We start from the raw sequence: 58,583 nt of genomic DNA, 5'->3' as shown, positions 1-58,583 counted from the left end.
CATGGAAATCTGAGGGGGACACAGGGGTCAGATCCCCACTTCAATTTGTCCTTATCTTGACAATTCAGTGGGTTTCGCCCTGTAAAACCGTTTTTTAGCTGAAACAAAGAAAAACATGTATTTCTTCCTTTGGGCCCCACTATACACCTGCCAAGTTTCATGGAAATCGGAGGGGGACACATAAATCAAATGCCCACTTAAATTTGTCCTCATATTGACATTTGAGGGGGGGTTGCCCCCTAAAATCGTTTTTTAGCCGAAACAAAAAAAACACGTATTTCTTCATTTGGGCCCGTTTATACACACACCTACCAAGTATCATGGAAATCGGAGGGGGACACAGGGGTCCGATCCTTACTTCAATTTGTCCTCATCTTGACATTTGAGGGGATTTTGCCCCCTGAAACAGTTTTTAGCTCAAACAAAAAAACACGTAATTCTTCCTTCGGGCCCCTCTATACACCTGCCACGTTTCATGGAAATCGGAGGGGAACTCAGGGGTCAGATCCCCACTTCAATTTGTCCTCATCTTGACATTTGAGAGGAGGTTGCCCCCTAGAACAATTTTTTTGCCGAAACAAAAAAACACGCATTTCTTCATTTGGGCCCGTTTATACACACACCTGCCAAGTTTCATGGAAATATGAGGGGGACACAGGGGTCAGATCCCCACTTCAATTTGTCCTCATCTTGACATTTGAGGGGGTTTTGCCCCCTAAAACCGTTTTTTATCTGAAACAAAAAAACACGTATTTCTTCCATTGGGCTCCACTATACACCTGCCGAGTTTCATGGAAATCGGAAAGACACAGGGGTCAGATCCTCACTTCAATTTGTCCTCATCTTGACATTTGAGGGGGTTTTGCCCCCTAAAACCGTAGTTTTACCTGAAACAAAAAAACACCTAATTCTTCCTTTGGGCCCCACTATACTGCCAAGTTTCATGGAAATCGGAGGGGGACACTTAGATAACCTCCCTTGTTAGTCTTACACTTTGTAATTATATAACACTGCATATATTATAATGTTTTATTTTAATTTGTAAAACTGTAACTGTAGAACAATTGTATAATTTTTGTATAACATTTCTATCTTGTTATATGTGTTAAAGGTTTCATCCTGGAATAGAATGTCTCACATTTATGTGTGTTTTCATTTCCAATACATTCGAATGAATACATATTCGTTTCAATGGCATTTACAAAATCACTTCGGACATTTGTGCACGAGTGTGTTAGCCGATGCGTAGCAAAGTATTTTAGGAACAACACTTGAAAAAAATTCTTGTAGGACTAAGGTGTGGTAATATTATAATGGGATTGAGATACGAAACTCTCGGATCCGGATCCGGATTTTCGGATCCGGATCCAGATCCGAAACTTTCGGGCACGGATCCGAAATTTTTGGATCCGGATTCGAAACTTTCAGACCCGGATCCGGATCCGCGGATCCGGAACTCTCGGATCCGGATCCAGATCCGAAACTTTCAGACCCGGATCCGGATCCGCGGATCCGGAACTCTCGGATCCGGAATTTTCAGATCCGGATCCAGATCCGTAACTTTTGGATCCGGATCCGGATCCGAACGGATCCGGATTTTTCGGATCCGGATCCGTTTGGCCATCCCTACTGTGCAGCCGTCGAAGCACAACGTCACGAGTGCTGTTGCGGACAACATGGAACAAGATGAACGTGGTCAACGATGGACGAGTTGGTTTTTGTGGAAGGAAGGGGAAACAACGGCACATATCCATAGACGGTTAGTGGCTGTGTGTGGCGAGTATGCAGTGTCACGGAAAACGGTGTATAATTGGGTAACTGGCTGGAAAAACGGTCAAACGTCGACGGAGAAGGGAAAGAGTCCAGGGCGACATGTGAGTGTGAAAACAGAAGCAAACATCGCGCGTGTGGAAAATGTCATACTGGAGAACAGGCGTGTGACGTTTACGGAACTGGAGAGGATTACGGGATTAAGCAGACGAACCCTGCAACGCATTGTGCACAGTGACTTGAAAATGGGTAAAGTGTCAGCTTGGTGGGTCCCGAAATGTCTTAACGCATGCCACAAACAACAATGCGTAGACATTTCCAGGGAGCTTTTGGAACTTTACGACCAGAATCCAGCTGATTTCATGGGGAAGCTTGTGACAGGTGATGAAGTGTGGCTGCATTACCACGAACCGGAAACCAAATCCCAATCCATGCAGTGGAAACATAAGGGTAGCCCCCCACCCAAGAAATTCAAAACAGCGCCCACGGCTTGGAAACAAATGGCCACTGTGTTTTGGGATAGTGATGGCATCATCCTCATTGATTGGCTACCGAGGGGAACCACCGTTAACAGTGCAGTCTATGTGGCAACAATGACGCGGTTGCGTCGTGCAATTCAAAAGAAGAGGCAAGGCAAATGGGGCAAAGGTGTGCTTCTCCTACATGACAATGCCCGGCCGCACACCAGTCGTGAAACAACAGCTGCTATTGACCGACTGGGTTTCAAGGTGTTACGACATCCAGCATACTCTCCCGATTTGGCACCATCCGATTTTCACTTGTTTGGCGCCATGAAGAAGCCCCTGCGTGGTCACCATTTCAACAATTGTGAGGAACTCCATGAGGCTGTCCAGCGATGGGTGCACACAACTCCAAAGAACTGGTTTCAAAATGGTCTCGAACGACTTCCACACGGCTGGCGTAAGTGTCTACAGCTCCAGGGGGACTATGTTGAGAAGTGCATATAGCCGATTAAATGTATCTATGTCTGTATGTATCGAATACAATAAAGTGTAATTCTTTATCATACGCCCCTCGTATTTGGCTGCCCTCTTGATCTGAAATCTCCCGATGTCTCTGAAGCATTTCTGTGTCATCTCTTGAGTAAGAAAGAGCAGAGTCTAAATTGTGATGAGGGCTCTAAAAGCTTTGACAACTGTGCAGTGAAACTGAAAAACTTTTCTCAGATAAAGAGTACAATTAAGAAAGTCCCCTTTTCAACTGCGGCTAGAAAATCACTTGCTTGGGATGGTTCACTCGGACAGCTCCACTTACCTGACAAGGTTGAAGACATTTAACAAAAACATGAAGTATAGTTGATGCGGTAGCTACGTTAACGACTGGCTGGCTTTGAAGTCCACGGAGTGCGCCCACCAGCTCCAACAATCACATTCAACGCAAAGTGTTGCCACACATCTTCTCTCCACATTTACTCTATGCCACCTTGTCCCTCCGAACCGAAGCACCTTCCCACGCTCGCCACATTGAAATTGCAAAGTACGGCAACAGCGTAGTCATGTGACTGAGACTCCACTTGGAGTAGACGAGCAGAATGACGGCTGCGCCCATTGGCTGAAGGTTGAATGTGATTGGACGAAAACAATTCGCCCGCTATTTATCCCCAACCACATTTGTGACGGCGGGTTTCTTTAGTCTTCGATGTTAACGATGTAAACGCATGGACTTTAACATGAAGTGAATCATGTTTTTCTAGAAATTGAGTTTCACACACTAACAATAGTTCATTTTTACTGTTTGGTACATAATGCAATATATTTGTTAGTATTTCACCTCTTCATGTATTAATTCTAAAGAAACACAAACTTCAGTTACTGTCCCAAAACAGTTTCTCACTCAAGCCAGATTAAAAAATATTTTGGTCGGTAGGAATTGTAGCTTTCCTGGTGACGTGATTTGAACAAGTGTTCTTGGGTTACCAGGCGCATACATTGGTCTCATCATCAGGAAATATAGAAATGGAGACCAGTGTAGGGTTAAATATATGACTATTATGGGGCGGAGTTTAGACTCTTGTCTTCTTATTGGCTCGCTCTGGATCCTGGTGTTCTTATTGACTGGAGCTTTGTGTTTACGGAGGAGCGAATTCCAGACGTGACTGAGCTGGAGTCCTACGTCTCTGTTGAGATTGGTGTTTTCCCGTGATATGGGTATGGCTTTTTTTACTCGTCTGCCCCAGTAACTGGCACATTTGGCTATTATTTTGATGTCAGCAAATAAAACCCTGTGCCCCTCTGTGATGCTGTGTTCTGCAAGTCCTGACTTTTCTGATTGGAATAATCTGATGTAGCGCTGATGTTTATTGTGTTGCTTTTAATGATGCATCCTATTTGCCCTATATATGGTGTCCCACACTCACATGGTATACTCCTGGAATCCTGAGCTCCAGGTAATCCTTGACTGAGCAGAGAAGAGCCTTGGTCTTGAGTGGTGGTCTGTGGATGGTCTTTGCTCCGTGTCTTGCTAGAATTATACTTAATTTCCCAGAGGTGTGCTCAATAAAAGATAAAACTGTTGTAGTGGGACATTCTCCTGTGTTGCTGCTGGCATGGGGGCTGTGTGGTGAAGGGACAACATCCCAAGGTTTGGCTGGTCCGAGTGGTGAAGAATCGGCCCTTGTAAGGACCACACTGTTGTCCAGGTTTGGTTTCCACTAAGATGTCACGGCCTTATTGATTGCCCTGTTGATGTCCCTGATGATGTATCCATTCTGTTGTAGCATGGTTGTAAGGTGGTTGGGTTCTGAATGTAGGTTTTCTTCGTCCGAAATGGTTACTGTTCTGTGGGCTAGTGTGTTGAGAACCGCAAGATGTTGAGCCTTGTGATGAAAACTACGGGCATTAACGTAGAGGTTGGTGTGAGTAGGTTTTCTATATACACTATGTCCGAGTGTTCCATCTGGTGTGCGGCGGATTAGAATGTCCAGGAAAGAAAAACGGGAGCCACACCAACTTAACCTGCCTGGTAACCCAAGAGCACTTGTTCGAATTTTGGTGGGTGGTATTTTCGGAATCCACAAACCGTGCGCGCACACAGATAATTTTCTAACAGGACATCAAGTGTCTTATCGGAAAGTATGCAAATCTACCATAGTATTTTCAAAGAGAATTTGGGGGCAGACCCCCTGGACCCACCCCCTGGATATGCCCTTGACCTTGGGTATCTTAAATCATTGTTCTCCTTCACAGTAGTATGCCCAATAGGGAATTGGGGGTTATATCCCCACCTGGCTAAGATTTTTAAAAAGTGGGGGGAGATCGGGTAAAATTTATGACTGATATAAAAAGAGAACTGTCCCGCATGGTGGCCATGTGGTCTAAGGCACAAACTTTGAGCTCCGGTTATGGGAGACGTGCAGGTTCGAGCCCCCTGGGTGAAGCATAACAAGTTTTCTCCTGAAAATTCAGTCTGTGTATGAGACCAGTGGCCACCCATTATCGTGAGGAAATTAGGGAGCTACAAATGAGTATTGTAACCTGATCATGAAAACCTACAACAACGCCAGGGGATCGTCATGCTGACCACATGTCACCCTGTAACTGGTTGGACGATCTCCCACCTATGCCAAGGAATGGAAGTGAGGCTTGCAATCGGGAGGTAGGCCTTGGCCCTCACACGCTGTTGCACCATGGGTTGTTTTTCTTGTTGTTATTATTAAAAAGGGAACCATACCCTTCTGCAACAGCTTTTTCTCCTCAAGTTTAGACAACCTGCAAACAGGCAAATTGCAACATTTAATAACGACAATAAATTCTTATGACATTTATTTAACCTTATTATTTAGTTAATTAAAGTTTCAGATACAGTACTGAAAGACCATTTTATACTGAAACTGTAGCAACAAGAAGAAAATAAAAACAATAATAAAAATAAAAATAACAACAAAAAGAAACAAGACAATACAAGATGGCAGATGAAAAAAAAATTGTTACACGTACATTCTTAGCGATTGTCAGAAACTGTGTTCTGACAAGAAAATATCAACATTTACAGGCAGGTTATTATATAAGTGGGGGAGCCTATAGTAAAGAGACCGCTGTAGGAGAGAGAGCCTTGTAGCGGGAATGTGAAAGAGCTTTTCGTTGCGGGTTGGCTGTGTGGGTACTCGTAGATGAAATTTGTTGACAAGGAATTCGGTTTTAATTTTGCCATTAATGATTTAAATCAGTGAACAATATGTAAATCATATTTCCATTTTGACAGTTAATATACATTGTATTATTTTAATTGTTTACTATTTTTATGTTTGTCAAATCATTTATATTAAATCCGTTATTCTAATGCCATGAATACATGTACTGTCTCTTTAAATTGTGGAGTTAGGTGTAGAGCAGCCTAAGGCTGAATGGTGTTCTGTAGTAAGTAAAGAACTTATTTTCTGTTCTATCATTCTCAAGAGCTTTGAACACAATGAAATGTATTGCAAGTTACAAAATATAATCAGTAAAAATTGCAAACTGGCTGCTTACAAAAATGTAACTGTTTTGTAGTCAGTTATCATTGGTGTGTACAGTCACAGACACTTCTGTGTTGTAATAACTCCATTGACTTTCAGTGGGTTCATTACATCCCAGAAGTGTCTGTGACTGTACATAGATCTTGAGAAAGGCTCGTGTGAATTCTTGGAATGCTAAGGAAAAAAGTTCAGCTACGGTCTACTGTAAACCATAGTTTTGTTGATAACCCTGTGAAGTCCTTGCCTTTATTTTTCAGATCCAGCTATCGTTGTTTGGATGTGGCACAACTCTTCGAGAAACTGAGAATGGATCTGGATTGGTTAGAGGGTGGTGCCAGGTCATCAACGGATTATGATTCGTCACCGTTGCAATCATGGCTTTTAAGCAACAATCCTTCACTGAGTGAAGACCTTGCATCCTTCTTCACCCATCTTAATTGGTCGTTAAATGCCACTGATGCAGCTTCTATTGAGCTCAATGACGTTTCCGCAGTTCGTCTGGGGCTCGCCACTGGATTTGTTCTTACATTACTCAGCAGGATTAGGTTGGAAAAAATTTTATCCATCCGTGCAGTTTTTGCTATACTTCTCTTGATTTTTATCGGTATTGTGCCGTTTCTTATTGTAGTGATGCTGACCTGTGCACTGTATCGTGGTGGAGTTCATATTTACTTGAAGTTAACCCGTAGTAACTACTGTGTACTTATGCGTGGTATGGATGCAGTATGGGCATTAGAAAATTCCAAATCCCTCTCTGCAATCAATATTCTTGTTATAATGAAAGGGAAACCTGATATTGATAAATTGCGTGTTGTAGTTCAAGACAGACTATTGTTAAATCGAGCGTCGAAATTACTGCAGAGATATACATACCGACTTGGCTACTTCTGCTGGGAAAATGTTCGTAACTTTAAAATCGAGGATCACATTAGAGAGATGCATATTGACGTTGAAATGATCACAGAAGATGATCTAAAAATGCTTGTTGGCAGACTTAGCAATACTCCTTTTTCAAGAAAGACATCGCCATGGGAAATCCTTATTGGCCCGCCCCTTCATAAGACAGATGGTGCTGAAGAAAGGTACCCTGTCCTATTAAGAATTCATCACTCAATAGGTGACGGTGTGGCACTACTGAGACTGTTCTTAATGCCTCTCACTGATCATGCAAGTGACCTGCGTATCATTAACAAGCTTATTGAGAAGAATAACCAGGTTCCAATCATACAGCGAGTCTTAGTGGTAATGAAATCAATCATATTGACACCCGTTGTCCTGTACCATCAAGCATCAAGATATGACAGTAACTTACTCCATGGTCCACAATTGTCAGGATATAAAATTGTTTCATGGACACAACCAATCGAAAAGAAAACCGTGAAGAGAATCCAAGCTAAAACTGGTTCGAAACTCAGTGATATACTTCTTACAGCCCTGTCAGCAAGTCTCGAATGGTATTTCTTACAGCACGGTTCATCACACGTGCCTCATCATGTCACAGCTGTCATTCCTGCACTAATGCCATCTAGCTGTTTGCCACAAGAACTAAAGAACGATTTTACTCTTGCATTATTAACTCTGCCAGTGGCTGTTGGAGCAAATTTCAGGAAGCGACTGCAACACGTTCAGTCACAAACAACCCTTCTACGAACAGCTCCTGATTTTCAGATCAACTTTTGGCTCCTAAATACCTTAGCAACTTCTGTCCCCTTCCCTCTGCTGCGGCCTATGCTTCAGAAATCACACAGTACACTTGTAATAAGTAACCTTCCTGGACCAGAGGAATGCTTGACCGTTGGTGGAGACATGATTGAAAACATCACCTTTTTTGTTCCAAATAGAGGCCATACAGGTAACATTAATACAGGGTGACAATTAATGAGCTATATGAAATAAAACGGAAATTAGTGACAAACCACGTAGTACACAAACTGTATTGCACATGGAAACGGCACTACAGACATTCGGATTTATGTTATGACATATTTCGATATGTCTGCCATCTCTGGCGATGATGTGGGGCAGACGAACAGCAAAATTCTGCATGACCCGCTGAAGTGTCGAAACATCGATGACCTCCTGAATGGCAGTTTTCAGCTCGGCAATGGTTTTGGGGTTATTTCTGTACACCTTGTCCTTAACATAGCCCCACAAAAATGAGTCACATATGTTCAGATCCGGGGAATATGGCGGCTAAGCGAGTCCCCTTCCAGTGGCCTCTGGGTACCCCAAGCCAGAATGCGGTCTCCAAAATACTCCTCCAGGACATTTTCACTTGCAAATGGCCGACATCAACACGTTGCGTGCACATACGCATATGAATTCCCATCATGCCCTGTGGCCAGCCACGCAGTTTGGACGTTATCACGCGAACCGTTCAGAAATTATGACAGTTTTATTTCATATAGTTCATTAATTGTCACCCTGTACATAATATACTATAAGTAGGGGCATGCATATTTAGTTTTTGACGAAAAAACGAAATTTGAAAAAACACATTGTAGTGTTAATTGTTCATGTTTTTGAAAGGTCTGAGATGCATTTTGTGACCATGTTTTGTCACGAAATAATGCGAAATGAACTGCAAAAAGCGAAATTAACTCTTAAACACGAAATTCAGGGTTTATTCACCGACGCTACACCTTCTGAGGTCTGAATTATCGTGAGAGTTATGCAATTCCCGGAAAATTGATTAATTCTGCTGTTAATATTGGAGAAGCAAAAATGGACTCCTTTACACAGAAATAAACTTAATACTCTGATAACTACATAAATGTGCTATTAGAAGTGAAATGTTAATTCTGTGGAATAAGTGTAGTTTTTAAATCAAATTTAGGATTATATTCACAATTTTAAAACCAAAAAATGTATTTTTATATATCACTTTTCATCCAATTTTTCACCGTTATAACACCGATATTTTATTTTATTTACCGCTTTTGAACCCGAAATTGACTCCGTTTTTGTACCGAAAATTTGCTTCTTTATTTACCAAAAATATGTGCCTCTAACTATAAGCATTTCATTATAGTTTGATCCATTAAAATATCATAGTTGAAAGCAATAAATACCATTTTATTTCTCAATAAAAGTTTCTACAAATGCTGGCCAGTTTGAACAATGCTATTTAATTTGGTCATTATTTATTTATTTACTCATAGTTTTAGATACAGTCTTATTTAGCCATTTTACACTGAAACAACAAAAAGTAGAAACAAAGATAACAAAAGATAAAAACAATAACAAAGAAACAAAGATAACAAAAGATAAAAACAATAACAAGATGAGATAGATTTACATGTTCTTGGTCAGTAATGTACAAAAATTACTTTCTGGAAGGAAAATATCTACATCCAGGGGAACTTTGTTGTAGATTTCTGGCAGCCTGTAAAATGAGGAGCGTTGTAGAAGGGATAGCCTATAGTGGTTGGGTTGTTGAAGAGTTGCAGGTTGCACATTTGCTTTTGGGGTGCCCTAAGTGTAAATTCACTGATTAGGAGATCACTTCTGATTTTGCCATTTATTATCTTGTATAAAAATTTCATGTCCGATAGATCACGACGAAAGGATGAAGAGTGAATATTCAGAGCAGCCATGTCTGATTTGGATACATGTCGGAAAGATGGTATTCTATGGCAAACAATGGAAAGTGAATTTTTCATCCATGATAATAGCTAGGTCCTTTTGAGTGGAAACTTTTTGGATTGGATTGTTTTCAATAGCATAAGCAGACACCACTTTGTTCTTTTTAGGGAAAAAGTAAGGAAAGAGCATTTCTGAGGGTTTAATTGTAGATTCCACTGACGACACCACTTAACAAGTTCTGTGAGAGCATTTTGAAGAATCGTCATGTCATGATGCGATGAGATCTCCTTGAAGAGTTTACAATCATCCGCAAACAAAAGTATATTGATAGGGAGGGAGGACAGTTTTAAGAATAAGATTTGACTGTGCATTATTCTAGCGACCATTTCTGGGGAAATTATTGTATTTTTGCATGTGTTTAAATGTTCAGATAAAGAATTCCACAATGGGACTATCCTTCCACTGTTTCAGACTCAAAAACATAAGGTTGAATGCATGGAAAAAGAATAAAATATCTGAAAAATTGGAAAAAAGTTATATCTTTCCCTTTCAGACATGGGACAAATTATTATTACCTGCAGGTAGTTGTAATATTATAAACATAACTCGAAATGGACCGGAGCAAATCGGAACCTTCCCGTTCCGATTTGCCAGAAATGGCAATGGAGCGTTCCACTTAATTTTTTTAAAAAAAAACCTACACCTCGCACCCATTTATTAAAATTATGGGTTCAATCTTCCATGATGTTATAACATAAAAGTATTCACCACTAAACATTTACTTTGGTATGAAAAAATATCAAAAAGTGGAGGTGCCGGGGATCGAACCCGGGGCCTTTCACATGCAAAGCGAACGCTCTACCACTGAGCTACACCCCCGATGGAATTTACCATTCACTCAAACATGAACTTGTTCTGACACCATTATCTAGTAGCATAATTCATTTATTTTCAGTATGAGTAAAACATTCATATAATTCAAAGAAGAAATTGAGGTTTGTCTTATTTACACTAATGTGACCAATCTTTCTCTTGTGTTTTCTTGCAACATAACAAAATCCGAATATGTATTATCCGTATATGCTGCTAATATTCCTAGATAAATGTAACATGCGCACTATTTGCAATAAACAGAGTTTCAATTAGGTTTTATAAATTAACATCATCTCAAGTTGTATTGTTATACACAAAAAATAGTTACAACGATTACTGAAAATGTGAGTATATTTTTTGTGAACAATTTTCGCTTCACTGTATTTTTTGTTAAAATGTAATATTCAGGTCGTACCTTGGTCGATAGTATTTTTCACAATATTGTATAGATCTAAGATTTTTTTTAAAGAATTGCATAATATCAGGCTATCGTATGTGCACGAGTTCATGCTTTCGTGTAAATATTGGTAACTTGAAGCAGTTCAAGTAATCGCTACTAGATGGCCCTGAATGTCACTGCTTGCTCGTGAATTGGGATTTACGATATCGTTATCTAACTTTTTTTTTCTAATTTCAACTAGCCATTCTTGTAGTGGTGCTTGCGCACCCCTTAATTTTCTTCCGCACCCCCTACTAAAACCTAAACCCTATAGCGCTACAGGCTAATATTCGGCCCTGGCTTACCTACAGACTGCTGGCCTCCCTCCCACGCGGACCACCAGGGAGATCTGCAGCCAGACAGACTAGGGGAACGGGTGGTCAGCCCGACCAACCCCTAGCCGTTGTAGGACGTCGCGACCGGATTACCCTCACTCACTCCCCAATTTCCTCACCATGGTGACTTGCCACCGGCCCTATACACAGGCCGGAAATTCCCGGAGACTGAATCCGGGATCGAACCCATGCCGTACGTTCAATTGAAAACCCTAACCCTTAGATTGTCATATTATGTCATGTCGTCATACAGGGACGTCGGAACTTATATTGGAGTGGGGGGAGGCAGGTTTTCAAATCTATCAATAAGTATAAATATATATATATACGTATATACTTATTGAATATATGAATATCCACAGTGACGAAGCCTCAGAGACCTCTATTACGGAATATTTTATTACGTATAATTTCATTAAACGGGGCTTAATACTTGATAACTGGAATGTTAGGTCTTACGATAATTACCGAAAATTTCCACCCCTGTCTGGTACTCTATCTTCACATGCAGTGAAGCATGATGGTATTGAGGCATTCCTTTAATGATTAGTTAGTAACATAACTGAAAACGCACTACTAATGAAGGGGTGCGAAGTACGGTATTGAGAAAATCCATGTTTTTGAAGCTTTCTGATCGATGTGTTAAAAAGAAAGTTGCCCGTGGCCGTGTTCTCATTTACCATGTCATCCTTTTATAAATCTTAGTATAATTTTAACCAAAACGTCGCATACTAAAGAAGAATTACATGAATAAATGAGTTAAAAGGAAATAATAATCGCGAAGGCAGTCGATGAGATTGGGGCAATATGGTGTATTTTATTTGGTAAGCGATATATTTTTCATATTTCAACATATAAAACATATCTGATTCAAAAATGGCGTAACAAAACGATTCTTTCACCTTTAACTGATATTTTCAAATCCCAGACTGCTCTTCAGAGATTAAGATTAAGAAATGAAACTACTATAAGTAATTTTAGAGTATTTCTAGGCTAAAGTTTTGCAACGAAGGCTTTCAAATATAGTGCGTGGTTGGAGAGGGCCGAGGTGTCAAATATGGAGCAAGTCGCCACGCTACGCCAACAGCTTTAAAATTAGATATTTTCATCTGTAATTATCGTAGCTAGGTACTTGATATTGTGTTTGAATGAAATCAGTCTGAGCTTTCCATGTCTTTTCAGATCAATGGCCCCTCTTAAGTGTTTCAGATTTGAGGGAAGAACCTGAGACTGAAGGCGACCTCCCCCCCCCCCACTACCCCCAAACCCGAGGAGTCTAAAATATCGACCGTGCCACCTAAAACTAACCTCCCAACGTAAAAAAAAGAAACACCTGTGAACACGGTGTTAGCTCTCTCTGAGGTCTAAAACTTAGCAATCAGCCCTAAACATGACGTTTAAAATAAGACAGTAAACATTTAATAAATCAAAATGGCCAAGAAATAAATGTTCCTCCCTTCCCACTAGAGGAGGTGGTTCATATACTCCAAAGTTTGCAGCGTTAAAGCCCGAAAATCACACCCCCAAAATTTCCTTCCGCACCCCCTCAGCACCCCCAGATGATTAATTTTGGCGACGGCGCTGCTTGTCCTCAACGTAAAGTTAAATTTTGTATGAATGCATCGGGTCAGAATATTCTTTGTCATGAAACATTCATTATATGTTCCAAGCACGCAGGATTTTCGAAGAAAGGTTCGGGTTTTATGGGATGTGCGGAACAGAAACTTTTTGGTCGGGACGGGATCGGGAAGGGAATTATTTTACATCCCGACCCTCGGGACGGGAAAAATTCGAAAGTTCCCAACTAAATCTGGAAATTTTCGGTACGGAAAAGTTTTTGAAATTTGCCGACACTAGAAATCTCAAATTCTACGTCATTTTTCACCTTAAGTGATTGTATATGCATTTCTGGAATAAAAACAAACAAATCCCGAGAGATTCCAGACACATACAATGAAGAAAACATCGTTAATTAATTAACCACTTTTAAAAATGGCCATTTTGAATTTCCCTAAGTCGGGAGCGGGACCGGATGGCCGTGTCCGGGATTTTCGAAAGGGAGGGGTTATGTGTATATTTGTAAGTAGCCAGTCCTCATTTTGCCATATTTTCAAGACTTCAGCGTTCTTCTGTTTAGAAATACTGGACCAAAAGGGGGATTATAACCCCCACCAAAGCCCCTTGGGCACGCCATTGCAGAGACGAATGCCTCTCAGTCGTCCAGTCTCCCTCCAAGCAAACAAGAAAAATGTTTGTAAATGTTTTATTTTCGCAGGTGTTGGTTTTACAATCCTTGGTTACGCCAGCAAACTTCATGTAGGCATAATAGCAGACCGTGCACTTATAGCTTGCCAGAGAGATGCCGAAGTGATTCTAGAGAGATTTGTAAAGGAAGTTAAAGCAATGGCCAGCGACTAATGTTGTCAGAAAGTCGGAGTCGAAGTTTCAAGCATTCTACACGCCAGGTTAGTTGAGAATTCCTAACAGGTTAGGGATACCATATTACTACATGCAAGCAAAAACTAGAACAGGTTGTTCCTCAATGAACATCTACAAGGTATAAGTCGAAACGTATGACACAATCAGTGGTGGTGATTAAGGGGGTCGTGAGGGCAGTTGCCCTCAACTTTTTGCCACTTTTACCCCCCGCACTATGCTAAACCTTATCTACCAAGGAAAAGTAAACTGCCCTTACCCCCCAGTTTTGTAACCCAATCGCCGCCACTGAACACAATCAATCACAGTAAATAAGCTATACATAATACTTGGAAATAGTCAAATAGTAGCAAATAACGTGAAATTAACCAATTTCAGCTCAAAAATAGTGATTTTTGAATTGATCTCCTGAGCACAAAAGTCCCAAACTTAATCAATGACACTACTACGTGTTTCTTTTTCTGACTAGCTATTTTTTTTCCAGTTTTGGTCAAAATATAACTATAAATCTCTGATCAGTTGAAATCGTTGTAACTGTGCCGAACGAATACGAGGCCTTCTTCTTCGAATACGAGATAATTAAGTAATACCATATGTGCTCTACTTTAGGGGGGTGGGGTTGCAACCTCAAATTTTATAATAGAGGTAGTAAACTCCCATCAGGAGATAATTTCGCTGTGATTATCTGTCGCTAACTGGAAAACTTATTTTTAATTACATTTTTTTTAAAATTTTAAAATTGCTCCCAGACATGCTAAAATGTAGGACATGTCCACATGAAAGGAGGACGTCTGGTAACCCTATATCTTCTATGCAGTGGCGGCGATTGGGGGGGGCAATTGCCCCCCATTTTGGCACCTGACCCCCTCCCCCCCGGTTTTGGAACCCAATCGCCGCCGCTGCTTCTATGTATACACAGGTGTATTAGTAGTAATCGATGGTGGATAGCGACTATTTTGTGATAGTCACTGCTTACCTACAAGTTCCTAGATATATAGACGAAATTCCATGATCTTAGTAAAGTGTAACGATATTTTTATTGATAAAAATTCTGATAGATAATCATTTAAATGGTGATGTGTTGTGAATTAATTGTATAAATATTTGATTCGGCCATTGCTGTACTAATCGCTAAGGATAAATTATTATCATTATTTTTATGGCAATGTCTCGTGGAATGTCCAAGTTATTTATAACTTTTTGATTTATAACTGTTTATATAGTCTAATCATGGGCGTAATTTGGGACCTAACTTTGAGGGGGCAGAATCACATTGGACCTAATTTTGAGGAGGCAGAATTAAACTAGGCCTAATTTTTAGGGGGCAGAATTAAACTGGACTTAATTTTGAGGGTGCAGAATTAAACTGGGATTAATTTTTAGGGGGCAGAATTAAACTGGGCCTAATTTTGAGGGGCAGAATTAAACGGGGCCTAATTTTGAGGGTGCAGAATTAAACTGGGCTTAATTTTTAGGGGGCAGAATTAAAATTGGACCTAATTTTGAGGGGTCAGAATCAGACTTTGGGCCTAATTTTGAGGCGATAGAATCAAATCTGAAGCTTAACTTTGGGGGATGAGACTCGAAAAGTTTTCCATTCCATAAAAACAGCGTCCAGGATAATTTTCTAAATAACTGTGACGTTTCCGAAATCACAAATATTATTCTTTATTACTTTCCTCCTCAGGTCCTCAGGTCCCCTAACTTGTAAATTTTAATAAACCAGAAAATTTTGGGAAGGGCGAGCGTCCCCTTGGCCCCACCAAGTTACGCCTATGAATCTAATATTTTGCTTCTTGTTTGCTTTTAAAATTTGTAAAACCCTATAGCCTACAGCAGTGGTTCCAAAATGTTTTCGTTTCACGGCGCCCTATAAGTGTTCCAAGTCAGAATGTAGGCCAATCTAACACTTTCAATGTTCAGGTAGTGTGGTTAGGTTCCTTGCCTTAAGTTAAGAAATGAACACATATTTCAAATGCAGAAACATTTTACATGTAGAAAGCAGATACTAAAACTCTGTGTAGACTAACAACAAAGTGTAATTTTAGTGAAAATATTGAAACATTTCGCGGCGCACACTTTGCGTACCATTGGCCTACACGAAATACTTATGCTAGGTAATTATTCATTGCGTTGTTTTGTTACGCATGTCCATGTCAACTAGACCTTTGAATAATTATATACATACATATAAATACAATACATAAAGTTGTTCCGATACTTTTCTGAAACTACTCTTTATGAAATAATACTGGATGCAGGCCCGCAGCCAGAATTTTATTTCGGGGGCGGGGGCTCATCGCTTATCAGCAAGGACGTCGCTAGAGCGGTTAGGCCATAGATAAAACTTGATTAGTACAAGTAATAATGGCAATAATATTTATTGTTATTTTACAATAACTATTATAAGTTATTAAAATATACCAATTTCAATCCAAATTTTATTATTATTATTACATAAACGGAGAGACGTTGCTACTCGATCCACCGTATCAGCGAGAATATCTAACACAATTGTTGTCCATTATTTTTCTTATATGTTGTAGTTAGTGTGCTGAAAATCATAGTTATTGTATTTTGTTATTAACTTTTACACAATCGTTCAAAAAGAAGGCTATAACAGTTAGTGGTACATTTTACTCATAAAGTTCCTTCATATTCTGTGACCTCTTACAAAGAAAACTATAAGTTTTGGAAGCTGTGGATCCATTTATTCTTTTGATTAAATGGTAGAATATAAGAATATAACCTGGTTCCTCTATTAATACTAACCTTTTTTCGATGTACTGTTTTCTGTGATTATAACTTTTTCTATTATTAAGAATGAAAATAACATTTAAATTAGATATTTGTAGGATTTCGTGGGGGGAGCTTCTGCCCCTTAACCCTCCTTCTGGCTACATGCCTGACTGAATGATATTGTTTCCTCTTATATTCTAGGTATTCAGATTGCTGCTTCTACACTCGGATAACACGTTTTATGGTTACTGTAAATTTTCAAATATCGAGGCACTTCAAATCAGTTGTCATATTTTTACTCCAATTTGCATTTGCATGTCTATTAACGTATTAGTGTTAAGTGTATTGATCTGAAATATTATGCACGTTTATATAAACAATGTGTGCTATTTCTTTTGTTTTTGAAGTAAATGTCTTATATATGCTGTGTATCTTTGTATCTGATGAAATATTCACAATGATAGTGAATCATAAAGATTTATGTTCACACATTTGTTCATCTCCATTAACTTTTACTTTACGCAATATGCTGCAAGTTAACAATGGAAGAAGATCAAAATGTGCGAATGAATTTATTGGTCGATAAATCGTGTATGCATATCGGAGTGTGTAGACATATATCTTGGAAGATATTTGATTCCAATGAAAATATTGTTTTTACAAGATACTGTTTTACACTTTGTGCTGGGAAATACATTTTATTGCCTATTTATATTGGATTAAATAAAATCAATACAATACGATTTAACAAATATTTCTGGGTATGCTGATACGAACGAGAAGCTTGACTACATTCACTGCTTTAAATAATGTGCTGCTTACTATAGAGAGTAAATATATGGCTCTAATGTTGTCGAACGATTTTAAAACAGGAAATGCAATATTTTTCTAACAAGAAAGATTTGGGAAGATCATCTAAGTGGCATTTGCATGCATCAGAAAAATGCGATTCGTTGGGCAAGTTTGCTGTTAGTTTGTGCTACAAGTGCATGACACTCTTGAGCTGCCTGCTATCGTAACTTCTTATCTGAACTTGGATTAAGAGCTTTGCCACAGTGGAACCTGTTATGTATTGATTTCTATTCCTTCTTCCTTCCTTCCGTGTTTCGGTCGTGCTCGCTTGTTCGATGAAACTGCTTGATTTATTCATGCAGACAGCCGAAATCGCATGTTCTCGATAGGAAGATGTTCTTAAGAAGTGGCATGAAGTTGAAAATTGTAACCTCATTGCAGTGACCGTTCAAATATGAACGACAACTTGTGTAGAACATCTTAATTGGTATTGCAATAACTAGAGACCGGATGTTAAGCAAAATGCCTATTCTTTCCTATTAGAGATATGATGAAAACGAATGTTGCGAAGGCCAGGGGGGAGGGAATAGCTTCATTTAAAGGCAATTTAATTTTGCCTATTTCATACGATATTGCCTATATTATTTCATAAATGCCAGATATTGCCTATTTTAGGCATTTTCTTTAAAATTGAGGCATGACTGAACTCTGTGCATACAATTTCCTGTTCAAAGGATTACCTTCCGATGCTTCTAAGAAATTAAAAAATAACAGTTAGCGAGTTATTGCAGCTAATAAGGACTTGGACAAATTAAAGGCAATTCAACAAGTTCTGAAAGGTGAAAATATACAAACTGAGTTAGATCCACATGTTCTCGCGTGCTTTAAGTATGCTCCGGTAACATCTGTGGAGGTTGAAAGATCTTTTTCAATTCTAAAAAATGTGTTGTCCGATTGCAGACATAACGTGTCGGTTGATCACCTGAAGAAATACCTTGTTGTGATGTGCAACCGCAATTAGTGCTTCTTATTCAGAGACTGCCAAACCGTACAGAACAATCTTGAAATGCATTTAAACAGTTTCTTAGTTCGAACTGCTGTGTGGAATGATTGATTGATTGATTTCGTTTATTTTACTTCGCGTTTTGTGCCTCTTGGCTAATTTGCGAAGATGGGGATGAGTGATGAAATGATGAAATTGATGAATGGACATTCACAAACAACCAAGCCCGACCGGGATTCGAACCCGGGACCCTTGGCGTTGCAGTGCGATGTGCTAACCACTCGGCCACAGGGTCGGGCTGCTGTGTGGAATATATAGTGTAAATTTTTTAACTGAAATAAACCTCTGTGCAGTGATAAAGTGTATATTTAAATAATTTGCGTACTGGTTGGAAGTAGCCAACAATTTCTTTTGTCAGACTATTGTGTGTAGCCATTATACAGGCTACAATGGAAAATTTAGTGATGACTTGACTCCTGTTTGCAGTGATTTATTAAGTACAATATTGGACTGCTGTCTCTAATGATGAGCTCCTGATTTATTTTAAGCAACTATAAAGAATGTACGTACAGGTATGTTTCTATATTATTTTAACACCTAATTATTTTTGTATATCTATCTTCATTATTTTGAGTTAAGTTTCATCGCCTTTTTTATTGCCTATTTGTATTTTAATGCCTATTTTACTGCCTATTTTGAAAATTATAAGTGCTTATTTGCCTGCCTATTTTATATGTTTTTAGTGCCTAAACATCCGGTCTCTAGCAATAACATATGTTACCCCGACATTTCTTTAACCTCTTGGAAGCTTGTACTTGTGAATATGACTTTCTAACGAGGCTTCTGGTTGTCCATGAAGAGCTATAATCACTTCACTATTAGCATTATTATTTCTGGTCATCCAAAAGATCTTCTAATGGTCGAAACACATGATAATCCGAGGGATCCAAGTCGGGACTATATGGAGGATGATACAGAACGTTCCACTCGATGCTGCGTTATATGCCGTTGTCATGATGGATGGAATCAACAGATTATTATTATTATTTCCTTCACTTGAAGGTGATTGTTGCTTCACATTCCGGTGGCTGGTGCAGGAAGTGCTCACTTCGATCACTGTTTCAAACAAAATTTCATTTCAGTCGCAGCAATTTATGTTAATTGTTAGAAGGGCGTTGCAGGAATGTGATGGCTTCAGATTGAATGAGGTTATTATTCTTAGGAGAAAGCACTATTATGGAGAAAACATACCCCGTTTCCCTCCTGTGGAAAAAATATCATGCTTGTCCCTCCCTGAAAAAGAAAATCCTGGAGACGTCCTGCACAGTGGCGTGCCCAGGGGGGGTTGGTAGGGGTTAAAACCCCCCCATTGGTTTCGTCATTTAAAAAAATTCAAAACAGAAATACATTTTATTTCATAAATCGCCAATATTGTAAAATGTTTACATTTGGCAATGAGAAATGTATTTGCTTCTTCAATTACTTTTGATAATATTGGAGTTGAATTACAGCAATGCACAAGCATTCATTCATTCCTTAGTCACTGAAAAGGAAGGAGAATTTCCTTCTCAGTATGGTCAAGAAAAGAGCCGTAACCCTTGGAATGCGAACTGAAGGAATCCCTCCTCCCCTTTCTTTCACCCACGATGACCCTCTTAGGAGAATGACCCTCCCTTTCCTGTTACGACAGTGCTGCTAACTTCCCTTTTCTTTCTTTCCCCTTCTTATACCATTTATGCCAGCAGAGCAAAGTTCTGTGAGATTTGAATCACTACAATTAGTAGGCAAAGTAAGTCGAAATCTTATTTCGCACCTGGATGCATATTTATTTCAAAATATCAATAATTATAATAATAATAATAATAATAATAATAATTGTTGCAGGCAGTAGCGAAGCATGGTTTTACGAAGGAGGCAAGCGACGTTTTGTACAATAGCATGCCGGGAGGAAGGGAGTGGTGAAGGATGCGTTATATAGCCCAACTGGCCCAGTCAGTTCATAAACAAAATAAAAGCAATTAATATGCCAAAATATTATACGTTTTACTCTTGTGCTCTTTACAAATTAGATATTTTTTTCTCAACCAATTTCCAGCCTTCAGTTTATTGAATTTTCTTGTAACATGTGTGAAAGATCTCACTTGAATTTGTGCGTAAATAATTTAGCAGTTGCCAACACTACTGACACTGACACTACTGGTTGCTGTCAACACTGGTGACGTAATTTGAGCTGGACCAAGCTGGATGCATGGTTCAGACATTCGACCGCCCGGTATCTTTGTCCCAAGTCCTGGTGTTCACTGGGGTTGTAGCGAGTTGCAGTCTGCAAGGTAGCAAGTCGAAGTGGTCGTGTTGTGTGTTACGTTTCTGCGTGTGTAATAGATTTTTGACGTGGAACTAAAGATGGATAGAGAAAAGAGGAGAAATACGTTTTAGATTATTTCCAAAAGAAACAAAAAATGGAAGTTGAAGCTTCACCTTCCACAAATAGAACGTCAGAAATGGTCGATTTAAGTTCAGAGGAATTCCATCCGAATTGCGAGAGTGAAACGTGCGAACTTTCAGACTCTTGATATTCAACAAGAAGGCATAACAGAAGATATTGCAAACCTTGTTGCAAAATTATGTCAAGGAACTGTCGAGGTAAGTGACGTTCATTATTTGATAGCAGATATATTCTAAGGTTGGAAGCGGCCCCGGCGCCCACCCAGCGTCGAATAACATGGGTACCTGGGGGAAACCCTGGGGGGTAAAGGCGGTCAGGGGCGTGATGCTGATCACATCACCCCCACTCACGACCGGATCAAGAAAGTGTGGGGCGTTACCCCCACACCCCCTATACGCCTTCATGGCGTGGTGCTATGCACAGGGGAGCACTTTACCTTTTTTTTTTTTTATATCCATAGGCGGATTTAGAATTGTTTTTCTGGGAGGCCACAGCATGGGCTGTAAGCATACAATCGTGTGTGTACAGGGGAGGGGGGGGGGTGCCCGCGTGTGTATGTCTGGAAGACGTGTGTAGGATGTCACCCTATATCACCAATAAACTTTCGCAGGGCAAGAGAACATGAAGATGAACAAGTTCCCTCAATGATTTCAGGGGCCTCACCGATGGTGGTGTAATCAAAGAGGTCCTGGGTTTGATCCCCTTGAAGGTGCATTGCACAGTGGTACGTATCCCGATTTAAACTTTAAGTCCAGTTCCGATTAACATATCTGAATATAAAATGGACTTTACAATCATTTACTTTTTGTTTTGTTCACGAACCCTCGAAAAACGATATTACCTATCTTATAGATCCACCAAGGCATTTGAAACCCTGGCGTCGGAGCAGTGGCACGTATTTTCCGAGGTCCCAGAAAGCTTGGTGCTACTATACAGTGTATATGTATGCAACCACATTATAAAATCACGGTTGCCATGGACAGTTTTATTATTTTGTAGGAAAGGGATAAAATTTGTATTACGACACGGGATAGACTAGATAGGCATCCTATTAACTGTAAATATTCCTTACAAATCTTCTGAATATTTCTCTTGTACAAACGCAACAAATACAATAAGTAATATACGTGTGCAGTAATAAATTCATTTTCTGAAAGCATCTTTTCTGGCATCAGTGGTCGAAGTAGGGGATGCTGCCTCCAGTTAAGAAAGTTTCACAAATCATACCCCAATTAGAATAATTTTCATATTGAGCATCCTCCACCTACTGTATTGTCTCCATGTTGATCCATACAAGGATGTACCCCCTCGTATCTCCAAAATCGATCAAATATCCCCTCCCTTTTCGGCTACGAATTTCTATTTCGAGCACTGTGTGGCAAGATTTTGTCAGGCTCAGTGACAGATCCTGTGGTGCGGTACTGGGCTTCGGAGGGGAAGGGGGGAGTGGCCCCTTCAACAGTTGGTTTCGCAGTTCCATAACGTTAACATTATACAAAATTCCTCTCCATAGACCTAATATGAAAATGAATATGACACATTAATGACACTGTAGTAGAAAATGTTAATTACTGAAGGGGTTCGTATTTGTTTGTCGACTGTCAAACAAATGTTTTCACCAATAATATAATAATACAATGCCAAAAATGTACACAATATTTAGCAAAATCCTCTCCGCAACAAGTACAATGTTGATTGAATTGATGTTTTAAATCCACAGTAAGGCCAATCTGGACTGGGCCTAAAGTTTAAAGTGAGATCCGAACCACTATTAGCCTCCACCGGGTATTGAACCCGGAACACCTTGATTACAAGGCGACGACGCTCACACTGAAATGAAACTGTGGTATCGTCATCTTGCAGCAATGCGAAGACGTCCAGTAAATGCTCTTGAAGCAATTGATATATGCAGTGAAGTAATATTTCCCTGGGTAAACACACGTTTGCGCATATTATGTACAATCCCGGTAACAACAACATCAAATGATAAATCATTCTCAACTTTGAGGCGGTTGAAGACCTATCTTCGACATACCATTTGCGAAGAAAGATTAAATGGGTTAGCTGCTCTGAACATTCACCGGGATATAAAAGTTACTTGTGACGACATATTGTCAGAACTCGCACAGAAATCTCGGTGCCTAAATTTCAGAATTTAAATTGTTGAACTGTGGTACCTTATTTATTACTGTCTTTAAGACATCAAGTAGTCTTAATGTCTTTAATGTTGTTACAATGTTGAGTGTACATATTTTTTGTTTAAAAATTATATTTGAGCAATTAAATATAAAATATTAATAATTTGGAAATATTCAAGCAGGTGCTTTTATATGATGCAATAAAAACATGAAGCATCCATAGCAAATACATTGATTGCGTTCATTGGGGTAAAATCCAAGTATATTAATTATCTAATTTATTACAAGAAATTTGACCTGTGAACTGGAAAATGTATTGGATTCATAACCCCCCCCCCCTTACGAAAATCCTGGGCACGCGCCTGGTCCTGCATCATCTAAGGCAAACCTTGTCAACCGAAAGGGCCGTTTCGAAGGGCGAAAAATATCGCACTTCTTTTAGTACCTAATACCAGCAAAAAAATGGAAAGCTTCTGTTTGTGCTGTTGTCCTTTACTGTATTCTCGTCATGGACCAAGTGGTGGAAAAAATAATCGCAAATAAATAAATAACGGTAAAGATGGTGTATTTACGGCAAGGCGAAGGCGATACAGAGTTTAGTATCAATGAGTTATGGTTGCTTTGTTCAACATTTATATTGCATTTTTATTACCGCTATGCTTCCAAAGAAATCAGGAAATGGAGAAGTAAAGAAAAATTGAGTATCGTTCAAAAGTTGTAGAAATTTGAGTTAGGTTCTCTACGGGGCGATGATAGGGGTCCCGGGTTCGAATCCCGGCCTGAGCATGTATGTTCTTTGTGGGTGTATTTTCGCGATTAGCCGAAAGTGGCAGAAAAACGAAGCAAAATAATCCAAATCAATCCAATACGGGTGTCACGAAATTGTTAGTTACGCCACTGGCTCCCGGCCTGCCCCGTAAGGGAAGTGGGGACACTCCAAGAAACAGGGGCGCCGACTTGTCAAAATTATTGGGGAGGGGGGCTATGATCACTGAAATAAATTAATGAATGACTCACTCTATCCCTTTTTTTAAGTTTTGGCCTCAGCGTTCGGAATCTCATAAAACCCCATGAATTCCTCAAAAATATCAAAATTTTTATTCACAGTTCGAATGCAGAATATTAATTGTCCACGGATGGATATGTCACAAGTTTCGTCGTCAACCATAATAGCAAAATATTCCCGACTTTTAATATCTGCTACCACGGAGCGCAAAACAGATCTCCCTAATATATCAATGATCTCGTTCTGAATGTCATGTGAGTGCCATTTGTAGCCCAAACGTCCCATCCACTACCCTAGTTCATGCACATCGTGTTTTGAAACTCTTTTTAGTAAAAATTCTAACAATACTCATAATTACATAAGCTACTTAGTATATAGTAATAAGTCATGTGTTTTGCTGTCTCTGGTCATAGCCCACCCCCCCCCAAAGTTGATGGTTTAGCGGTCTCAGCTCCCCAAATTGATGGTCTCTAGAACATTTCAAATGTGTATTTAAAGTTAAGTTCATGTGGCACATTAAGCAAAATTATTAGGGGGCTCAGCCCCACATCGTTAACTTTGGGGGGCTCGAGCCCCCCCCCAAGCCCCATGGAGTCGGCGCCTATGCCAAGAAATATAAAATATTGTTCTTCAAAAATTTACATATAACTTCATGCTCTAAAAGTGGTTATATATTGTCTCTCCCCCCACACACAAATGGACGAGATTTGCTTTGCTTGGATTATTTCGACGAGCATGTGTACTGGTCGCAGCAATCCGTAACTGCATAGACATACTAACTGTAATGGTCATAGAAAGTATTTTCAAAAAATACCGGGGAGGCGCTACGATCGCATTCGGTATATTTGCCAGTTTACGTAAATGAAGAAACAGTCATCCCATGTGGTCTAGTGGCTAGGATACCTGGCTTTCACCCAGGAGGCCCGGGTTCGATTCCCGGCATGGGAATATTTTTTTCAAATTCATTATTTTCATTTATTCATATTTCTGTAACAAATAAAGAAATATCAATAAACATACGTAGGAAAATTACATAACCTCACTGGAAGGAAAGGTGCGTTCAAGAAGCTAGCTGTGATGTGTGGTAGAACAATGAAATGTGGGTTGAAAGGGAAAGCGTGTGCTGACGCTGTCTCTTTAGTGTCGATTAACGCGAGACTAGCTAACTGTTTGAATCATTCTGTTAAGGAGAAAAGAGGGAAAGAACGAAAAACAAACTGGGTACCAAAAGATCTGTGTCAAATAAGACGTAAGCGTTGGAAAAAAGAGCAATTAATAAGGTGTTTGCGTGTGTGTTGGAAAAATTGGAGATGTACAATTTTATTCATCTTGCAACATCTGTCTTCTCTTGCAATCTCCTTACCCAGGTTAAAAACTGATGCCGCGAGCAGTGGCGTGCCCAAGGGTGGGGTGGGGGGTTGGTGGGAGTTATTACCCCCCCCCCTTTGGCTCAGTATTCCTAAAAAAAGAACATCAAATGCAGGAAAAGATGGCAAAATGAGGGCTGACTACTAAACAATAAATACCTAACCCTTCCTTTCGAAATTCCTGGGCACACGACTGGCTGTGAGGACTGATGGGGTACTCGGTACATATAAGGACAGAACACAGGACAACTTACAACTATAGGGTTACCAGATCACTACAAGGAAAGAGTAGGACATGCTGCTCTAAAATGTAGCACTTTTAGTCAAAATGTAAGACACAAATCGTTCGCAATAAATAATACACTTTCTCGAACATGTTTGAAAATAATGTAAAATGATGTAACGAACCTGAGAGTTTAAGGTTTTATATTTGTAAGAAGTTAAGATTTTTAAAATGTTTGTTACTTCAAATAATGTGCAAGCTGTCACAGACAACTATAGTTAGATTGATACAGTTGTGGTTGGAACTTGTATATATGTTTATAAATACGTCATAATCTCTTCGTGTTGACGTCACTTTCTCATCTCAGCAGAGGAAGTGAGTGAACTCACCTGACGATAGACTGAGTTTGGAAAACAGGTGAAGGTGAAGGATCAATAGAACTTGGAAACGGAGAGAATTCAAGTATAGATTTTAGGTTTTTCGAGTTTTCTTCTTGCCGATAAGTTAAATTAAACAATTAATTATGTAATTTGACTTTCGCTATATGTGAGTGAATGCCTAACGTTAGTATTGAATGTTCTAGTGTTTTATTGGTAAGTGATTATGAAATATAAGAGATTACAAAACTCCGTTTAACTTTGAATACTGTGTTGTGTTTCTTTTCTACCCAGCAAGCCCTGATGATTTACAAAGACTCTCGTGTTCCCGACTAAAGGAGTAGCGGACTAACTTTGTGACGACGGGTGTACAACCGGGGGGGACGTTGCAATGGACACATTTTCAGTTCTTTTTTTTTTTAAATAATGATTTTTTCATGATTTCTTGCACATAAAATTCCCAAACTTGTAATCAATATTAAACAATACACTTCTTACTATACACTGTAAAAAATGTTGGTGTTAAAACGACACAGAGTGGGTTCCTGGAGGTCTACATCACGTTTTGGTCAACATTTAACCTCAGTGGTGTCAAAAAGGTGTTGATTGCAACCATTTGTTTGTGTTATTTCAACACCAGTGAGGTTGAACGTTTACCAAAATGTTTTGTAGAACTCCAGGGACCACACTCTCTGTCGTTTTAACACCAACATTTTTACAGTGTACGTAATTTCAGTCGTACTTCTCAACGGAGCTATTTTTTCTAAAAATTTTAGGATTAGTCAAAACATATGAAATTCTGAAGGGTCGAACTCTGAAATAATACGAAAGAAGTATACTTTATCAAAAATTTACTAGTCTAATCAGTTCATTGTACTGATACAGTAAACCCTCGTTAACACAAACTCGCTTAAGACGAACTCTTGGTTAACATGATGTATTATATCTTATAGAAAGTTTTATCGGTTAACGCGAATTTCGGTTACCACGATTTACGAACTGTTTTTTTAGTACGTTGGGTCATTAGATCTCATTTAACACGAACTTTCAAAGTTTTTCATAATTTTTTCTGTTGTTCTGCTAGGTATGTAAGAAATCGCTCAGCAATCTCTAATCATCGTGTCAACAATCAACTTATACAGTATTGTAACCAAAAGATTCAGATCAACAATGTGTTCAAATATGTTTTTCTATTCTTTAAAACATAGCCGGTACGAGTAACATCAAGATTAAAACTTGGGTGCAATTGCTCGACAATCGCGATCATCGCGTCAACAATGAGCTTATACGTATTTAACCAACAAATTCAGTTGTGTGTTCAGATGCAACATCCGAATTGACCGCTAGTTTTACGGAAGCTATGAGTACAGTTGGCCGTGAAGTTACCAGGCATTTGCGTACCCGTCTGCAACAGCGCAATATACCTAGGTATCAGTGGCGTAGCGTTATAGTACGCCCGTACGCCCGGCGTTCCCAGATTTAAAATTTCAAAAATGCTAAAATGCTGTGATTATAAAGTAAAACGTGACTAATTTCAAATATGTTTGACCTTCATGGCATTATAATAGCTATTTTTCGCGATCAGCTTGCAACGCTCCACTCTCAACACTCGTTCTAGCATCTCTTTTCAATGCCTTTCCCGGCCGGACGCCGAGCAGGTTCGGCGTACAGGACTCCAATATTCCTTGCTGCCTTTATGGAGGGAAAGCTTCCATTTCTACAGCACGCGCGTAAATGGGCTCTCTTACGCTGGCGTACGAGAGGTCTACCGTGATTGGTTCATGTGACCCTTCCTGCCTTCTGAAGCAGACGACAGCGGTAGCATTCCTACCCGGTTCTTCGCTCTCATGCAACTCGTGCTATGTGATGCTACAATACGCAATATTGACTGACGTAACTTCACCAATCTCAAATATACTGCTTCTTAATGGTCACTGCATTGTATGATTTATCGCACGAACAGCGATGTGCATTAGAAACTAAAAGATCAACACAGTTTTTGTGAAGTAAGTTGGTGAAGTCCTCGTGGTAGAAATTCAGCGTGTTGCTGCTCTACCACTTAACCCGCAAAACTATTAATTTTTTTTATTGTATATGTTTAGCATTCATTTGAAAACTCTTAACATCGAATGGTCTCTGGACAAAATTATTTTAAAATGTTTATCAGCATTCTCAAGATGTAATAAACAGTGGTCTGAATTACTAATCGGCACTGTTACGTCAGTAGAGTGTACGATATTTGGATCATCCACTCTGCTTTGCACAGTGCGCCAAGACGACAGAGGTCCCTGGTTCAAATCCCAGCGTGAGCACGGGTGTTCTTTGTCAGTGTCCCTTCATCAATATCATCACTCATATTCATATTCGCGATTAACCAAAAGTGGTAAAAAAGCGAAGTAAAATAAACCAAATCAATGAGTAGTTGGATCAACCACAACAATGATGTCTGCTGTTGTTCAAAGGCGCTTGTGATTCAGGTAGGTTTTCTAATTACTTGCGTCATGCAGAAAGGTATAAAACACCAGAGTTCAAAACATTTGTGGCATAGTGAGGCATCTAATTGTCTAGCTAAAACATGCATGGATGATGTTTTATTGAAAACCCAGCTGACTTCAGGCAAATAAACAATACCTGTGGCGACTAATACCATAAGTAAGTTATTAAGCAAGAAAGGGCCGACCCTTCCTTCGGACTTGGCGTTCCCACCCGAAATGTCCATGCTACGCCACTGCTAGGTACAGGAATTTTTCACCAGATCTTGAGTACTTTTTTCAAAAGTTAATTACTGTAGTACTGTAGCAGTGTTTTCTATGATGACATACATAATACGTATTGTAAATGGTTAATGTGTAGAAATAATTGTATTACAACCATAAAATTTGAGTCCCCGGTTAGCACGAATTTCTCTAACACGAACTCTTGATTTTTCGGTCCCTTGGGATTCGTGTTAACGAGGGTTTACTGTATTAATGAAAATACCAGAGATTTCACTATCGAGCTTTGAACACGTATTTTCTTAATTCAAGTTATGCGACGCTTAAAATTTATGATATTTCCAAATTCCTCCCGGACGCCGGACGTAATGCTAAAATGTAGGACATGTCCGGGAAAAAAGAGGCCGTCTGGTACCCTACACACAACGCCTGCAGAGGATTATACTGGCTGTAGGTGCTAACGCCAGAGCCTCGTTAGTCTGCAAGACTGCAGCTACCGGGATGCGTGGAAGTGAGGTTGACATTTGGATGTCTTCAGAAATGGTCACTAGGGATGGACGATATCGGAAATTTGATATGGCGATATATCGTCAAAGGCGATGTGATACGATATTGTTTTCCGTATCGTGATATCGGCGATATATCGACTCCACGTCATATATCGCTAAAATATCGTCACCATATATCGCCAACACGATATATATCGTCAAAATATCGTGACGATATATCGTCTAGTTGATATCGCCTGGACGATATGTTTTCAATATCACGATATATCTATCGTCTGGACGATATATCGCCCAACATTAATGGTCACCCTTTACACATCACAAGCAGTGGCGTGCCAAAGATTTTCGAAAGGGGCCGGTTACGTATATATATTTTTTTTAGTAATTAGCCCTCATTTTATTTGACTTTGACGGTTATGTTTTTTACAAATACTGGACCGAAGGGGGGACATGAAACCCACCAACCAACCCCCTTGGGCAAGCCACTGCCCACAAAGAAATTATTGTTAGTATTTATTCTGAATCAACTTTTTACCTATAATGGGACCTGACCCCCCCCCCCACAATGTTTCTTGCGACGCCGATGCTCAAAATACACGCAATTTCATTCTGAAGATGCATAATTGCATAATTGTACACCCACTTCACTTAGTACTCGGGAAGTTTGTTTCCTTATACAGCATATTTGCAGAAGATACAATTCAACATACAAGTGTATCAATACACGCTGTATAAAAAACACACCTTATTACTAACTTCGTTGACCCTGTACATCTGGTGAATCGAACACCAGAAAATTGTTATTGGTATTCTTATTTATATCATAATTATCATCATCATTATTTATTCTGAATCAACTTTTTACCTATAATGGGACCTGACCCTTCCGCCCCCACTCACAAATTTCTGCCCATGCTCGAAATACACGCAATTGCATTCTGGAGATGTCCTGCACAACAACAAGTTAACGGGAAGAGTACCAACATTTCCACTTAACAGATTTCGTTTGCTATCTCTTGTAACCAGCTTCTTATCGTCTTGTAGAGGCAAGCAACGTCATAAAAAAAACAACTTGACCCGTGAACCAAGAACAGAATACTCTATTCACATCGTCCTTGGAACCAACAATGTGACGTCACGGCCTATGTAGCATTCTTGCGAGAGTTGAGGATAACATGAGATAAGCGCAGAGTTATTGGGAAAGCAGAGAGGATCTTGAGTTGGTTTGTTAGAAATGGCTATGTAGAAAATGAAGGAGCTCACTTTTATGTTCTTCGCTATTCCTCTCGTAAATTAAACTTAAGGATCACAGTAAATCATAATTCGCTAACCCCCCCCCCCCCCCCGCCCTTCACTCTCATTGCTTCGCTAGTTTTCTTTCCCGTTGTTACCAGGCACCACTGGCGTACGCAGGTTTTTTTTTTGTGGAGGGGCTTGAATTGTAAAGGTGGATATTACAAAGCATCGTTTGGGGGGGAAGGGGGGAGCTTTTCAATCTATTAAAAAATTGTACTCGAACACGGAAATGGTAATCGGGTCCACTTAACAGCGGGTTGATTCTACACATTTTGCTTTTTTTTAGTTCTTTACAGATTTTCATTTGAAATTTTGATTTCTCAACATTTCTGGCACGCATCTAGAATTATATTTCTGTGTGAGTCTGAACCAAGTGTCTCATAAATAATAGTAAAATAATAATAATGTAAATGTTTAAGTTTATTCGTAAATCAATACGTTAATATAATTTAGAGGTCTGTTCATTTCATAATATATAAATTCATTAATACTGTATTATTATTACATGAATAGAAAAAGAGACTATGAGTAGAAATATACCAGCATGCATTCATTATCTACACTGCCTTCCAAAAGTTAAGCACGCAATGCAAATTTTCGAAAGCATATTTGAATTTGAGTGGCTGAAAATCGCTGCGGATGTAGATGTCAGTTTTTATGTGTAGCTTCCCTTTTGTAAGTAGGGAGTGAATCATCTGTATCTATGCTTAATCTGTGCTCTTGAAATAGCATAAAAGCGAGGATTTCGTGCAAAAATGATCACACTTTCGTTGAAGATGCCAGCATTCTGAAGGGTTTGAGGTGCATTTAAAAGCTGATACAAAGTGTTTATAACTTTTGTAGGATTATTTTTGATAATATTCGTGTTTCTATGGCTGAAAGAAGACGAATAACAGATAGTGAGCGCTGGCGTGTTGTCGGACGCAATTCAAGCAGGACAGTCAATCAAAGATGTCGCTATTTTCTTTGTCGTTGATCATTCGGTAATTTCTCGATTATGAAAACAATTCCAAACAAGTCAAACAGTTGTCCGGAGACCTGTGCCCTGTCGTCCATGGGTTACCGCCCCCTCTGATGATCGATATATTGCTATAGTAGCCAAGCGGAATCGACGAGCGACCTCCACAACTGTTACATCCGTGGTTGCAGCTGCACTTGGTAAGACAATATCTGCCAGCACTGTGCACCGAAGGCTCCACATGAAGGGATTGTACGCCCGAGTACCACTTGTTTGTGTTGCACTAACGTCCAAGCCAGAGGGGCAAGATTAAAATGGTGTCGTCAACATGTCAATTAGACTGTCTCAGATTGGTGCAACGTCCTGTTCACGGACGAGTTCAAATTTGCCCTGGAATCAGATGATAAGCATGTAATGGTCTGGAGAGAACGAGGCACACGCAATCAGGCCAAGAACATCATCGAACATCACTCATTCAGAAGTGGCAGAATCTTGGTGTGGGCAGAATTTCAATGGGATATCGCACCGAGCTGCACATCTTTAAAGGCGGTTCTGTGACAGCTGCGCGGTATCGGGATGAAGTCCTAGACCCCATTGTGAGGCTCTACGCTGCAGCAGTTGGTCTTGATTTCCTCCTCATGGACGATAATGCCCGTCCCCATCGAGCCAACATCGTTGACGAGTACCTGGAAAGTGAGGACATTCTCGTATGGAGTGGCCGGCGTATTCCCCCCGACCTTAATCCCATTGAAAACTTTTGGGATGCCCTCGGGCGTGCTGTCTCTGCACGTTTACCTCCTCCAGCCAGTCTCAGAAAGTTAGAACTGCCCATTGCTCGCATCTGCGATGGTTGATCACCTCATTGAAAGCATGAAAAATCGTTGTAAAGTTTGTGTGAAGGTCCGGGGTTGTCACATACCATATTACTGCAAGTTTTGTTTGGTTTGTTTGCCTTTAAACATCATTATGTTAATGACCCAAACGTGACGTCATCATATAACACGAAAATTAAATATTTTTTTCATCTCCGTACACAATTCTTGTTTTCTTTAATGTATAAATTCATTTGCTACCTTCATGTGCAATTTTGTGTTAATCAAAGCTCTACTTTTCCATTTTTGTTGATTTTACCATCGCGTGGAAGCGTGTTTAACTTACATGTAGTCAAGATCGTCAAAATTTGTATTAAAACAACCATCCTGGCAAGGAAATTAATGTCAAAAAGATAAATAATAGAATATTCATTGAACAAGAAAAAAGGATGCTAAAGGTGGTTGATGACAAATAAAATTCCTGACTAATTTTTTGCGCATATTATTCTAAGTAAGTGTGCCTAAGTTACCTTTGGTACTGCTATTCAATTCCGTATGATCCCAATCTAATCCTTGCCTTCCAGTAAGTTCGGTGGAAATAATTAAGCCTCGGTTATACAACAAATGCTAAACAAGTATTTTTTTCATGGTTTAATTTTAGTACCTGGTAAGTCTTCCGAAGGAGATGGGGTGCAGACCAGCTGGATTCCCCTTAAATACTTCCTTGGTTGTTACTGATTGATTGATATTCAAACTATGGATATGTCAGGGATCCGGCACCTTGACTTTTTGTCTTGCAAGACAGAGCTTTGCAATAAAACAACAAATTTTAATCATTCATTCAAAACTAATACTGACATTAAAGAGCAAATCGTATATCAGATATACGATGTGGTCAAAGGAGCTGATGACCTGTTTTTCATTTATGACATTGTGCAGATATTTTATCTGCAATATATTACGTCGTTCGGAAAGTAAGTTCCACTGATGAATACCGTGGCGCTGCAAGCAGGGCAGTGTGAATGCGCATGCGCCTTGTGTAGCCACAGGTGCAGACGTCAGTCTGAGGCAAGTTGGTCAGGAGAGTAGTGTGTTGTTGTTATGTTTCGGACAATCCAAACTCCCGCCACGTGTGAGGTGCGGTCCGTGATCCGTTTTCTGGTTGCACGTAATGTTCCAGCTACGGATATCCACCGTCAGATTTGTGAGGTGTATGGAGAAGGAATAATGAGTGCTTCAATAGTAAGAAGATGGGTGAGACAGTTTCGTGGGGGACGGGTTAGTGTCCATGATGAAGAAAGAAGTGGTCGACCGTCTGTTGTGAATCCCAATTTGGTTCGTTTAGTGGAAGAGCAGATTAGGGAGAACAATCACTTTGTCTGAGCTGTCATTAGGGTTTCCACAAATCTCCAGAACTGTGCTGTATGAAATTGTTACAGTAAATTTGAAATTTCGCAAATTGTGTAACCGTCGGGTACCTCACCAGCTCCCAGAAAATGCCAAAAAGGAAACAATGGGAAGTGCATTAGAGTTTTTGAAACGGTATAGTGAGGAGGGGGAAGAGTTGTTGGATCAGATTGTGACTGGAAACTAGACATGGGTTTTGCATGAAACCCCAGAACAGAAACGAAGCACCATGGAGTGGAGGCACTCCGCGTCACCGCGGAAAACGCAAACAAAACCAAAGCTTACGAACAACAACAACAAAAAAATCGTGTGCACCGTGTTTTGGGATAGGCATGGAGTATTTCTTGTGGAAATTTATGGAGCGTGGACAGCACATCAATGTCGAAACCTATTGTGTGACACTTCAAAACCTGCGTCGTGCAATACAAAACAAACGACGTGGCATGCTCAGTCGGGGTGTCATTCTCCTCCACGACAATGCTCGTCTGCATGTGGCAAATGCAACTCAAGAACTCCTGACGACCTTCCATTGGGAAAAACTACCACACCCCCTTACAGTCCTGATCTTGCCCCATCCGATTTTCATTTGTTCCTCCACCTTAAGGCATTCCTTGCTGGAAAACATTATGGTACTGACGAAGAACTGAAACTTGCAGTTTCCCAATGGTTCTCCATTCAGGCGGAAACGTTCTATGGTAGGGGTATAACGAACTTGGGATCTCGCTGTGATGCGTGCTTGAATTCTTATGGCGATTATGTGTGAATGTTGTACCATGTATATATTCTCACCCCTACAAAGGTCATGATGTTACTATTTATATTTTTCATTTTAATGCATGATGAAACTTACTTTCTGAACGACGTAATATCTACGTGATTGCGAAGAATAAGGGGGCTTGGGGGACAGTTGACCCCCCCACTTTTTCCCCTTTTTGCCCTCACACTACGACCTCTCATTGCTAACCTTATCTACCCCCCTGTTTTTCATTCAATCGGCGCTACTGGATAAAAGTATCCAGCAGTAATTTTATACGTTAATCATTAATCAGTTGTATATCATGTCACAAACAAATTGTGCACAATAACTGCTTCTTAGCAATAGGTATAACCTTGACAAAAATGAGGAGTACCTACACCCCTCTCGAAAATCCTGGTCACACCACTGTACAAGGAGTGTCGCCATTCTAGTTCGCCGTGAAATAGTATTACCCAAGTAAGCCCTTGAAGGGCCTTGGCCCATCTCCCGACTGCCAATCTTTCTCCCACAATCCTACCTAGAGGTGTGGAGATCTTCAACCGGTAATGGGGTGACGTGGGGTCAGCACGTTGAATCCCCGGCCGTTATAGGATATTTCCGAGACCGGATTACGCTACTCACTCGTAGCTCCCCAATTTCCTCACGATGGTGGGTTTCTACCGGTCCTATACACAGGCCAAGAACTCTCAAGGAAAGAAATCTTTATTCGCACAGTGAACACAGGCAAGAATCTCGCAAAAAGATAAAAAAGAAAGAGAACGATAGAAAAAGTAGAGAAAGAAAGAGAGAGGGGAGAAGAGAGGAGAAAGAAAACAAAAGAGGGAGAGGGAGATAGAACTTCATTCCCTTTCCCTGTTATTATTCGCGCCCCTTGCACCTTATCATGGTTACATATTCTTATCGGTGTAGGGCGATAGGAAGATCTTACTAAAAGCTTCATGACTTGAAATTAAGTACTTTGTACTCCTGTAAGCAAGATTGTTGACATAATGTGGCTCTTATCAGAAAGCACAATGTCTAAGCAAAAATTTGCAGTGACCTAGATATTCATATCGACTGTTTTTGGTAGGATTTTTAGCTCGTTTTACACAAAGTGGTGAATGATTTGTGTTCCTATGCACTTCGGAACTTAGTTTTCTCAAGAGAGAGGGTGAAAAACAACAAGCATGGATTCGGCATGAATTACAATCTATCTATTCATTCATTCCTTTATTTTGAACCTTGCCTATACAATTTATCTTATGCAAAAAAAAATTGTGTTCATGCATTTTTCACTAGAGCCACCTACCGGATTGTTTCCAACCGTCTCCTGTTACATAAGGTTCTTGCGGTAACCAGACAGCTAATATATTTACCTTTGGAATGTTACTTAGTGCAAACACCAGTTACGGCACATTTATAATATAAACTATTCTTGCAAATTCTATTAAAAGTTCTTACTGAATGTTAGAATTAAATAATTAGTCCATTATGACTCGTTTGATCGAGTGACCTGCAACCTGTCTGAGGATTTTTCATGAGAATCTTTACTCGCTTATTGCCTCCAGTTTTTTATCCATATAATCCACATAATAACTCTGTTGGCAGTTAGGTAATAAATCACACTTACATACAAACATTGGCGGTAATGTTGGACTTCAAGCGAGGGTACAGTTTAATGGTTTTAATTTAATTTTAAACTGTAACCCCATGGTCCAGCGCCAACTAGGCCATTCCTACTGGAAATCCAGTTCCGTGTGATTCCCTGCCAATGGAAAAAAGCCGTTTTTAGTTGTTTCGGGATGCAAATTATTTAAAGTTTCCACACGTAGCAACAGGCAACAAGTGATTTGAACGAGTTAAGATCTCCAGACAAATTTTTGGTGCGCTTACTGTAAAAGAATGTATTGAAGCTATTGGTCGTAAAGATTAACTGTTTTGATTCATTTTTAGTGTGGGTTCACCAGTCCTCTAGCAATTTTTGATGTGATTGGTTTGATGTGAGAGGTGCGTGCGATTGCGTAATGTGAAGTATCTCGTGACTGACGGTGGCATTTTGCCACATTCTTGCTTCTGTTCAGGCAAGAGGAACTTCACTTTCTTGTGTTTGTTCCAACCTTCACATTCAACACTCAGCTGTTCTGTTCTGTTCTTGCGTTCAGGTATAGGGCAGACTAAATAACCAAAGAGTGAGCACTTCAAACCTTGAAGATGGTAAACTTGACACTGTATCGAATTTGAATGAAGGTTATGCATTTCAAACAGTGGCGCTACTGTAGGCTTTCGCATAACCTCAAAGACACTGACTGCATACAAAAGGTCATGCTGCATTTGCATCATTGTTTTGCAAAGTGACTTCTTGTAAACTATTATGTAATTTTGTTTGTATTGTGTCCTGGATAAGATATCTAATATTAACACATGTTTTGAGTAGTTCAGCATTCAATGAATGAAAGCGAAGCAGAAATGTCATGTGCAGTGGGATGCATAAGCATTGCTCGGCATTTTGTCCATGACTACTTTAATTTACTTTTTCTTCTTCTTTTTTCTTGCATTCTACGTATTTTTAAGGACTGGATCTTTACGTATGCTTGTGCAGAGGTTATCAGCATCTTGTGTGGTGTTGTCTTGCATGCATGGTAGGAAGAAGGTTCTGTCTAAGTAAGTATGTCTGTTACCTCGAGAACAAAAATCTTGATCAGAAGTACTTTGTGTTTTGTAAAGCAAAAACATTTTTTTCCGCAATTGATATTTGAATCGCAGGATTAAAGAAACGAAAAGGAGAAATACTACTATGAAGGAAATACAATGGATCCAGAATTACTTTTTTTCAGTTCTTTCTAGCACTAACCGTGGGGAAATTTATGCTTTTGCTTACTTATATATTTTTTTCTATGCACCATTACTTTCATGTATTCTGTGTAAGTTGCGTTGCGATTCTCTTCAATATGTGTTTGCATGCTTTACAGTGCTGGACATTCTGAGAAGTTTCATCTTAATGAAACCCTGCCGTGTTTGTAAACAAGGGGCTGAAAAAAGGGTCTCCTAGAACCAGACCTTCAAGAGCGGGGGAAAGTCGGTCGAAGGACCTTGGATTCGCAGACCTGCTACGATGACCTGGCCCGCCTAACACCAACGCACTCAACAGGAAACGTAGCGGGACGGTTGGACACAGGGGGTAGAATTGGGCTCTCCTTTCCATGCGCTGAACTTAAAGAATCTCTTGCGTATTTCTAGCTGTTTCATGGTGTCACTTGACCAATTTCGCTCAAATATGCGAGTATTCTTACCAGTGGCGTACGCAAGAGGGGTGTAGTTTTGGGATTTAAACCCCCCCCCATTTGAGCTTGTGAAATATTATGAAAAATTCTGTGGAAAAAAGATCTGGGACAATACTATTACTACTACTACTACTACTACTACTACTACTACTACTATTCTAATGATAATAATAATTGAATTATTATTTCCATGCAGCATGGAGAATAGCACAGCATTCCAAACACACGCGTCTTTCAGAGTGATGCTTTGAAAATAAACATGAATTTTTGAAAATAAAATATGAGGGCAACTATGATTTAAAAGAAGAAAAAGTTGCTTTGTATGTATCAAAGTTGCAACAATGTTCAATACACTGGCGTACGCAGGATTTTATTTTTCGGGAGGGGCTGGAATAGTAAATGTGGACAGCACATGGCTTCGTTTTGGAGGGCAGGATGCATAATAAAATATTTCGTATTTTTGGAGCATTTCAGTCGATTAAAATTGTATTCAAAGACAAAATCGGGACTCACTTTAAGAGGTTTCGCATTTACACACTTTGATTTTTTTAAAGTTTTTAACGGATTTTTTGTTTGGAAATTTTGATTTTCTCAAAATTTCGGTAGGGGCTGTAACATCATCGGCCACCCCTCTACGTACGCCAGTGTTCAACGAACATGTATTTTTTTGTGTGAACAATGAGAATTTAATAAATAAAGTTCTTGGTTCGTTGTAAGAGGCTAATGTATAGACAAAGGCTAGGCGGACAATAATACAGTCACCATTCCGCCTTCCCATTGTTTACCGCAGCATGTTTCAATGTCTCTCTTTAAAATGTCTCACCTTGTTGACTAGACAATTATTCAAACGACAATAAGGTTAACTATTGGAAAATGTTTTGTTGGTAAGAACAGCGAAACAATCCATTTATGCAGGGAAGAAGCCGGAAAAACTCCAACCGATTTCGGGAATCGAATCCGGATCTCCCGCCTGATTGTCAGACGCTCTACCGACCAGACCACCGCAGCTCCTTGGATGAGTTCCATGCTTTGATTATTTCAATTTATTTAGTATATTTTCTTGTTTTTATGGATTTTCTTCACACTTAAAATGTCTCACCTCGTTGACCAGACAATTATTTCGTAACAAAGAAACATGAAAATGCTCCCAGAATTTGATAAAAATCGAATGACTAGAAAGTAATTTCGTTCTATTGCTTTCCCTACTATATTTATGTAGATCTCTACTACTTAATAGTAGTAGTGGTATTAGTAGTAGTATTATTAGTAATTCAGCTAATTAAATATAAGTATTATCATTTAATTAAAGTATAATAAAACAATGGTAATGTGCATTTGGAGAAAGTTTTAGAAATACCCCCCTTGATAAAATCCTGCGTACGCTACTGATTCTGACATATTTTTTACTTCTCCTCTAAAATATTTAAAACGCAACATTTCTGTTATTTTGCTGAATGCTTTGTCATCGCTGCATTTCCCGATGACCGGACTGACCTCTGTAACTTATTGTACAATTTAGAATTTCTTAGAATTTAGAATTTCTTTATTCATGGGCGAAGTTCAGCCTGTGGCTGCTCTACCACGCAACATTACAACAGCAAAAGAATATTGTAAAATTGATGCAAACCAACAAGAATATTAAGTTAATGGGACGTCGCTTGGAATCTTTTCCACAACTCACCTGGTCGAGATAGCCCAAGAGAATTTTTTTCATCATTCGTCGCCAGGAATGCTTCATAATAATCCGTTGCGCAACAGCCCATGAAGGGCCTAGGCATACCTACCGACTGCCGATCTCCCTCCCACGCTTTCCTTCGTCACATCTAAGCGTGGAGATCTTCAACCAGTATTGGAATAGTCGGGGGGTCAGCCCGACGTATCCCCAGCCGTTACAGTAGGTCTTCGTGCCCGGATTACGCTCACTCACTCGGAGCTCCCCAATTTCCTCACGATGGTGGAGACTTACATGATCTCTACAGGGAACAAAAATAAGAGAATGCAAAAAAAATATTAAAAAGAGTGTGCACCGCCCGGGAATCGAACCCGGGTCGCAAGAATGGGAATCTTGCATGATACCACTACACCAGCGGTGCTTGTGCTTTTCATCAGAAAACGAAGGATACTTGTCGTGTATTCTTCACATACATATTTCATTCCAAGTTTTTGGGATATGAATTGCAAATAATAAACATAATTATTATACATATTATCATATTTCATTACACTATTGATATGAAATGAACGACATTTTCAAACGATTATATGCAACTTTCATTTAAACAGACGAAATGTTATATCATCCTACTCATGCTCTTATTGCCGTCTGCTACCCACAATGCCCTGAGTCTGCGCACGATCACGGCCAGAGTAAGATGTATACCGTCTCTAAAGGACCAAGCAAAATTGTTGCTAAAACAAGGAGGGGTAAGCATTAGACATATCGGTTCCATTTTAAGCGGATAGTGTCAAATTTACTTTCAAATACCGGTTTACACGATCATGAAATCCTAATGTGACATTTTACGTGGTTTTTAAGGGCTGTCGCAGAAGCTGGAGAGATTGGAACCTCTTCGTGACCTGTCGAAAAAGTCTTCGGAAGGATCCCAGGAAGTTATGAGGTAGGCCTATGTAAAATTTATGTACTATTGCAGGTGGTTTCAAGAATTTTAATATTAGTAGTGGAGCACATCACATGTACAATGACGGAACATAACTTAGTCATTGAAACATCGAGAAAGTCCGAGCGCTGGATCTCAATCAAGCATGACTGGATTGATGTGAAAATTATGAGTAACTAACACATTGGTTACATAGATATTTTGATGCTGACAGTGTAATGAAATCAGCTGTTTTCATATTTACGCGTTTCTTTCATTCATCTCACGAAATTTACAGTTTTAATTTCTCTTGTTATTTTAAGCCGAAGTATACGGCTCCCCTGCTCAAAATGAAAATGTTGTGTACTGCTTTCAGAGAGGTAACAGTTCGTTACATCGGAGACACATATTTCCTGTCGCATGGTTCGTACTTACCAATTGTGTATTGCGGAACATGGTTCAATGTGCCATTATGATTTTTACACGAAGACAAACACAATTTTTCAAATACAGAGTTATTTTTTGAATTCATTTCTTTGCTTCCGTAACACACACTATGGCGGACGCATCTTGACTCATGTTGTGGGTATGCAGTGTTTCCAACCTTCACCGAAAAATACCTACTATCGTGTTCGTCATTGTACATTATGCATGGGTAGCTGATGGATAGCCCCACGAACCATTTCCAATAAGGTTAGGTTAGGCAAGCATAGTTAAAAAAGGGGGTTGGAAACACTGACAGGGGATTTCATCATCAAACGTACGCAGCATGCAGTTCACGTAGTGAAAGCATAGGCACTTCTGCGCCGGTGAGATTTTTCTCTTGAAAAATACATGATTTCCCGGTCAAATAGATTCCAGGATGAAAGAAAATACCTCGACGAGCGTTGGAAACTTTAGAGAAACTCATTTCCATAAGTAGTTTCTTCTGTAAAAATGAAGAAATGTGTGTCTGATATAAAGAACTGTTACCGATGTATAGACATCGACGTCCGCAAGATTTTTTTCAGAGTGGGGCAAGCAAGGTAACTTTTTTCCGGGGGCAAAGGAGGCATATTTCCCCTTAAAAAACACTGCCTCAGTCTGAAACTATCATATTCCTTCAATAATTAACATAAATTACTCTGACTGAAATTAAATTATGTGTGAAATATATAATTTTTAGTTGCACATTCATTTTCCGGGGGGCACGGCCTCCCTTACCCCCCTTCTGGATGCCCATGCCTATAGGTGTTTTGAAACATCTACTGTGTTCAGATTTTCAAACAGATATAAATAAAAATTCGTAATAAGGATGAATGAAATGTAATACTTACAGCTACCATTTTAAGCTACAAACACTACATACATATTATTGATAATACTGAAGAAGTTAATTTCACTTTTCGTTTCTTGCTAAGAATTTACAATATAGAGAATGTCTCCAATTTTGTTAATATTTGGTATAGTAACTAATTTTGGCCTTCTAATCTCGAATCTGTTGATAAAATGCAGGGTCATGTGTGGAAATTGTACATTATGCATGGTTAGCCTCACAAACCATTCACAGATAGCCCCACAAACCATTTCCGGTAAGGTTAGGTTAGGCAAGCTTAGTTAAAATTTTCTTAGTAAAACAATGCGATACACCTCTAAAAAAGAACATTTTCCACTTATCGGCTTTTTTCCCAATTTCTACACGTGACCCCCGCATTTTAACAACAGATTCGTGATTAGAAGGTCACATTTAGTTACTATACCAAATATTAATGAAATTGGAGACATTCTCTATATTTTAAATTCGCTCCAGTTTCTCTACTGTACTGTTTTCAGTAGATCTATAGGTGTTTTGAAACATCTAGTGTGTTTAGATTTTCAAATAGATATAAAAACAAATTGTACATCAGGAGAAATGCAAAGTTATATTTAGAGTCAACATGTTGAGTTACGTACATTTTATACAATATTACATGTAATACTGAAGAGAATGTTCCCCTTGCATTTCTTCTATTGTACATGCACAGTAGGCCTACTGAACTTAGTAGGAAACCATTACGTTTCAGTAGATTTCCGAGAGAGACAGTAGATTCTGTCTACTGAAAACAGTAGAAATAAACATGTTTAAATTTTCCAATACTATTCCTATGTAATTGACATGCCTATAAAAATTAGACAGGCGAACATTTAAACCTCCTTCTATCCCATAAGTGGCATGCCCAGGTTTTTCAGAAGGGGAGGTGGGAGAGGGTAAATTCTAATTTTGCATTAGTCTACCTTATATAGCGTATTTACCAGATTTTCCAACACTTACACTTTAGTTATTTCATTTCAGAGATGCTTAGCCAAAATATGGGGGTAAAGCACCCCCCTCTCCTCTTTGGCCTCATGACTGGTTACATTTAGTGCGGTATTTGAAAAGTATTCAGGGGAAGGTGTTCCGGTCTTTTCAAAGGTCGGGATAATATATAACACCCCTACAAATACTACTTTTTCCTTATTGTGTGGCAATAAAAAAAAAGTGATTGAACATCTGACTACCACTATCCTTCCAGGATGGACAGAGTAAAACCACTACATCATTAGCATGTACTGTGAATGAGATTATATAACCAGGGTAGTAGTGCTGACCACACATCACCTTGTAACTGGTTAGATCTTCCACCTCGGCAGGTGAGAGCGAGGCCGACAGTTCGTAGGTGGGCCCTGGCCCTCATAGGCTGTTGCGCTACATCTTAGACATGAGTGATTGACTTTGTTTTTAAGTTCACTTTATGCACAGAAAGGCTAATCAGGACTCAACCTACAGTTTAATGCAGGATCTTAATCACCATGTGCCTCCACTGGGTATCGAACCCTTGATTACAAACATCTTACGCATGAAGCACAATTATAATCAGGATAAATTTCTTGTATCGGACAAACGGCTGAAATTTGCAAGTTCATTTAATTTGAATATTCGTACTTACGTATTCTGCATTGAGAAACTTCGTTGAAGGTGGTATTTCGCTTATTTCACGGAAATAAGCTCTATTTGCGACATATTGAGTAAGTTTTCTTCGTTTTTTTTGCCTTAGGTAACATGCAAAATGGCTGTCACAGTTTCACTACCGTACTCGGCATGCAGTGTTTCCACCCCACTGCACCCAAAAATACCTACGTAGCCCCACGAACCATTCATACATAGCCCCACGAACCATTGACACATAGCCCCACAAACTATTTGCTTAAACGTACCTTCTTCAGTTACAAAAAGCATGTGTTTGGAAACACTGACCGGCATTGTGATTACGTCATCACACACAGGCAACATTCAGCTGGAAGGAAATGGATGCAACAGCTTTCGTGCATCGGTCACACATTTATATCGAAAAATGGACGATTTACCGGCAAAATTCAATGAAAAACTTCAAAAACACTTCCCCGAACTTCCACAACTATAAAGAAACTGCATTCGGTAAGTAATTTCTCCTGTAAATTTGAAGAAATCTATTTGTCCGATATAAGAAATTTACCGTAATCAGTGATCATACATGTATATCCATATACTTGTCAGTTTGTGAATTCTTTATGCTAATTGATACTTTTAAGAATTAAGACAGAAACTGTAAGTTGTCATTTCTTTTTCAGTGTACCCAAACCAGTTTTCCACAGCGTTAATGGAAAGAAGTCGAATAACCAAAGGATACAGCCAGAAGTCATAACACCACAACATGAAGAACTAATTAAATACATCAATGAATGTGAGTTTTCACCTCGGATAGATGTGTAATGAACTTATATTTATGTAAATCTTGTGGGATTAAATTATGAGGTTTAAAGTTATTTCAAGAGGTATGTGCACTTTACGTACAATTTACTAAGTATTAATATTAATGCAAAATGTACTTGAAGTGGCTAAAACTTTTTCATTCCCTCATCTTTTTTATGCATGTCACAACCAGATGTAATCCTAGTTTCTCAGATACGCACAACATGTAACAATCACATTCCTAACAATGCTGCTATTGTATTAAATTTGTTTAGATGAAGATGCAGGTTATGTATTTTCTCAGTTTCAATTTTTGTATTTTTACACAGATAAGGAAAAGCATGATCCCTTCAGCATCTGGTATTAGAAGTGATAATTAGGGCCTAGATTTTTAGGTTAGCATTTTTTTTCTGCTCACAGCTTGCTTGTAAATACTCATCATGGTAACTACAGCCTAACTACTGATGTTCATATCACGTATAAACGCATATTTACTAGGGGGGGCTGAGACATGTTTTGGGAGGCTTCAGCCCCCCTATAGGCCTGCTCAGCCTTAGTAAAATCACATATACACTTTACAATTGTAAATAAAAGGAACGGGATCTCTAATATATTTGCCATAAATATAACCCATGCTGCAGCAGCCCTTGAGGAGCAGTGCATACGTACCGACTGCCAGCCTCATCAGTGGTGGGAGATCACCCAACTGGTTAGCGGGTGGCATGTGGTCAGCATGTCAAACTCCCAGTCATTGTAGATTTCCATGACTAGGTTACAATACTCATTTGTAGTTCCCCAATTTCCTCATGATGGTGGGTGGTCACTGGTCCCATAAACAGGCCAAAACAAACCAGTATGCATCCTGTAGCCCAAGCCCAATAAAGTATTATCGCTAGAACATACACGGAAGATTGAAACTCCAGGATGGCTCCTCACCTGGAATTCTGCGTGATTTATTGGCTCCGGGAATTATGTGTGAATTCTCCTTGAATTTTTCTCCTGAGATGTGAAAAATTGCAACTTTCATTAATCCAAATGCCATTGAATTTATACATATTTATAAATGCCCTGAGGCAAATTTTTCACAGTTTAGTTTTTATTTTTATCAAGGAAGGAAAAGAAAGTTCAGTTGAAAATGAAACTGAATTCGGAGTGATTTTACAATACCGGGAATTTCTCCATTTTGTTTGAAATTTGGCATACTCACTAATTTTGGCCCTATAATCACGAATCTGCAGTCAAAATTTGGCACTCACACGTGGAAATAGCAAAATAATCTAAATTAAGTTTTTATTTCTACACCCTCGATTTCCAAATTTCCCACCGATTCCGGGCTCTGCCCCTGGGGTAATTGACCTACTGCCCCCAACCGCTTACACGGCCCTGCCTCCGCTATGCTGTGCTCTGGCTCCCCAGCTTTCTCTATAGAGTCCCTGTTAAAGGCATGTTAGAAATTGGCCGGATTCACCTGCCCCCAAATGAGTGCCAAATTTTAAGTGCAGATTCGTGATTATGAGGCCCAAATTAGTAAATATCCCAAATTTTAAACAAATTGGATAAATTTCCTGTATTGTTAAATTATACCTTAGAATTCTCTCAATCCGTTTTCTTTGTTACTGTTCTTTGCAGAACAATATCTGGCAGACGGAAGATAAGATATCTTGAAGATGATTAGGTAAATGTTAGTCTGAAATTCTTATACAATTAACAATTGTAGATTAAAATATAAACCGTAACATTTGTGACTTGTGTTTAAAGATGTATTTTGAGTGTGAGTATGCGAGGTGGCAAATGTAAACTCTGCACTTTAAATTAAATATATATACTGTATAATTTAATTCAATTAGAATTTTTGGATACATTGGAATCAGACACACCCTTTATGTTATTATATATTTGTGTGGGTGGTGAGAGGTGGTAATACGTAAGTTGAAATAAAAAGAAACATGTGCTTGTACCCATGAATTTTTGGAAAATTTGCCTTGAAAACTGGGAATTTTACTTGAATTTTAGCCTTAGAGTAGCCACCCTGAACTCTCCCTGCCAAGACTGCACCTATGTGTTGTATCCAGTAAAAGTTACTTTGACCTTACAAGCAGAGTTAATGTCAGAACTTGATACATGTTTTTTTTCTTTTCAGCTTGGAGCAAAATATGTCAAGAATATGAACAAGATAGAACAGAAAACAGTAGGGGTAAGTAGCGGATGATCCGATAAGATAAAGGGATAAAAACATGATTCTAATTTCTACATTGGTATTTCTCAATTTTAACCCTTAAATGCCAGTTTGGGACAATTACACGTATAACATTGTGACAACATTGTGGCTGAATTAATTTGTGTTGAGATTCATAATCTTTAAAGTGTATCATGGCTAACGAGCAGATTTTTAGGTGCTAAGAAAGTGAAGAATATTTATTTTTTATGAGAAACTAAATATGCTGACCAAGGCAGTAATTTATTTTATCAAAAAAAATAAACGTAACGTACAGTACAGTTGACAAGTGAAAGCCACCTGCTAGAAAGTTCCAAACAACTTTCTAATAGTCTGGAGGGAGTAATGTTTGTGTATATATATCGTCCTGTTTTTGTATCTTGTTACATTTGTACTTGATGCAGAGTCTGAAGAAGACCTTGCTAGAAGGTTGAAACGTTACGTTTAGTTTATGTTTTTAATAAAATAAATTACTGCCTTGGTCAGCATATTTAGTTTTTCATAATCATGGAAACAAGGCTTAATGGTGTTATTATTTTTTATGTTCTAAAAATAGTGGAAATATATTGCTAAAAGTTAATAAAAATATATTCATTCAAAATGCCCAACTGCCTCAAATTTTTTAATGTTCACGGACAGACTTTTTCTTTTTGTGAAACTGTGGGTTATGTTTCAATAACTGGATTCATTGGGTAGCACAAATTGTATGTATTGTGACAGACATTTTTTGAACTGGATTGTTTATTTTCTTCAGTAGGATGCCAAGTGCAACATTTGCCTTGCCACATGGTTGACAGTAGTGACTGGTGTGTTGTGGACTCCTGAATAGAATAGTAATTTATTAATTTACTGCATATTTTGCTAATTTATGCATTAACTGCAAAATATGTATTTACACAAAGAATTTGGAAGCTTTATTTAACGTCTAAAATGTGTACATTTTATCTTATTTCTCTAGAGATATGTGTTAAAGGTAAAGTTATGCACTTTTTTTTTTTTTATGAAATGTGACTTCTCAGGTTACATTGCAGCCCCATGATCGGCACTCATACTGAGTATGCAACTTCTGAAGCAACAAAAATGTTTTCACTTAAAATTCCACTACCTGGTCATAACCAATTGTATTGTTACTTCACCCATGCGATGTAATGTTTTGAGACATGCATTGTTTTGCTATATAGGAGGCATATTTTTCTAATTTTTTGTATGCTCAAAACCTATTTTTGATCAGAAAGCAGTGTCGACATGTGCATAATTCTTAGGATGAGAGTGGAGCATATGACAACTGATACATTGGTAACATTTCCAACCCTAAAGTTCTTACAGGATGGCTACTCACCAGGAATTATGCTTGAATTATAGGCTCCGGGATTTATGCGTGAATTTTTCTCCGTGGACGTGAAAAATGGAACTTTTATTAATTGATCCAAATCGCATTGAATTTATACACATTTATAAATGCCCATGAGACAAGTTTTTCACAGTTTTGCATTTATTTGTATCGAAGAAGGAAAAGAAAGCTGCGTGGAAAATAAAACAGAATTCTCTCAATCCGTTTACTTTTTTAGTGTCCTTTGCAGAACAATAAATTAGACAGACTGAAGATTGTTGCAAGATAATCTTGAAGTTTATTAATTACATTTGAGTTTAAAATCCTTATATATTAACAATTTTTCGTAGATTAGTATGTCCCGTAACAATTATGACTTGTGTTTGTAGAGGTATTTCAAGCCTGAATATGTGAATTGGTAAACACTCCGTACTTTAAATTATATATACTCCCTCTGTCCCATAATTATAGTCCGGTATGCCAAAATGGTGACTTTTTATTTATGTTCTTTTGGATACTTGATCGGCAAATTTGTACTGATCCTTCAGTAATACGAGAGTCACTATTTATATTTTTAGCCTAACAATGAAAGAAACAGGAATTTGGCATTGAAAACTGCTTTATTGTTTTTCGAAGTATTCTCCTTTATGGTCAATACACTTTTGCATTCGTTCGAACCATTTGTCAAAGCAGTTTTTCCAATCTTCTTGACACACCTCCATAATATGGTTTTTGAACGCATCAACGGCGTCTTCCGCCGACGAAAATCGTTGTCCACGCAATTTATTATTGACATTCGGGAACAAGAAGAAGTCATTGGGTGCCAAATCAGGACTGTATGGCGGATGACCCATCGATTCGATTTTTTGACTGTTCGTAAAGTCGGTTGTTAGACGAGATGTGTGACAGCTGGCATTGTCTTGATGAAGAATGATCCGACGGCGTTTGTTTGTTTTCCGTATTTGACCGAAGACCTCTGGCAAACAAATTGTTGTGTACCATTCAGAGTTGACCGTTCTACGTTCCTCTAAAGGCACAGTTGCCACATGACCAGTTTTCCCGAAAAAACAGGCGACCATTTGTTTCGATGTGCTTCGAGCGTGAACAACTTTTGTTGGATTGGGTTCATCTTGAAACACCCATACAGTCGACTGCTGTTTACGTTCCGGCTCATATGCATATATCCATGATTCGTCACCTGTTACAATCTTATATACGTCTTTTGAAGCACCACGATTGTATTTATTGAGCATTTGTTTGCACCAATTGACGCGAGCGTCTTTTTGAGTTTTTGTCAAATTGTGTGGGATCCAACGAGAACATACCTTTCTCACAGCTAAATGATCACGTAATATTTTATATATGCTGGTGGAACTAATGCCTATGGTTGCCTCAATCTCACAGTATGTCACGTGACAATCTTGCAGTATTAGGTTTTGCACAGCATCAATGTTTTCTTGAACAACAACTGATTTTGTACGACCTTCGCGAATCTAGTCGGTGAGCGAATGGCGGCCATGATTAAATTTGTTATACCAGCGTTTCACAGTGGCAAAGGATGGGGCTTCATCGCCAAATGTGGAAGTAAGTTGATCGATGCACTCTTGTCTTGATAATCCACGTCGAAAATCATAAAAAATCATCGTACGAAAATGTTCACGAGTTAATTCCATTTTATTGTTGTCGCACAATCTCCAAGGCAACATAAACAACACAAATGAAGCTATTGACAAAACATTTGAAGTACGTTATGGTCAATAATGCCAGACGATTCCGTGCAAACGTCAAATTGCGCCTAACTTCAATCAGTGTTGCCAAGGCTCAAAATATAAATAGTGACCCTCGTAACGTTGTATGACTCATTCCCGTGTTTAATTTTCTTCTTCTGCATACACCAATGTCACTGTTTGCCTATCGGGCAAATATTATGAGACAACAAACAAAAGTGTACCGGACGATAATTATGGGACAGAGGGAGTATATACATATATTTATACTGTTTTATTGAATTGAATTATTAGAATTTTTGGATAGGATTGGAATCGCACAGATCCTTTATATTAATAATATATGGGGGAGGGGAGGGGGCTGAGGAGCGGTAATACCTAAGTCTGGAATAGAGAAGACATCTGCTTGTAGCCTTGAATATTTGGGAAAATTTGACTTGAAAGCTGGGACTTATACTTGAATTTTATCATTGTCCTACAGTGGCCACCCTGAGCCAGGAGGTTACAGTTTTTAATTTATCTTCTATTTGTAAACATGTGTTTTTCATTAGCATGACATTGTAGCCTGATCTATACTGAATAGGCATCATTCTTTTCTGAGATTTTTTGGAAGTGGGGCGTAATTTCAAATTTTGCATGAAAACATCCTCGCGATTGAGGCTAATGCTGGAGAAGACAGATCAGCATTTGTAGGGTTAAAGGAGTAAAAGATGAAAGTTCTGAGTTTATCAATTTTATATTTTACTGAAGAATATATGCAGTTCTTTTTATCCATAATTGAATTTATTCCCAAGTAGGAATGCTTATGAAAATTATACTGATACAGTGCCAATGTTATATTTACTAACACTGTACTGATCCAGTTTAAAAATGAACAGCTTTTTGTGAAGACAGTGAACAATATATTCACCTTCTTTATTAATGTACAGGGTGATTCTTAATTCTCTCTGGGGATTCTAATGTTTATACTACACGTACAGCCAGGGTGGATAAAAGCAGATTTTTTAAAATTTGAATAGATTTTCTTTTATTAAGAAAAAAAACACCCTTAAAATTGCTTGTATGGTTTTTGGCAGCATACATATAAACATATGCTTTTTTATAGAAAGGCTTTTCCCAGTAAAATATTTGAATATTAAAGCAAATAAAGAATTATTTGTAAATATACATTTCTTTCTCTCTGGTACTGTATGCGAACCTACTACGGAAATGTTTGTTGAGTGTGTTCTTGAAATTATAAATATTTCAGTAACTTTTCTTTCAGCGAAAATAAAACATTCTGGATGTACTCTATAATTGTAACTTGAAATATATTTTAAAGTCTTTGTAACTGAATTTTGGCAATTTTTAAATATAGTTTGCAGAATATCATCTGCCATGTTTGTTTACAGTTTAATGATAATGACACTATTTACAGCTTAACTTGCTTAGCATTCAGTAAATTTTTCTTCACAAAATGTTTGCTATTTTTGCCTATAAAAATTATTGAATTTTAAATCAAGATAAATTTAAGTATGTTTACGGTTTACATATTACGCCCCATCAGTACGTATATTTTGTTTCATTTCTTTTCCTATCTTCGAGCCTAATAAACACCATTAATGATTACAAGATTAATGTACTTTCACAATTTATATCACTCCACCTTGCGTACAGCAAAAAGATGCATATCAGTACATAAAGAATATCTCCAAGTTTGGTACATACCTTACAGGTGCTCGATATGTGCACTCCTGGTGACGCGGCAGACATCAATCCTGATATCAAGATTTACGTCTCAGCTGACGATCGTGCTTGGCTTGTTCATTTTGCACAGGCAGCCAATCTCCTTGAACTTGTTGTACCATGCACGCAGTATCTTGTCTGTAGGTGCTTCTGTTTGATGTTTTGTGTGAAATCTCCGTTGTGCTGTCACAACCAACTCCTTTATCAAATTCTAAGACGCATAACACTTTGTGGTCACCAGTTCATGTTATACTGCCACCTAGTGGCTAAATCTGCAGTTATGCACCTTTTTGCTGTATGTGTTATAGTTCTTGCACTATAAAAATTCGAAACCTCAGAGGGAATTATGAATCACCCTGTATATGTCTTATTGGTGCATATTCATTGCATTGTAGAGTAATTCCTATTGTAGTTTATGGTTGTTTCAATTTGCTGTCTCCTGAGAGCACTAGCTTAAGGATGTATATTGAGATCTGTTTGCCTTCAAGAGTCCTAATTAAAAAAGAAAATACACAGATGATGTTTGATTGTGTGGATTCTTGAAACAAGAAAGTTATCATAATTGGTAGACAAACATGAAAGAAATATGTATTTGCTTTAAATTAATAATACGAGGGTTATTTTTTAAGTAAGGTCCATTTGCAATAAAAACAAAGTAAGTAAATGTTTTTCAAAAAACAATTTATTTTCTGAATTTACATACACTTGTCTAATATTCTACATAATTTCCTTGCCAGTTTAACGAACTACGAGTTTTTGGACACCCTCCTCATAGGATTCAGCCGCCTTTGATGATAGGCAGTTTGACAATTTTGACTCTCTACAAAGAGGAAGGTGATGAGTTTTTAAGTCATATCGTCACAGGAGACGATGCGACAGGCAGGGTGTTTCGTTAGTGGACTTTTTGCCGCAAGGAACAACAATTAACTTACCTTCGTACTGTGAGACACTATTATGTAGAAAAATAGAGAAATGTATTTATGTTTTTTGAAAAACATTTACTTGCTTCGTTTTTATTGCAAAGCGGACTTTACTTAAAAAAATAACCCTCGTAGTTCTTAGTAACTATTAAGAGTGATTTTTCTATTTAAGTGTACTATAAACTATACTTTCATCCAGGTCCCAGAACAGTTTACTATCATGACGAGCCCAACAGTGATCTAGATGGTAGGTATTCCATGCTACTTTTTACTAATTGTATTCACTAAAGAAATAGAAAACAAAATAGTATTGTTTCTTTTGTAACTTGAAATAAACCATGCCAATTTCCAGGGGTTTTGATGGACCTGTTCAATTCAATATGTTGGAAGCATTTATGAAATAATTAGTTATACTCATAATTGCATATTGATTATTATCCATAGAATAATTAATAATACGAGGGATGATCGGAAAAAAAGGTTACAAAGCATATAACTTTTGTTTTATTCACTGTAACGTAACAAAAATTTATGTGTAAATTAATAACATGTTTGTCTTGTTGCGAGTTTGACACCTGCTGACATTCATAGGCAGATTGTGGAGGTGTATGGGGAGGGGACAATTTCAAGGCAACATGTAGCGAAGTGGTGTCGTGCCTTCAAAGAAGGACGGACCAGTATTGTTAATGACAACCCTGGACACAGGGGTAGGCCCAGTACCTCAACCACTGACGTGAACTGTGCTCTTGTGGATGAGTGTATTCGTGAGGACAGAAGAAGAACATTACGCTCAATATCAGCTGAGCTGCGGCTATACCATTTGGTTGGCTGGCCACCATTATCTGACATGTGATGATGTCAAAAGAGCTGCCTCTCGGTGGCTACGAGAACTTGACGCGGATTTCTGTGCAACCGGTATGGAAAACCTCATCTACCGTTGACAAGTGCTTGAACAAAAAAGGTGATTACATCGAGGACTAGTGTTGAGTGCCCTCCATCATCTGGTGTATTGATCTTCCAGCTATGTCTAACACATACGCCATAATAGGCTTTGTAACCTTTTTTTTTTTATCATCCCTCGAACTTTACTTTCACATAAAACTTATTATTCTTATTGTTAACAACAGAAATAAAGTTAAATTATTTGTTATTCAAACATAATAATGAAGTAAGAAATATGTTAAATCAAAAATATTGAAGGTAAATTTCAGGAACCAGTTTATGCTTTCATATTCTACCTTTTAAACCAAAGAATAAATGGTTTCAAAGTTTTCAAAATTAAAAAAAAAGATATGACTAAAATTTCTCCATAACTTTTAAAGCTTCCAAATCAAAGTGCACTTCCACCCTGAAGATGAAAGTGATGTTAGCTCTCGAAATGTCGGAAAACTTTCAAGAACTTACCTGGTCGATAGCCCAAGAGAATCTGTTTATCATTCATGATGAACTTTTTGAAACAATTTTTAGCATGCAGACCAGATTTTTTTTTGTGCACATGTTCATTTTTTTTTCCTTTTGGTTCTTTTCTGTTCCCGAAAACCACACACCATCTTTTTCTCCTTTGTTGTCTTGTGTGAGAAAGTGTGGCAAGCAGTTGAGAGCCTTTCTTCCTGATCAAGACTTCAAGTCCCTGCCATCTTTACAATTCATCCACTAAGTGCTCTCTTAATTTCTTCCTGTACTCTTCATGTGACAAACATTTTTCATTATTTTTCTCTTGTGGCATTGTAAAGAATAAAACTGTTAACAATAGGTATTTCTAACAATCAAGAAAATATTTTGTGCCACCAATTTTTCGCTTTCCTCTTGTTGTTATACACTCTCCCCACTGCGGGCATTATCTTTGTGCAATTAGTTATCACTTTTGACTTTGGAATTTCTAATTTTCATATTTACTTTTTACAATTTCTGTACTTGCATCATGGCATGTGGATCGTATCAAAGCATCATGCTTTTCTTTCCATGTAAGAACCACAATGTCATGTTTTGTGATTAGTACTGTTTCATGTTCATTCAATTTTTGCTTTTTAACTTCATTAGGATTACAAATATTGCCATGTTCCGAATGATTGTCACTTGGGACATCGGACCAGTACTCAATAAATGGTTAGTCCCACCAAGCTGGACATAGGCCCAAAATGCCAGGCAGATTAAACATTAAGAAGACTCTTAAAGGGTTAGAAATGTGTCTGTGCCAAAAATCTGGTGTTATTATCTACCAGTTTTTCTGTTGTAAGCTAGAAGTTATGGTTGCACAACTTTTGAAACTCCCTGTACTATGTTATTCACCTGTTTCCAGTGCATTCATCTTGATTTTATTTAGTACCACAATGAAAATATTGTCTTATTCATAAGGATATAAGTTTTGTGTTCAGTAAAGTGTGTGCAATGACTTGTAATAGGTATGTTGGATAACAGATAGTTTTTTAAAAAATGTAATACGAGTTTCACTTTTCAAAGTGATAATTTATCAGTATTGAATTGGTCAATACTGTAGTTAGTCACTTCTTTTTGTTTGTTATTTTAGCCAGTTAAATCAGTAATTTTGACCTTTTGACGGGTAATATATTCTTATTTTTCTTGCCATAGATATTTAGAATTTTTAATAGCATTGATATTTAAAGAATGAAAAAATAAACGAACATAAAATGATGCCTTTTAAAATAAAATCCTATGTAGTATGAAAGTTAACAGCCAAGGGAAAAATAGGTCTAAATTATTGTTAGTGTAAGGTGCATGGATTAAAAAAATAAATAAACAAAAAAGCTATTGAAGGCATGATTGCTGCTGATAGATGGTAGCAACAGGAAATTGCAGTATGTCATGATGCTTACTTGTATTTGTATTTTAGCTGAGTTCCTGCATAGTGTAATGGTATGAGTGATCCTTGGTTCGATCCCTGGTGCTAGCTCCAAAATTTGACCCAGCATCATGAGGACAAGTGGGGAGATACTTGAAGCAGGGTTCCTACGCGTCCTGGAAAACCTGGAATTTTAAAATATTCCTTCCAGGCATGGAAATGTTATGAAATTTCACATTTTTCCAAGCTTTACCTGGAATTTTGGAAATTGTCCTGGAAATTCCTTTGTCCCGTTTTATCTGTATGAATTGCAATAAGTTTTCATTTAAAACAGGCCAGTGTCATGACAGTGGTTTATTTACTTATGTCGCCTTGCTGTGTACTGTAGTCATAGTTTTGTGATAAGTTTTATTTTTGTGATTGAAGTATAATGCCCCGCATTTTTGTATTATTTTGTATCGCTCAGAGGTAGAAAATATGATGATAATAATAATGGTTAAAAAATAGGGTTTGCTATCTTAAATATTCCAAGTTTTCCAAGGATATTATTCTTGTTTATTTGTAATACAAGATTTATTTTTTTTATAAACTTATATATACACTTGTGTTTATTTTTCTACCTTTGTATTTTTTCTGTATTATTGTAAAAATTAAATAACCTTCATTATACTAAGAAATGAAAGGTGTGGAAAGGAGCAGGTGTAGGAGAGTTGGGAGCCTGCATTAAAAAAAAATAAAACTATTTTTTTTAATAATAGAAAATATGTAATGATGTGTATTTTGCCATGCTTACTTTCTACACTTGTCCTGGAGCAATTGTAGAAAAGCCTTGAAAAGTCCTGGAAAAAATTGCATGATTTTGTGTAGGAACCCTGTTGAAAGCAATGGTAACGGACTCTATTCTCAAAAACCAGAAAACAAACGTGAAGGGATTCAATGTGCTGACCATGCTTCATCCAGAGAATAATAACTATAAGCAATGTTAGAACACAGTTCTAAAATGTATTACTTTAAGTCAGTGTAGTACGCAATCATTCACAGTAAGTAATGTATTATTAGGAAATGTTTTGCAAATAATGTGAGATTGACACATGAGTTCTTTGGTACAAAATTCTCCAAGAACACTTCCCTGTGCTTTCAAGCATGCTTTTCAAATAAGTAAATTTTTCTCAATTTTCCCTTTATTTTCTGTGATGTTCAAGGACAGTTTATATATAAATATCTTCCTGGATTCTCCTTGGTGGAGTGTTACGGTGCCAGGGGAAGCCTCACTCTTGGGTGGCGATGTTACAATTTGATTACACTGGTCGACATTTAAAAAAAAAAAAATGAGATGTTTTCAAACTTTCTGAAAGTATTTTGAATGCTGATCATGGGAACAACATCAATTTCTTTGCATCACGTCAGGATTTTTGTTCACATCACTAAGTTCAACCATATTATATCATTGAGTATTGGACATTTTGTTAAGGAAATTTGATTGGGGATTTCAAAAATAAAACTTAAGTAATCAAAATCCATAATACTTTCGAGTCAGTGTGTTATGTGAAGGTAGAAAAGTGGGTTGAATGCTTACAATTTGTGAACATTTATAGTTCAAAGTTGGAGGATTTGTATTGTAGAAAATGAATATTTTACCGCCATGTAAATAGAGCCACCTATTGGGGAAATAGTGGAATTACACATTTTATTGTGAAATTAAAGCAGTTAATATATATTGCAGTTTTCTGAAAAACTAAACATGATGGTTAAAAATGGATTTCATGAATGAATCAGCTTGCTGAAATTATTCAGAGTCAAACGTCATCTGCGAGAACATCGAAACCCATGTCGATCAGTATTATCATCAATATGGTCACCTGGTTATTTTGAGCACTAGCCTGAATATGTCGAGGTGCCACGTTATAACTGATTTTTTATGCATTTTTCTCTTCTAGATTTCAAACCTTTCGATTTGGAACAATGGTGGGGGAAGAGGCTCTTCCAAAATATCACAAAATCAATATAACAACACAAACACTAGGTTGCAATGCTTAACTACCATCTGCCCATCTTGATTTTCGTAGAAATTTCTGGATCACATCAAGAAGAGGTTAAGCTTTAATTTGTTCTGAGTTGCTCCTGGTTAGACGTTCAGTTCCAAGAAACGAACCAGTGCAGGTGGTTGTAGCATGCCTCAAAGAACGAGAAATGTTGTTAATTTGAAAGGGCAGACTACAAGGAACTTCTTTCGTAGACGCAGCTTCTGATAGAAAATAGTACCATCGGTGAATTTGGTACGAAATCTCTCAGACCGGTTGTGACCCTTTTCTTTCGTAGCTTTTGCTAGCATCATTCCAAGTTAGAGGTGAATGGGGTGAGGACAAATATCTTTTTTTATTATTTTACAAGAACGAAACCATATTGTTGTGAAGACTGTGCAGGTGTGTGCGATGGTATTGCAACAATGTCGACAACAAACCTTCAATTGAAGCTGTGACGTAGCATCCTATTAGTGTTAACGTGTCCTCACCTACATTGTAGGAAAAAAACAAATGCCTTTTTAAAAAATTTTCAGTTTGTAGCACGTATGTCCTACAAATTGTTGTTATAAGTTGTTGCAAAATGAACTTTCTATACCAAAAGCATTTATTGCCTATTGTGGCAATTTGCAGCATGTTGCAGGTTTTAATGCAAGTAAAAAAAAGACGTACAAAGTTTTTGAGGACTGATTGCTGTATTAAGAAAATAGTTTTCTGCGACGCTTGGAAAAAATTGTTTGTAGATCTTTAATTTTTGTACATTTTTCTTTATAATCCCAGCATTGTTGAAAACTATTGTCTGAAGTCTAGTCCTCTGTGAGTATGACCGTAGTTGCACTATTTTTTTGTAGACACATTAGCTCAGCTGTGATTGGTGAGCCTTCTCCTTAGAAAATGAAGAGTACAACTTAACAGACGGCGGTATCTAAGTGCTCATGAAGAAATGGTTGAAAATAGCAAGGCAGAATGTTTTTTCTGTGAATTTCTTGCCCTGCAATATTTTTCCATTGTTCTAAGGAATAAAGAAGGTTCCTGTTAAAAAGTTGTCCTGTTTTTCTTTCTTACAAAAATAGAAGATTGTGAAGTGTGGCAATAGACTGTGTTGAGATTTCACAGAGAAGAGATTAGTCGTAGCATGTCATTTAAAATTTAACCATAACAAACAAATGCAACCCTTCACACTAGGCTTACCAATGCTCTGGAATGGCTGGGTGTCTCCTGGAACTGAGCTCGCTCTCCCGGACAAACCTTATTATCTCCCAGAATAATGTTGTTTTGGTATGCATTTACCTAGCGAAGATTGTTATTGTAAACCAAATAATTCAACTTCACATTATTGTTTTGTTGACTCATTGTTTAAGTAGGAGGAGGGGGAGAAAGAAATTTTACACATATGTTGCACCAAAGAACTACAGAAAATGAAAACAAAGTCATTATCACATCGAGACTTCTTTATTTCTCTCAACTCAATTTTGCTTCATGGTGTATTATTTCGTATTATGTTGCAGTGGAATAAAATCAGTTTCAATGTTTTGTGTTGTTGTTGTGGCCAGTTCAGGGTCACGAGAAAAGAAAAGAAAAGATTTATTGCACGTTCAATGATATGTGGAAAACTTCTTTCAATTGGTTACAGAAAAAAGAGTTAGTTTTAAGTGGAGTGTAGACTATATAAATTTATGGTGTTTCATTTTAATGAATTTTTTAAAGTTGGCAAGCCTACTTTACACCACAATGGTGTAATGTCACTTGTCATTTTGGTGTGAAACCCTTGGGTCACATGTCAACTGTAACTTGTTACTTTGATG

At 38.3% G+C, this 58,583-nt stretch overlaps 1 protein-coding gene and 3 non-coding genes across 4 annotated transcripts; 2 read left to right on the top strand and 2 right to left on the bottom strand.

Moving 5' to 3' along the window:
• Nucleotides 1–10,636: 10,636 nt before the first annotated feature.
• On the bottom strand, nucleotides 10,637–10,708 carry TRNAA-UGC (transfer RNA alanine (anticodon UGC)). Its single transcript has one exon. It is a non-coding gene; the product is annotated as a tRNA-Ala (tRNA).
• A 14,204-nt stretch (nucleotides 10,709–24,912) lies between these two features.
• Nucleotides 24,913–24,984, top strand: TRNAE-UUC (transfer RNA glutamic acid (anticodon UUC)). Its single transcript has one exon. It is a non-coding gene; the product is annotated as a tRNA-Glu (tRNA).
• A 14,754-nt stretch (nucleotides 24,985–39,738) lies between these two features.
• TRNAG-CCC (transfer RNA glycine (anticodon CCC)) lies at nucleotides 39,739–39,809 on the bottom strand. The gene has a single exon. It is a non-coding gene; the product is annotated as a tRNA-Gly (tRNA).
• A 238-nt stretch (nucleotides 39,810–40,047) lies between these two features.
• On the top strand, nucleotides 40,048–57,826 carry LOC145999359 (MAPK regulated corepressor interacting protein 2). The gene is made up of 6 exons (XM_083136299.1): nucleotides 40,048–40,140; nucleotides 40,253–40,334; nucleotides 43,920–44,032; nucleotides 46,181–46,234; nucleotides 52,157–52,204; nucleotides 56,695–57,826. The coding sequence occupies exons 1-6, from the start codon at nucleotides 40,089–40,091 to the stop codon at nucleotides 56,763–56,765; spliced, it is 420 nt and encodes a 139-aa protein (XP_082992425.1). The 5' UTR covers nucleotides 40,048–40,088; the 3' UTR covers nucleotides 56,766–57,826.
• The last annotated feature ends 757 nt before the right edge of the window (nucleotides 57,827–58,583 follow it).

This window comes from Lepisma saccharinum, chromosome 15, assembly GCF_977018435.1.
Source record: "Lepisma saccharinum chromosome 15, izLepSacc3.1, whole genome shotgun sequence".
Lineage (NCBI taxonomy): Eukaryota > Metazoa > Arthropoda > Insecta > Zygentoma > Lepismatidae > Lepisma > Lepisma saccharinum.
This window is presented reverse-complemented; position numbering and strand designations above follow the sequence as displayed.

What these genes read in the sequence shown, in the direction of transcription:
- LOC145999359 (XM_083136299.1), top strand. Translation starts at nt 40,089, where the DNA reads ATGTATACCGTCTCTAAAGGACCAAGCAAAATTGTTGCTAAAACAAGG. An exon ending in AATTAAATACATCAATGAAT is followed by an intron (nt 44,033 to 46,180) that starts GTGAGTTTTCAC and finishes TTTTCTTTTCAG; the next exon opens with CTTGGAGCAAAATATGTCAA. An exon ending in TAGAACAGAAAACAGTAGGG is followed by an intron (nt 46,235 to 52,156) that starts GTAAGTAGCGGA and finishes ACTTTCATCCAG; the next exon opens with GTCCCAGAACAGTTTACTAT.